The sequence below is a fragment of the Phaseolus vulgaris genome, chromosome 6, assembly GCF_000499845.2.
Source record: "Phaseolus vulgaris cultivar G19833 chromosome 6, P. vulgaris v2.0, whole genome shotgun sequence".
In the NCBI taxonomy this organism is placed as follows: domain Eukaryota; kingdom Viridiplantae; phylum Streptophyta; class Magnoliopsida; order Fabales; family Fabaceae; genus Phaseolus; species Phaseolus vulgaris.
In genome coordinates this window covers 6,614,055-6,686,143 of record NC_023754.2, presented here as the reverse complement: position 1 = coordinate 6,686,143, position 72,089 = coordinate 6,614,055, and the positions used below count along the sequence as shown (strand labels likewise).

The 72,089-nt window shown below is 39.9% G+C and overlaps 1 protein-coding gene and 1 pseudogene across 1 annotated transcript; one reads left to right on the top strand and one right to left on the bottom strand.

Moving 5' to 3' along the window:
- Positions 1-26,320: 26,320 nt before the first annotated feature.
- On the top strand, positions 26,321-26,426 carry LOC137833766 (small nucleolar RNA R71; annotated as a pseudogene).
- A 9,250-nt stretch (positions 26,427-35,676) lies between these two features.
- LOC137831012 (protein CHLORORESPIRATORY REDUCTION 42, chloroplastic) lies at positions 35,677-37,252 on the bottom strand. Its single transcript, XM_068638496.1, has 2 exons — positions 36,853-37,252; positions 35,677-35,912 (listed from the first exon to the last, which is right to left on the bottom strand). Exons 1-2 carry the CDS (start codon positions 37,122-37,124, stop codon positions 35,804-35,806), a joined length of 381 nt encoding a protein of 126 aa, XP_068494597.1. The 5' UTR covers positions 37,125-37,252; the 3' UTR covers positions 35,677-35,803.
- Positions 37,253-72,089: the final 34,837 nt, after the last annotated feature.

Genomic DNA, 72,089 nt, shown 5'->3' with positions numbered 1-72,089 from the left:
GGTAAAATTCCAACGCCTATTTTGATCTAAAACATTGAAGTTTCCGTGGTTAAAATTTTAAGCTCAATTTTGAAGTATTCTATCCAGCATAAATTTGGGAAGTTGTGAAAAATTTACACAAAATTTTTTTGTAGTGTTTTGGTTTTATTCCTCTATTCTAGCTCCATTCACTAGGATTCCACTTTGTGTGCTACCTTTTCTTGTGTGCCTTAATTTTTTGCTTGTCAATTTTATTGAATACTCTTAAGTCTTGTCAAATATCAACTCCATTTCTAGTAGTCCTTGATTTTAAAATTTGAGTTTTGTTGCTTTAAAACTTGTTTGACCTCTCTTTGGTGGAATTTACCTAAAAAGTGTTTTGGTGAGTAGTGGAGCTAAAATTTTGTTTTGGTGAAAGCTATATCACTAAAAGGGAGCAGGAGTAAAGACTCAAGGTTGAATAACCTAAGGAGACAAAGCAAGGGACATCAACAACCTCGCTTGAAAAATACACAAATATACACAAAGGAACTACAAGTGAAGGAGTGCATAGAATAAGACTTTAATTTTTGTGCATAAAAAAAAATTGTTGACTGATGACTTTTTACGGCAAGTGCACCGCATTTGTAAGAAGTAATAATTGTCCCTAAGGATGGATATGGATCCCACAAGGAACAGTGAATTATCGAGCACAATAATCGCTAAATATAAAAACAGAACAATTAAAAGAGTTTTGAATTAATTGTATTGGCACTGATCATTAAGAAAACAGAAAAAGAATTAGTTGTTTCAATTGGAAAAATAAGGATTAGTTTCATCTCTCTCACTCTCAAGTATTTTGATTAGCATGTCAATATTAAGTTCTTTGATTGAAATTGTTGCCTGTATAAAAATCATTTATATCGATTCCTCGCATATAAAATCCTTAAGAATGTCCCCTAACTATCGATCCCTTGCATAATTATAAGAACAAGTTAGAACGAAGCTCAAACGTTTAATAGCAATTAACATTTCAAGTCTATTCGTAGCACTCAAATATGTTTAGTATTGTTTTTTAGGTCAGAACCCTAAAAATACCTCCCGGTCAGATTTAAGATTCTCAATATGTCACGGAAAATTAGAAGTAAAAAAAAAATACCAATAATCAATCAAGAACTGAATATTAATATATAACATATCACCTCAATACATAAGAGTTTGAGCAAATTACTCCCAATCCCAAAGGGTAGAGTTAGCCACGCATACTTCTAGCACCTTCCATTCCCCCCATTGGGTTACAATTCACTCTATAATGTTTTCCTCTCAATCTGGCACACTAGGGTTGAGCCTCTAGCCCTCTATTTATCCTAGTTTTCTAGGGTTAGGTAACTTCCTGTGTCGCGCTAATGGGTTAAATGATAAAACATAAAAAATGCCCAATCTTTCTTTGCATCTTTTTCCAGTTTGGGACCTTCCATCTTTATCTTTTTAGCTCAAATCATTCATCTTTAATCCAAATCTCCAATCTTCCTTAGAAATCTGCGATTAACACCAAATTTGGGAATTGTACCGCCCTGGTAGTCGGAAGTGATGACGTGGCATCAAGCTACAGTATAGGCGTGTTGACAAGGCGCCAGGTTGGCAGAAGGGAAGGAAGTCGGGGGGCTCGTGAAGTCGCCAGTTATTAAGTTGGCGTGTTCCGATCTCCAGCATACCAGAATCGGCGATCACCAGGTTAAAGATGAAGTCGCCAGATGTAGACTCAGGCGACCTAGTGATTGGAGATCGCCAGAGCAAGCACATCGCCAGAGATGAAGGTGGTGCAGATTATGAAGGCGGCCGACGAGACCACAGGGAAGGCGTATGAAGGCGCCCTAACTCGCCAGTTCCAGTAGAGATCGCACTCCCAAGTTAGCTATGTACTGGGCAGCACCATGCATAAATAACTTAGCCAAAGAGAGAGTCAGGAGCAGCGCCCAAGTCAAGGAGGCTCCAGATGATGGCACGTGTACAGTTGGATGCGAGCCACGTGTCCAAGTCTGTAACTGCCAGGAGAGAGAAAGTAACCAGGTATATAAGAGTTCTCAACGAACTTTCTGAGGTACGCACGTTCAGAATACATTCTTTACGCTTGCGAGTTACAGAGCTTACTGTGAGAGAGGATTTGCACGGTTCTTGTTCTCTTAGTATTTGGTGATTCGGTCACTGACTTGGGCGTTGGAGTGCGATCGGCCGCAGCGGCGCCACTCTGTTTCTTTGCAGGTTCTTGAGGTGGATCTCGAAGAGGAACGGAGGTGTGAAGCGGTGCACACGTCGATCCTTTGACGAGGCAGTTTCCAGCGTTCTGGTCAACAGGCAGGATCAGGAATAAAATAGTCTTATTCAAATAAAGATCATAAAAAATATAAAAAGGTATAAACTCGTAAATTAAGGATTATTTTATATGTAAATTAACAATAAATCCTCATAAGTGCCTATATTTTAATACGAAATATTACTGAAATTAGACACTTATCACTCTCCCCAACTTAGAATCTTGTTTGTCCTCAAGCAAAGTAAATGAATATATTTGAATTTAAATATGAAACAACTTAATTCACTAAACAACAGATCAAATTAAAAACTTATGATGCTTTCAAATTCAAATATAGAAAAATATAGACACAATCTGTTGAAGATGGATGAAGCCTCTTCTCTACCTAGTGTTAGTGTGTGTTTGATGTAGAAAAATAGCTAGTTTGTTGTAAAGTTTGTAATAGGTTTAGATGATCTTGTATGTAGGCTTGTAATTGTGTATGGTTTCCTTTTGCTATATGACCTATCCTAGATGCCTAACCAAGTCTAGATCAAGCACATGATGTGGTTAAATGGTTTTTGAAAAGCCTTTTAAAGTGTTCATAAAAGTTTTAAATCAGTACACAAATAAATTTGTTTTATGGAGAAAAAATCGGTTTATTTCTTCTCTATTAAAAGGCTTTTCTAAAATTCTGTTAAGGCACCACAGGCAAAGCTTAGTTAGTTATTTCAGTTAAAGCTGAGCTGGCCTATTTGCTATCATTTAATCTGTTTCACTGTGAAAGAACAAGTTTGTTCTTTGGTCAGCTGAAAGGTTTTTCACAAGTTAGTTAGGGCACCAAAGGTACAACTTAGACAGTTATTTCAGTTAGCTGAGTTGGCGGTTTTCACAAAATAAATCTGTTAAGTTCAAAAATGAATCTGTTGTTTTCATAACTGCTTTTCAACTGTTTTTTGAAAAGAAGTTAGAAACTGTTTTCTATATAAAGAAAAGTCTCTCTCACATGAAAACAAGCTAAGCAATCACGTTTTTGACAGAGATCAAACATTTTCCATGTGAGAAGAAGGATCAAAAGATTTTTGAAAGGTTTTCCAAAGAGATTTTCAAGTGTGCTTGTTCTAGGAAACCTTTGATCTTGGTGAAGGTGCTGGTGCAGTTCTGCAGCAAATTGAACTACTGGTTTTGAGTTCTTGCATCTTCTTTTCAGGTGTAATCTTTCCTTTATTCTGGTTTGTAAAGGTGTAAGTGTTAGTCACTCCTTGATAGGGTTTCTTGGAGTGCAAGGTGTGCTGAAATAGGGTTTTTCAGCATTGATTGTGTTGTTCTTGTAGTGTTCAAGAACTGGTGTGTTTGTAAGGAATTGGTACTGTTTTTAGTGGATTCCATCTTGAGGTAAGGTGAGACTGGACGTAGCTCTGTATGAGTGAACCAGTATAAAAACTTGTGTGCCTTTTCTTCTCATACCTACACTCATTTCTGGTTTTGCTTAATTCTGTCAAGAACTAAATCTGTTCTTTTGAAATTGAATCTGTTAATTTTGGGTTTAAGTAAAAACTGTTCTTCCTGATTTGTTATAGCTTTCTAATCACAAACAAGGCAGTTGTATATGATGGTTTAAGTGATCTGTGAACAAACAGTCTATTCATTAAAATCTGAGAAAGAACCATTCTCCTTAGAACCTTGTGTTGAGTAAATTTGTTTTCTAAGCATAACTGTATCCTTCATTCTCATAATATTCAGCTGATCTGGCTCTGTTGTAATTCTCTGTTGATCACCATTCTGCATTGAACAAACTCAAATTGTGCTAGACTGCTCTGAAGAATCAATCTGTTTCATGTAAAAACAATTTGTTCTTTTTTGCCTCTGGTATACTGAAAATTGTGTGTTCCTGCGAAAATTTTATAAGCTCAATTCACCCCTCCCCTCTTGAACTTAGACACTAATAGACCCAACAATTGGTATCAAGAGCTAGGGCTTGTATTTTTCTCAAGTGTATGCATGATGTCTGAGTTTAAAATGCCTTTTGCTGAAGGTGCGTCTATTAATAGACCTCCTATGTTTGGTGGTGTTAACTATGCTTTCTGGAAAATCAGGATGAAGATCTTTATGGAGTCTATTGACATGGGAATCTGGGATGTAGTGGTCAGTGGACCTTTTATACCTATGCAGGTTGTCTAAGATGAAACAATAAAGAAACCTTGGTCTGAATGGAGTGAAACCGAGAAGAAGAAGGCTCATATGACTCCTTGCCAAGAATATCATCACCTCTGCACTGAACATGGATGAGTTCTTTAGAGTCTCTCAATGTAACTCAGCCTAAGAGATGTCGGATGTACTAGAGGTGACTCATGAAGGAACTGATGATGTGAAATGGGCAAGGAAGCACTCACTAATTCAGGAGTACGAGCTGTTCAGAATGCAATCTGAAGAAAGTATTGCAGATGTGCAGAAACGATTTACACACATTGTAAATCACCTCACTGGCCTTGGTAAAGTCTTTGACAAGGAAGAGCTTAACATAAAGGTACTAAAATGCCTTGATAGGAGCTGGCAGCCTAAGGTAACAACAATCTCAGAATCCAGAGATTTATCCAAGATGTCCACTGCTGCACTTTTTGGAAAGCTGATAGAGCATGAAATAGAGCTGAAAAGATTGAAAGAACAAGAAACTGTGGAGAAGAAGGCCAAAGGAATTGCTCTGAAAACTACCATGGAACATGATACAAGTGAGGAAGAAGTTGATCCTGAACATGATGAGACCGTAAGTTTGCTCACCAGAAAATTCAGCAGGTTTCTTAGAAAGAAAATCCGTGACAGAACTCAGGAAAGAAAGAGGTATTCCAAACAACCTAATGATTCAAATTCTTCCAATTACACGTGCTTTGGATGTGGTAAACCAGGTCATATAAAAGCTGATTGTCCAAACAATCAAAATAAAGAAAAATCAGCAAGCAAGAGGAGTGACAAAGGCAAAGGTAGAAGAGCATACATCTCATGGGAAGAAAATGATGTATCCTCATCTAGTAATTCCTCAACTGAAAGTGAAGAAGCAAATCTGTGCTTCATGGTGAATGATGAAGGATCCAACTCTGACTCAGTAAGTGATTTCTCCACTGATTCTGAAAACTATGATCAACTGTTAATAGCTTTTAAGGAAACACATGATGAAGCAAACAGGTTGGCTATAATGTGCAACATATTGAATAGAGTAAATAGGGTACTTGAACCTAAGGTCAAATCTCTTGAAGAAGAACTGCACAAAGCTAAAACTGAATTGGTTAGCCTTGAATTGACATGTTTGCATGCATCAATTAAAACTTGTGATAATTGTAAGAAGTTGGAAAAACAGGTTGAATATTTGTTAAAAACACTTTCAAATTTCACTAAAGGAAGAGAAAATCTTGAAACCTTATTAGGTTCACAGAATGTTGTTTTCAATAAAAATGGTCTAGGATATAATCCTGGAATGAAAGGTAATGTGAAAAAGCTGTCCAGTTTTTTTGTTCCTTCCAAAACAGGTTTTTCCTCTTTTAGTTATTAAAAAACAATGCATATTGCAACATGTTTTTATTGTATGAAGTCTGGTCATGTATCTAGATCATGTAAAGCTAGGAGGTACCTTGTTCCTAAAGGATTGGCCAAATGGCTTCCTAAGGAAAGGTATTAATCATGTTGGACCCTAGACTAAAGGGGTACCATATGTGCTAAATCTGTTTTGTTGCAGAAAAACAGCAGGAGAAACCAGTGGTACCTTGACAGTGGCTGCTCAAAGCACATGACTGGTGATGTGACTCAGTTCATAAATCTGAAACTCAAAGCTGAAGGGCATGTCACATATGGAGATAACAATAGAGGAAAAATTCTTGGAAGAGGAGATGTTGGTACTAAAGACTCAACCACTATTGAGAATGTATTGTATGTTGAAGGGCTAAAACATAGTCTTCTAAGCATTAGCCAGTTGTGTGACAAGGGATACAAGGTCAATTTCGAAGCCAACACTTGTACAATTTCAAATGAAATTTCTGGTAAGGTGCCGTTCACTGGAAAAAGGGTAAATAACATCTATCTCTTAGATATAATAAAGAGTTGTTCTGAAAACGAGTGTTTGTTGTCTAAAAATGATGAGTCATGGCTGTGGCATAGGAGGCTAGCTCATATTCACACAAATCGTTTGAATAAGCTAATGTCTAAGGAACTTGTTTCTGGTTTACCAAACATAAAGTTTCAAAATAACAGATTGTGTGATGCTTGTGTAAAGGGAAAACAGATTAGAACTACCTTTAAATCAAAAGATATGGTTTCTTCAAATAAAGCTTTGGATGTTTTGCATATGGACTTGTTTGGACCATCTAGGACTGCTAGCTTAGCTGGAAATTACTATGCTTTGGTGATTGTTGATGACTTTTCAAGATATACATGGACTTTGTTTCTTGCTTCTAAAAATGATGCATATAAAGCCTTTAAGAAACTAGCTAAGGTTCTGCATAATGAAAATGAAAATAGGATAAAACAGATTCGTAGTGATCATGGAGGAGAATTTCAAAATGCAAAGTTTGATAAATATTGTGAAAAACATGGGATCATACATAGTTATTATGCTCCTAGGACACCCCAACAAAATGGTGTTGTTGAAAGAAAGAATAGATCACTAGAAGAGTTAGCTAGGACTGTGCTAAATGAATCTGGTTTACCTAAATACTTTTGGGCTGATGCTGTATACACTGCTTCTTATGTGCTTAACAGAACATTGATTAGACCAATTCTTAAGAAAACTCCCTATGAATTGTATAAAGGTAGGAAGCCTAGCATTAGTCATCTTAGGGTGTTTGGCTGCAAATGCTTTGTTTTAAATAATGGTAAAGATAATATAGGGAAATTTGATGCTAAATCAGATGAAGGAATGCATATTGGATATGCTATAAATGGTCATGCTTATAGAGTGTATAACAAAAGATTGCTTGCAGTTGAAGAATCTATACATGTTGTATTTGATGAAACAGATTTTTCTGTGCCCAAATCTGTTCTGGACGAACCTGGTATGGATGATTTAAGAACCATTATGCAACAGAATCAATCTAGTGAGCTTGATACAAATAATTCAAATTCTATCAAAGAATCTACTGTGAATGCAGGACTGCCTAAAGAATGGAAGACTCCAAGGGATCTCACTCTTGACAATGTAATTGGTAAAATTGAGAAAGGAGTCTCAACAAGGAATTCATTCAACAATTTCTGCAGAATAGTGGCTTTTGTGTCACAGATTGAGCCTAAAAGCCTGGAAGAAGCACTGCAAGACAGCAATTGGATAACAGCAATGCAGGAAGAGCTGAACCAGTTTGAATACCATGAAGTGTGGACTTTGGTTCCAAGAAAGCATGAGATGAACATCATAGGAACCAAGTGGGTGTACAGGAACAAAATGGATGAACATGGAGCTATCACTAGAAATAAAGCAAGGCTGGTTGCTAAAGGGTATAACCAAGAAGAAGGTATTGATTTTGGTGAAACCTATGCACCAGTAGCACGTCTTGAAGCTGTCAGACTACTTCTAGCATTTTCCAGCATACAAGGTTTCAAGCTGTTTCAAATGGATGTCAAGAGTGCATTTCTAAATGGCTACATCAATGAAGAGGTGTTTGTATCTCAGCCTCCAGGGTTTGAAGATCACAAAAATCCAGAACATGTGTACATGCTTAAGAAGGCCTTATATGGATTGAAGCAAGCACCTAGGCAATGGTAAGAAAGGCTAAGTGAATTTCTGCTCTCTCAAGGTTATAGCCGTGGCAATTCTGATAAAACTCTCTTTCTAAAGAAGAAAAGAGAAGATATCATACTTGTGCAAGTCTATGTAGATGATATTATCTTTGGATCCACAAATGAAGAGATGTGTGAAGACTTTGTGAAAACCATGAAAAATGAGTTTGAGATGTCAATGTTAGGAGAAATGAATTTCTTCCTTGGACTACAAGTTAAGCAACTCAATGATGGAATTTTCATAAGCCAAGAAAAATACTGCAAGGAACTGCTTAAGAGGTTTGATATGGATCAATGCAAAGCAATCAACACTCCTATTTCAACAAGCTGCCAGCTGGATCAAGATTTTGCAGGAAAATCAGTGGATCAAACCAAGTACAGGGGTTTAATTGGTTCCTTATTATACCTAACTGCCAGCAGGCCTGACATTATGTTTGTTGTGTGTTTATGTGCTAGATATCAATCTGATCCAAAGGAATCACACTACAATGCAGCAAAGAGAATTCTGAAATATTTGCAAGGATCTAAGGATGTTGGATTATGGTATCCTAACAAGGTATCCTTAAATTTAACTGGTTTTTCAGATTCTGACTTTGCAGGTTGTAAAGTGGATAGGAAAAGCACAAGTGGAACTTGTCACATGCTTGGATCAAGTCTAATCTCTTGGCATTGCAAGAAACAAGCTTGTGTTGCTCTCTCCACAGCAGAGGCAGAATACATAGCTACTGGAAGTTGTTATGCTCAAACCTTATGGCTAAGGCAGCAGCTAAGTGATTTTGGAATTTTGTTAAACAAGATACCTATAAATTGTGATAATACTAGTGCCATAAATCTGTCTAAGAATCCTGTCATGCACTCAAGGACTAAACATATTGAAATTAGACATCACTTTCTAAGAGAACATATAGCTAATGGAACTTGTGATATACAATTCATTGGTACTGAATTTCAACTAGCTGATCTATTCACTAAACCACTTGCTAAAGACAGGTTTTATTTCCTTCTAAATGAATTAGGTATTATTAGCTTAAATTGTCCTCTGCAGTGAAAATTTCAATCTGTTGTTTTATGATTTAACATGTTTTGTTCCCTGTTTCAGAAATCACAACTATGACTAGGAAAGAGAAAGATTTACTTTTCTCTCTCTCACTTTATCTTTGACTGCTTTTTCGATTATTAACCAGCAGGCCTATGAAAATTAATGTGTGGGTATCCTAACTGATTGGATATTGTGGAGGTGCAACAAATTTGGTTTGCCAAAATCAGGTTCCAATATATTCTTACGTGAATCCACACCTGAACCTACTGCACCATTGGAATAAAATTTGTAGCATATCTAATAGATTTGATTTTTCTTCAAAACCCATAATTCCCAAAATCTGATCAAATTGTCCTTCATTAAAATCTGTGATTTTCAAAATTTGATTTAATGATTCTATATAAACCTAGCACAATTCAGCTTATCTCTCACACCTTCTCATTTGTGCTATAAGTTGTCCAGGTTCACACTTGCTTCACCACAGGTTTCATTTCTGTCCTAAGTGATAATCTGTACTGCATTTTTTTTTCTAGAATCGTATGTTAATAAACTGGTGCAGGGAAAAACAGATTGAGCATGGCATCCTCATCACACAGAAGGAAGAAATCCAAGGAGCAATCCAGCAGCAACCAAGGTATTCTGTAGAAATGGTTTGCTGGAGATTCTGAAGCAATGACAAGGTACATCCATGAGACAAGCAGAAAGCAAGTCAATGCACCCAAAGTGATGGAATTCTCTTGGTTAAGAGAAGAAAATCTGACTGAAGCAAAAACCTTGCTCAAGCATCAAAAGCTAAAGAACTTTCTAGAGATGATTGGAAATGTATATCCAGATTTGGTTAAAGTTTTCTACAATAACTTGGTTCAAGATGGCAAAAATTTGGTCTCCCATGTGAAAGGTGTGAAGCTGAAGATTACAAGGGAAATATGGAGCAATGTGGGAGGAATCAAATATTCTGGAATGAAGGTAAGCAAAGGGAACACTGCTGGAATCCAGGGATTCAACAAGATGCAGTTTTACAGAAGTTGTGTGAGAAACCCTGCTGAACCAGTGGCTAGATTCCATGTTGGAAATCTCACAATCATTCCAAGACTCCTTGCCTACATCATTGCTTGGAAGCTTACTCCAAGAGGAAGTAATCATGCAACTCTCCATGAAGAGGACTTGATTTTGCTGTACTGTATCATGAACCAACTCAAGGTAAATTGGGTGAGTACTATGGTGGAGCATATGCTCAAATCCACAAGGTTACCAGACTATCGTTTTCCATATGCAATTTTTGTGTCAAAGCTAATTGATTACTTTGAAGTTGACACTACAAATGAAAGAAATGACACAATTAAGGCATCAAGTGAAATAGACAACTCCACTCTCCTCAAGATGGGCTTTCAAAAGGAGGATGACAGCTGGGTGTTTAGGAGGAATGCTGCAAACAGGGCTGAAAATGAAGCTGCTGATCCAGAAAATGAAGAAGAAAATTGTTCCGTCCGATTGACCGGGACGTCTTCGTGCGCGACCTCAACCGTCAGCTAGGGACTCCTTCCCACTGGTTATCTGTGGATTCCTGCAAAAAAGAGGACAAAGAGGCGCCCTAGCGGCCGTGTGCACTCCGACGCTCAAGTCAGCCAGCAAGAAACACCAAAAACTGTCCACCTACGTGTCTGAGCACCGCGTATGGCACTCTGAAGGTGGTAAAAGAACTATGTATATGTGTGTGTTATCTCTTTCAGGCAAAAATATTCCCCAGTCACTTGTACGTAACCTTGAAGCACGAGCAAGCAACTAGAGAGTTCTCTGGTAAATTTGCCGAAAGTTCCAACCCTTTTTCCAACATTCTCCGCGCTATTTAAACTACCCAAGCATTTAAAGCGCCTTAAAGCGCTTTTAATCACAAACGTAACGCACTCATTAAAGCGCTTAATTAGAAAACGTAGCGCATTTAAGACGTTGAAACGCTCGGGAGCCATTATAGTACCTGAATGCTCGAAAGGGAAACTGTATTGAATGACTCTTAATTACCTGGCACCTGACTAAAGGGTGTTTCCATTCTGACATGGCTGTTGTATACGTGGAGGGCCTCACAACGCCGTGACCCCATCTGGGGGCGTTTCTGCCCATCTGGGGACGTTTCTACGTGTGAGTCCTCCTGCTGAGAGTGCTACTGCGCTAGGGGTGACTTTTTGGGTGCCAACTCATGCCCCCAAGTATCTAGTCACTTACTTTGAGAGCGTATCTGCCTTCCTTTTGTACTCTGCACCCGGTTGCCCTGGGCGTGACTTTCCTCTTGAGTCGTATCTGCCCCACGGGCGTCTCTGGGGCGGCAGGAGCACTTCACGAGTCAGACTGCCCTTCACTGGTACTATTACTATGGCCTTGAAGCCACCTTTTCCTTCTCTTTATCGCTGCCCCGTGCTATTGGGACCTGAGGCCTTCCCACGGCGTTGCTCCCTCCATGGTCTTTCCTACCCATGGGTATCGGGGAACCACACTGTGATTGCCTTACTTTAGCACTGTTTGATCTGGCGACGCCCTGGTTGGGCGACGCCTTCACCTAGGCGACGCCTTGCCTTGGCGACGCTTCCTCTTGGCGTCTCTCCACCCAGGCGACGCCTTGCGTTGACTTTGACTCTCCAGCCGTTGACTTTGACCTTGACTTAGTCAACGCCCGGATACGGGACGGTACACAAGCCCCCCAGTCTTAAGCCGAAGACTTGTCTTCAGCGTCAAGACTAAAGCCTCGCCCACGCCGTCCACGTGCCATCCTGATGACGTGTCATTCTCTGCTGACTCAACAACTCTTCGAATTATTGACGCGACATTTTCTGAGCCACAGGGGTATTCTTAATGACTGATTGGACATCCCCTGAAATGAGGATGATAACACCTTTTGGGCTACCCTTGATCGCGCGCCACGTGGCCCATCGCGCGGCCATCCTCCAAGGACCTTTGCGTTTCCCTTGGGCAATTGATCCTCTGACGCGTGGCACCCTTCAGAAGAAGAAAATCCGCGCGGGTTCCTCTTCTGGTAGAGACGTCGCCGCAGGGAGGGAACCCCTTCATGGACAACCCTCCAAGTGCAACCTCACTCCCTCCCATGACACTCCAAGAGGAAAGGGGCGAAGGCGCCAAATCTGCCCCGCCTCCACCGCCGCCAGAAACCATTGCATCCCCGGCTCCCGACGCTGCCGCCCCCGATTTCATCGCCATCCCTCCTCCAGTCATGCATCTGATGAGGGGTTTCAGTGGCGGGGCTATGCCAGAGGGTACCGATAGGAGGGAAGGCATGCCTTTCTACTTGGGGGCCTTCTTGGCGGTGGCTCTTGAATGGCGCTCCCAGGCCAGAAACGCGGTCTTGCAAGCTCAAACTCTCCAGGCCTTGGAAACAAAGGCAACTACTCTGGAGGAGGAAATGAGGACCCTGGGGCGCCAGAACGAAACTTATCAAACCTCTCTGAAGCAGATGCAAGAGTCCAAGGCAGAAACTGAGAGGCAACTGGCCGAGGCACTAGAGCTCCAGGCTGGTCTTTATACTCGTGAAGTCGCCCTCCAAGTCCAGGTAACAGGCCTTCAGGAGTCGCTTAAAGCTGAGGCAGAAATTTAGAAGGACCTGAAGGACCGTTGCCGTGAGCAGGCTGATAAGACGGAGCGGTTGGAGGGGGAAATGGCCACCCAGGCCAAAGCTATGGACCTTCTCCGAGCTGACTACGACAAACTACAGGTCGAGGTTAGCCGGCTTCGCGTGGAGAAAGAGGCTCTGGAGAAGCAGGTGACCTCTGGAGATGCCACCATTGAGGAGCTGGAGAAGGAGAAAAAATCTCTTATCCAGGAGATGGCGGGCACTTTCGAGGAGGGGTTCCAAGAGGCCCTGTCCCAGGCGTCCTGCGAGAATCCTGGCATCAACCTTTCGAACTGCGACCCCACACACCACGTCGTCGACGGGAAGGTCGTGCCCATGGACTTGGATGACTGAACCGCTGCCTCTCACCCGCCACCTTCCCCTTCAAGCTTAACTCCTTTATTCTTTACCTTCATTTTTTGATTTTAACTATTTAAACTTGTAATTCTTTGAACTATCTGTACTCTTGTTACTGATTCGGGATGTTCGTATGATTGCCTTTATGTTCTTGCCACATACGATTCTGCTTATGCGATCTCATTCTCATCTTTTCCCTTCACGCACTTCAATTATTTTATTTGTGTTCTGCCCATTTCTTTCACTTCGTTGGGCGATTTTGTGTGATCGGGAAAGGTTGCACGTCAACCCTCACGCCCATGGAGAGGCTCACTTAGTGACGCCGTATCGTCCACGGGACGTCTCTGATACCAAAAGGTCCTTTCTTTGATCCTTAACACTCGGCGCCCACGCCTAAGGAGAGGCCTGCTACAGCAGCACCGTATCGTCCCCGGGTGTCTAAAACGCTGAGTGCTATGGGGGGGCCTGTTCCCTCCATGGTCTTTCCTTCCCATAGGTATCGGGGAACGCCCTGCCAGCGATTCGCCGGCGTTTGGCGGTCTCGTCTCCCTCCACAGTCTTTCCTTCCTGTGGGTATCGGGGAGGTGATGCCTGTGACTAACTTTGCCTTTCTTTGATTTCGTCTCCCTCCACAGTCTTTCCTACCTGTGGGTATCGGGGAGGCGACGCCAGTCGGTATTTGGGTTGGCGACGCCCGCGACGTCTCGCGATGTCGTCGCCCTTTACGTCCTTCCGGGCGACGCCTCGGGCGTTACCTTTACTTCGACATTGACTTTAATTCTTGCCCTGGTCAACGCCTGATAGCAACGAAGAGCTCAAGGTTTTGTCTGTGCCATCCGCGTGGCACCTCCTGTATGGCTGATGGGACGTTCTGTCCTTCGACTTGATCCACGTGGCGCTGCTTGTATGGTTTATGGGACATTCAGTCATTCCATTAAGTTCTGACTCCTGCTGTGCCCCTGACTCGCTTTCGACGACGGATCGTACCACTGGATATTCTGTTGATTCGACGTTTTCTGATTCAAACCAGTAGTGCCAGCGTCATCCTTTCATCTTCTGCCACGTGTATCAATCGTGCGGTGCGTCCATTCGCGTCGTTTGGCGCTCTAACCGCTTTATTTAACTCTTCAAACTCTGGGACTATCCTCATCATTTCTCACTCTTCATAACCTACTTGCATCCTTTCTTCTTGCACCCTTTCATTTCTGACGAAGGGTCGTTCCAGCCTTCGTTTCCCTCATTCAACTCTTGCGTTACTGACAGTCCCGATATTGTTACAGAATGTCTTCTCACGCTGCTTCCTCCAGGGTTCATCCCAAAGATTTGTACCCTTGGGCCTCGAGTGAACTTCTTGATGAGTGTTCATGCTTGCTTTCTACCAGGGCCATAAGGGAGCACAAAGGGGATTCGTGTTCCTATGACCATCGGGCCTTCGCGAGGAGGCATGACGACGACATCGCTGTGCTCCCTTGTACTCTAGGGGAGCCAGTATGTGGTGATGAGCGGGCCAACAACGGGGTCCCTTTCTTTTACTTTTACCAGGTGGTGTTCAAGACCATCGGGGTGCGCTTACCCTTCTCCTGGTTCGAGAAGGAACTGCTGACGGAGATCAACGTTGCTCCGGCCCAGTTATACCCCAACAGCTGGGCCTTTGTCAAAGCCTTCGACGTTCTCTTCGGGTTTTTGGGTTGTGCACCCTCGGTTGACCTCTTTCTTCACTTCTTTGAGGTGAAGAGGCAGAGACACAACCTCTGGGTAACTCTCAGCAATGTACCCGGAAGAGTTCTCTTCACACCCTTTCAAAGCTCGTTCACGGGGTGGAAAGGCCGGTTCTTCAAGATCTGCTGTACTGATCTTGTTCCCGACGCTCTGGATGGGTTTCCGCTGTACTGGGTGAGAGAGGAAAAGGTCCTCAAAGCCAAACCCCTCAAGAATCTGGCTCCAAGTGATCAAATAGCTTGCCAGATTCTTGCTGAGGCGGGAGGTTTTGACTCTGCTACGGTGATCAGCCTGGAGTTCAACGCTAGGACTCTTGAGAAGTACATATGTAAGAACCGCTGCCTTAGGAAACTCGGCCTTCGTTACTTTCTAACTGTGCCTGTCTTTCTTCATGGTGTCTCTAACACATCTTTTCCCCTGGTGCAGGTTCGAAAATAAGCCAAGAAAAGAGGACACGACTTACTCGAGCGCTGCGGGCTGGAAAAGGGGCTTCGCCTTCCTCCAGTGATGACTCTGATGAGCGCTGAGAAATGGCCTGTTCGTGTTTTTGCATGATTTGTAGCGTTTGCTCCGTTTGTGCTGCTCCCATTGTATTGAACATTGCTAGTAACAACAACTTTTCAATGTTATACTTGATTTTTGTAACGCTACTTCACTTTGCATATGCTTCATGTACTGCGCGCTTTCCTTTCGTCTCGTTCTTCCAACGATGCATGTCTTCACTTGGGCGACGCCTGCTCAGGGCAACGCCCTTATCTAGGTGGCACCTTCTTTCTGGGCGACGCCATGACCTAGGCGACGCCTTCTTTCTTGGCGACGCCATGACCTAGGCGACGCCTTCTTTCTTGGCGACGCCATGACCTAGGCGACGCCTTCTTTCTTGGCGACGCCATGGCCTGGGCGGCGCATTACATAATCTTCAAACAAGGAAAGATAAAGGCTGAAAACCAAGGCACTTCTTTTTCTCAAACTAGTTTTTCCTTTTATTAGGGTGACCTCATTAAAAGACCCCCGAGAGGGAAAAAGAGCGTCCCCTTCAACTAAATCGTTACATACTGCTTATATAAGTCAACTGAAATAAAATTTTAAGTTGGCTGCATTCCAACTGCGCGGGATGGGCCCTCCATCTAAAGTCTCCAGGTTGTACGAACCGTTGCCCTTAGCCTCAGTAACTCTGAAGGGCCCGGTCCATTTGGGAGACAGCTTATTCTCCAACTCGTATGGGTGGGCTTTCCTCATCACTAGGTCGCCCACCTGAAACTGTCGCGGCTTTACCTTAGAGCTATATTGCCGCTCTACTCTTCTCTTCATCGCTTCAGCTTTTATTCTAGCTTCTTCCCTGGCCTCTTCTAGCAGATCCAGGTTTACCCGCCTCTCTTCATTGGATTCCTCCACCACAAAGTTTTGAAAGCGCGGTGAGCTTTCGTGTATTTCTACTGGAATCATCGCGTCCGACCCGTACACCAAACTGAAGGGCGTCTCCATAGTAGAGGATTGGGGCGTGGTGTGATATGCCCATACAATCCTTGGCACCTCTTCCGCCCACGCCCCTTTGGCTTTCTCTAACCTTCTTTTTAACCCCCTCAGCAGAACTCTGTTTGCTGACTCTACTTGTCCATTGGTCTGGGGGTGTTCCACCGACGCGAACACTTGTTTGATTCCTACTTCAGCGCACAGATTTCTCAACTGCTGACTGGCAAACTGGGTCCCGTTGTCAGATATCAGGCGCCTAGGTACGCCAAAGCGACACACAATGTTTCTCCACACGAAATGCTGTACCTTATGCGCCGTGATCTGGGCCACGGGCTCTGCCTCTATCCACTTAGTGAAGTATTCGATGGCGACGATCAGATACTTCATCTGCCTGATTGCCAGTGGGAAAGGGCCCAGGATGTCAATTCCCCATGTATGGAAAGGCCACGGGCTGTATATGGACCGCAGCTCTTCTGGCGGCGCCTTGTGCCAGTCGGCGTGCTTTTGGCATTGCCTACACCGCTGGGCGTGCCGTGCGCAATCCTCTTTCACTGTTGGCCAGAAGAAACCTGCGCGTATTACCTTGGAGGCTAAGGATCTTCCTCCTACATGGCTTCCGCAGATGCCTTCGTGTAGCTCCGCCATTATCCTGGTGCACTCATCGCCACTGACGCATGTTAGGATAGGGTGAGTGAAGCCGTGCCTGAACAACACCCCATCCACCAAAGTATATCTTGCGGCATTTCTTTTGACTTTTTTACCCTCTTCAGGGTCCACTGGAAGAGCCCCATCCGCCAGGTATCGTTTATAGGGCGTCATCCAGGTGTCTCCCTTGGACAAAACGCAGACCTGCATCTGATCTTCTTTAGGCACACCCGCGTATATGCTGATGCGGGGCGCCCTCTACGTATCTTGGGTCAAAGAGGAATGACTCCTCGGCCTTCCCCTTGATGTATAAATCTGGAGGACATCCACCCTGTTGTCTTCCACGAATCGACGCGGAGCTTTGAGAGTCTCCTGGATCACTGTCCTCTGTCTACCCCCCTTGCCTGAGCTGGCCAGCTTTGCGAGCAGGTCAGCTCTGGCATTCTGCTCCCTCGGGACATGTATCAGCTCAAGAGCGTTGAACGCCCCCTTCAATAACTGGACGTATCTCAGATACGCCGCCATCTGTGGGTCCTTCGCCTGAAATTCACTCGACACCTGCCCCGTAATCAACTGAGAGTCGCTCCTCACCAGGAGGTTCTGTGCGCCCATCTCCTTGGCCAAGAGCATTCCTGCTATCAGGGCTTCATATTCTGCCTGATTGTTACTTGCCTTGAAGGCAAAACGCAAGGCCTGCTCGATCAGTTCGCAAGGAAAAACGCAAGGTCCTTCCAACACTATTCCCGCACCGCTCCCTTGTTGGTTTGAAGAGTCATCAACCGAGTGCAGCCACTGCGAACTCACTTCCACCTCTTGCTCACCTCCGGGCGAAAGTTCTGCTACAAAATCCGCGTACACCTGCCCTTTGATAGATCCTCTAGGCTCGTACTGGATGTCGAATTCTGACAGTTCCACTGCCCAGCGTACCATTCTTCCTGCCACACCGGGTTTCTGCAGCACTTTCTGTATAGGGAGGTTGGTCATCACCACAACCGTAAAGCCGTGGAAGTAATGACGGAGCCTCCTAGCAGAGAACACTACCGCCAGCGCCGCCTTCTCCAGTGCTTGGTACCTCGTCTCATCCCCCTGCAAGGCCTTGCTTACGAAGTAGATGGGCTTCTGACTCTGGTCCTGCTCTTGGACCAACACTGAACTGATGGCCCGCTCCGTTACAGTAAAATACAAACGGAGGGGCACGCCCGTTACCGGCTTGCAGAGAACCGGTGGCGTCGCCAGGTACTCCTTCAGCTTAATGAAAGCCGCTTCGCTTTCATCAGTCCATGCAAAGCGACTGTTTCTCTTGAGGCACTGGAAGTACGGGTGCCCCTTTTCTCCTCCGGCGGAAACAAACCTCGAGAGCGCCGCCATCCGCCCTGTCAACTGTTGCACCTCCTTTACCGATGTCGGGCTCCGCATGGCGATAATAGCCGCACATTTGTCGGGGTTCGCCTCTATCCCCCTCTCGGTGAGCAAAAAACCCAAGAACTTACCGGCCTCTACCCCGAAAACACACTTCTCGGGGTTCAACTTGAGGCGGTATTTGGATATTGTGTTGAACAACTCCTCTAGGTCTGCCATGTGCTGCACCCTATTCTGCGACGCCACCACCATGTCGTCTACATAAGCGTACACATTCCTCCCAAGCATTGGCGCCAGGACCTTGTCCATTAGCCTCTGGTACGTGGCGCCCGCATTTTTCAGCCCGAAGGGCATCACCTTATAGCAGTAACTGCATGTCTCAGTCATGAATGCAGTCTTGCTCTCGTCTCTTGGGTGCATCTTGATTTGGTTGTACCCTGAAAAGGCGTCCAGGAAACTTAGCACCTTGCTGCCGGACGCACTGTCTACTAAGGCGTCGATACTGGGCAGCGGATACGAGTCCTTTGGGCATGCCTTGTTCAGGTCCGTGAAGTCAACACACATCCTCCACTTTCCGTTCACCTTTTTCACCAAGACGACGTTGGCGAGCCACTCAGGGTACTGAATCTCCCTAATGTGGCCAGCACTCAGCAGCTTCTGCGTTTCGTCTTTCACCACCTGTTGTCGTTCCTCATTGAACTTCCTCCTTTTCTGACGCACGGGGCGGACCGTGGCGTCCATGCTGAGGTGGTGACACAGGAAATCGGGGTCGATGCCTGGCATATCCGAGGCGGACCATGCGAAGGCATCCAGGTGGCGTGAAATCACTTCTGCCTCCCCTTCCTGTTCTTCTGGGCTTAGCGAACTTCCTAATTTGAAAGTTTTGCCGCCAATCTCCCTTTCTATGGCGTTAGCTGCAGGCTGCTCCCTGCTATCATCTTTGACGGGCGCCGCCTCTTCGACGGGCGCCGCGTCGTCAGGGCCTTCCTCCATTGGCACATCCGCTTCGGGCATCGCCCTCTCCGCTATGGCCTCTTCAGGCGTCAGCCCAGCGGGCGTCGCCTCAATCATCGTCGCGTCCGCGCTCGGCGGACGTTCATACACCGTGAATACGCCCCTCTTCGTTTTCAGGCTGTTTTCATAGCATTTCCTCGCCTCCTCCTGGTCTGACCTGATGACTATCACCCGGCCACTGAGGTCCGGCAGCTTCATCTTCATGTGACGGGTGGAGGACACCGCGCTCAGACGGTTTAACGTCGGTCTGCCCAGCAAAATATTGTAGGCAGAATTAGCGTTCACGACGAGGTACCGGATGCTCTCGGTACGGGAGGCCTCTCCGTCTGTGAACGTAGTCCTCAACTCCAAGTACCCCCGGACTTCTACCTGGTTATCCCCGAACCCATACAAACATCCCGCATAAGGACTCAGCAGATCGGGGGACAACCGTAACTTATTAAAGGTCGACAGAAACATGACGTCTGCCGAACTTCCTTGATCAACAAGCACTCTGTGGACCTTCCTTCCAGCTGTGACGACTGAGATGACAACGGGGTCGTTGTCGTGGGGTACCACATCTCGGAGGTCTATTCTTGTGAACACGATATCTGACTCCCATGGCTCCCCTGAGAGCCTCTCTTCGACTGAATTTACCCCCCTCGCGTATTTCTTCCGCTGGGAAGCGGTGGGCCCTCCGCCGGAGAAACCTCCAGCAATGGTGTGGACCTCGCCAAGCACTGGCCCCACGGTGGGCGCCAAATGTTCCGTCCGGTTGACCGGGACGTCTTCGTGCGCGACCTCAACCGTCAGCTAGGGACTCCTTCCCACTGGTTATCTGTGGATTCCTGCAAAAAAAGAGGACAAAGAGGCGCCCTAGCGGCCGTGGGCACTCCGACGCTCAAGTCAGCCAGCAAGAAACACCAAAAACTGTCCACCTACGTGTCTGAGCACCGCGTATGGCACTTTGAAGGTGGTGAAAGAACTATGTATATGTGTGTGTTATCTCTTTCAGGCAAAAATATTCCCCAGTCACTTGTACGTAACCTTGAAGCACGAGCAAGCAACTAGAGAGTTCTCTGGTAAATTTGCCGAAAGTTCCAACCCTTTTTCCAACATTCTCCGCGCTATTTAAACTACCCAAGCATTTAAAGCGCCTTAAAGCGCTTTTAATCACAAACGTAACGCACTCATTAAAGCGCTTAATTAGAAAACGTAGCGCATTTAAGACGTTGAAACGCTCGGGAGCCATTATAGTACCTGAATGCTCGAAAGGGAAACTGTATTGAATGACTCTTAATTACCTGGCACCTGACTAAAGGGTGTTTCCATTCTGACATGGCTGTTGTATACGTGGAGGGCCTCACGACGCCGTGACCCCATCTGGGGGCGTTTCTGCCCATCTGGGGACGTTTCTACGTGTGAGTCCTCCTGCTGAGAGTGCTACTGCACTAGGGGTGACTTTTTGGGTGCCAACTCATGCCCCCAAGTATCTAGTCACTTACTTTGAGAGCGTATCTGCCTTCCTTTTGTACTCTGCACCCGGTTGCCCTGGGCGTGACTTTCCTCTTGAGTCGTATCTGCCCCACGGGCGTCTCTGGGGTGGCAGGAGCACTTCACGAGTCAGGCTGCCCTTCACTGGTACTATTACTATGGCCTTGAAGCCACCTTTTCCTTCTCTTTATCGCTGCCCCGTGCTATTGGGACCTGAGGCCTTCCCACGGCGTCGCTCCCTCCATGGTCTTTCCTACCCATGGGTATCGGGGAACCACACCGTGATTGCCTTACTTTAGCACTGTTTGATCTGGCGACGCCCTGGTTGGGCGACGCCTTCACCTAGGCGACGCCTTGCCTTGGCAACGCTTCCTCTTGGCGTCTGTCCACCCAGGCAACGCCTTGCGTTGACTTTGACTCTCCAGCCGTTGACTTTGACCTTGACTTAGTCAACGCCCGGATACGGGACGGTTCAAAAATGTTGATGGAGTGCAGAACATGGATGCATCACCAGTACACTCTGTTAGACATGAAGATATTGCTGCTACAAGTCAAAATGCAATGGTTGCATATGAGGAACCTGAGTACAGAGGTGAACCTCTGTCTATGTTTGAAAGACAAGTGCTAAGCAGGCTGGACACACTCACATATGAGAAGAAGGCACACTATGAAATGACTTACGCCAGGTTTCAACACTTGGATGATCAACTTGAAGAAGTTCAAGTGCAGCTAACTGAGCTCTACTACAATGACAAGTGATCCTATATCTAAGTCTTTAGCTTTTATATGTTGAACTTTTTGGAATTAATCTGTTTGTCTTTATTCTGCACTGGTTTTTAGTTGATTTCATTGAGGTTTGTAATAGAACTTAATACTGGATTTATAGTTTGAACTGTGATGAATGGCTTGTATGTTTTATCCCATGCTTTATTCTGTTTGATGAATCCAAAGGGGGAGAAGAACAACCACAGAAAGCTACATGGTACATGAAGGTAGCACAAAACTCACAACTGCTCTATTATGGTTTTATGTCTAAAAATTATGTGCAGGTTTTGGCAGCTAGTCTAATTCAGATTGTGATCATCAAACTATGCTGTGCAAAGGGGATTTGTCTCCATCAAACAGGGGGAGATTGTTGAAGATGGATGAAGCCTCTTCTCTACCTAGTGTTAGTGTGTGTTTGATGTAGAAAAATAGCTAGTTTGTTGTAAAGTTTGTAATAGGTTTAGATGATCTTGTATGTAGGCTTGTAATTGTGTATGGTTGCCTTTTGCTATATGACCTATCCTAGATGCCTAACCAAGTCTAGATCAAGCACATGATGTGGTTAAATGGTTTTTGAAAAGCCTTTTAAAGTGTTCTTAAAAGTTTTAAATCAGTACACAAATAAATTTGTTTTATGGAGAAAGAATCGGTTTATTTCTTCTCTGTTAAAAGGCTTTTCTAAAATTCTGTTAAGGCACCATAGGCAAAGCTTAGTTAGTTATTTCAGTTAAAGCTGAGCTGGCCTATTTGCTATCATTTAATCTGTTTCACTGTGAAAGAACAGGTTTGTTCTTTGGTCAGCTGAAAGGTTTTTCACAAGTTAGTTAGGGCACCAAAGGTACAACTTAGACAGTTATTTCAGTTAGCTGAGTTGGCGGTTTTCACAAAATAAATCTGTTAAGTTCAAAAATGAATCTGTTGTTTTCATAACTGCTTTTCAACTGTTTTTTGAAAAGAAGTTAGAAACTGTTTTCTATATAAAGAAAAGTCTCTCTCACATGAAAACAAGATGAGCAATCACGTTTTTGACAGAGATCAAACATTTTCCATGTGAGAAGAAGGATCAAAAGATTTTTGAAAGGTTTTCCAAAGAGATTTTCAAGTGTGCTTGTTCTAGGAAACCTTTGATCTTAGTGAAGGTGCTGGTGCAGTTCTGCAGCAAATTGAACTACTGGTTTTGAGTTCTTGCATCTTCTTTTCAGGTGTAATCTTTCCTTTATTCTGGTTTGTAAAGGTGTAAGTGTTAGTCACTCCTTGATAGGGTTTCTTGGAGTGCAAGGTGTGCTGAAATAGGATTTTCAGCATTGATTGTGTTGTTCTTGTAGTATTCAAGAACTGGTGTGTTTGTAAGGAATTGGTACTGTTTTTAGTGCATTCCACCTTGGGGTAAGGTGAGACTGGACGTAGTTCTGTATGAGTGAACCAGTATAAAAACTTGTGTGCCTTTTCTTCTCATCCCTACACTCATTTATGGTTTTGCTTAATTCTGTCAAGAACTAAATCTGTTCTTTTGAAATTGAATCTGTTAATTCTGGGTTTAAGTAAAAATTGTTCTTCCTGATTTGTTAAAGCTTTCTAATCACAAACAAGGCAGTTGTATATGATGGTTTAAGTGATCTGTGAACAAACAGTCTATTCATTAAAATCTGAGAAAAAACCATTCTCCTTAGAACCTTGTGTTGAGTAAATTTGTTTTCTAAGCATAACTGTATCCTTCATTCTCATAATATTCAGCTGATCTGACTCTGTTGTAATTCTCTGTTAATCACAATTCTGCATTGAACAAACTCAAATTGTGCTAGACTGCTCTGAAGAATCAATCTGTTTCATGTAAAAACAATCTGTTCTTTTTTGCCTCTGGTATACTGAAAATTGTGTGTTCCTGCGAAAATTTTATAAGCTCAATTCACCCCTCCCCTCTTGAACTTAGACACTAATAGACCCAACACAATCAACTTCCAGGATCAAATCAAAACAAACAAATGACAATTCATCAAGGAATATCTTCTTATATGCTCACATGTAAGTGTTTCTCTCTATTTTCACTAAATCATAACAAATCACAGTTGCTTTTCATTTCGTCTTCAAATCACAAACATATTAGAAACATGAATCTTGAGGTCTTTTCCAGGGTTGTAATGAGGCTGGGCTTCCAAAAAATATTGGTTTTTCTTAGACAACAAAATGCACATCTTAAAGAAGAAGAACATACCTACAATTCAATTATAGAGAACATATATGTTATTTAATTACCACTTTCTTTCGATGTCACCTTTTTCCTCATTTTCTTTCTTTTCATGATTTTCATGAAATTTTTTCTATCTTTCTTTTCTATTTCTTTTTCCTCTTTTTTTTTTTAATTTCAATAATAGGAAAAGATTCTTCCTATTTTCAACTTTTTGAACTTTCAAAATCAGAATCAACCATTCCCTTTTCTATATGTATTGCATCTATGTTCTCCTTCCTTAGACATGCTAAAGGGTAGGAAATTATATCAATAAAGGTTAAGGTGCAATATTAACAAAAAAAATTTTGGCCCAAAGGGGATATAAAAAAAATGGAATTCTAATATAAAGGTTGGCTTTTTGGCCCTGACTCCTAATTAACACAAACAAATGCCTCAATCATCTACATGCTCTTTTATGATGCAACAAAATTAAAAATTAAGCAACCACAACTGTCAATTCATTAGTAAAACTCTCAAAACTGTTTAAGGTTCACACACTCACTTGGTTTAAATGGTCTCATTCCTTTTTGTCTTGTCATTATCTGTCCTAATCAATCATCCTGTTAAATTTTCATGTATCATAATTTTAACTACATTTGAATAGGGATTCAATCATATTTTCTTTTCTAACCTGTGTCTAATTCATATCACTATTTAATATTTAAACACAAATTCTTTTTTCCACAATTCAAAATTAATATTCTAGTTTTTTTTATTTGAAAAAAAATAAAAAAAAAAAACTAGAAAACAAACAAATTAAAACTGAAATTTATTCAAGAAAGATAATTCAAGACTTAAAACTAACAAACTAACAAAACAGGAAATTTATTTAAAATAAGCAATAAAAACAAACTAAACAAATAAACAGAAAACAAAATAACAGAAAAATAAAATAAATAAAATAAGACAAAATTCAAATAATTGAAAAGAAAAGAGAATTATAAAGATAAAACCATATTTTTCCTCAATCCTCTCTTCTTAAGAAGTCATCCAACTTGTAGTTAAAATCTTTATCTACAGTCTTGCTTCATTTGTTGGATCTGCCTCCCTGAATAATAGAACCTGTCCCTAGGTCAAAATACATAACCTGCAAAATGATTAAGAGGCATACAAGATTTTTTATTTATTTATATTTTTAAAAAATAAAATAAACAAAGGTAACAACATAAAACTAAAATGTGAATTGGGTTGCCTCCTAGTAAGCGCTCGTTTAACGTCATCTAGCTTGACGCCTGTTTATTTCAAGGTGGGTGGAATATCTCTTTGATCCATCCTTCTGTACACAATCTTGCCCTGCATTAAAATTTTTAAGACCATACAAAAGATTTAAAGTTACCTTCTCATCTTGAGTTCTAACTTGAAGTTCTCCTTTGTCGACATCAACTATGATTCTAGCAGTCTTCCTAAAGGGTCTTCCAAGTATAAGGGAACCTCCTCATCTTCTTTCATGTCCATCACAACAAAATCCACAGGGAATGTGAATTTATCCACCTTGACGAGAACATCTTCAACCACACCATATGGATACTTGGTTACTTGATTAGCTAACTTTAAAGTCATCTTGGTGGGTTTAATCTCCAAATCACCTATTTTCTTCAGCATTGCCAAAGGAATTATATTTACGCTTGCTCCAAAATCCAATAAAGCATTGACTACTAATAAAGCACCTATATTACACGGGAAGGTTAAAACTCCCTAGGTCCTTGGATTTTTGAGGCAAGCCTTTTTGAATAATGACATTGTATCTATCCTCCAGCTCTATATTTCTTTCTTCAATATAGCTCCTATTCTTTTGAAATATTTCAAATGTTGAATCTTGCTTCAAATTTCCTGCAAAATAATTTTTAGGGAGCAATTTATCAAAGAATTTTCTTTCCTTCTCTTTTTTTTGAAGGAGAATGAGGATATGATAAATCTTTTTCAAGAACTCCTCTCTCCTTATTTTCACTTTTCTTCTTTATTTTTTTCCTCCTCACTTCTCTCTTTCTCATATCTTTTCCCCTCTGTCTCATCTTTTTATTTTTTTTTTCAACCCCTACATTAGCACAATGCTCTTTTGAATTGATTTGGCTATTGACTAAAAGCTGACCACTTTGTTCCTCCGCAATTTGTGCAATTTGTTTGGTCAGCTGTCCCATCTGGATCTCTATACTCCTAATCATGGCCATGCTATTGTCATGCGTGCTCACAATCTTTGTCAGGGCGTCTTCAACTTTACTCATTCTTTCAAGCATGGATGGATCATCAACTTCAGGTGAATTGTTCTGATAAAAACAGTGACCATTAGGATGAACACCTCCATAAAAATCACACCTAATTGACTGACTCTGGCCTTGAGAAGAATGAACAACATATAATTGTTGGGGCAATTTAGCCATTTGTGTAGTTAGTTATTCAATTTATTGTGTCAGAATCTTATTTTTAGCCAAGAGTGCATCTTCTAACAACCCTTTATTATGAAGGTCTTGACCATCATGTTGGGCTTTATAATCAGTTGATGCCAATGCATCAATAATTATTGTCGCTTGTTCTACATCAAGAGCCATCATTGTGCCACCAGCTGCAGCATCTAGGAGTATCTTTATGAGACCATTTAGGAATATGCTCAGTTGTGCAATATCTTTAAACCCATGATTTGGGCATTTTCTCAATATCATCTTAAATCTTTCCCATGTATCACAGAAGACTTCATTTGCTCCTTGTCTGAACATAGAGATATCAGACTTTGCTTTGATGTAGCGAGAAATTGGAAAAAATCTTTGCAAAATTTTTTCCTCTACATCCTTCCAGCTAGTGAGGCTCTGATTTGGAAGTGATTTGAGCCATTCCTTAACCTTTCCTGCCAATGAAAAAGAAAACAAGCGCATATAAACATTTTCAAGATCACCTGATTGAAAACCCATTGTTCCTACCAATTCATAAAATGTATCCAAATGTGAATATGGATCCTCATGTTCCATTGCTGTAAATTGATGGGCACTGATGACAGTGAGAAAATCGGGATTTATTTCCAAGGCCTTGGCAGTAGTAGGTATTGCAATACTAGAAAAATGTTTTGGTCCTTGGTACATGACATAATCTCCAAGTGTCTTCTTAGTAGGTGGTGCTTGTTGTTCTGTCATGTTGCTTTCCTCCTACAACATATTAGTGGAGAAAAAAAAAACAGTATATTTTTTCTTTCTTTTTTTAAAAAATAAAAATAAATTTAAAGATAAAAATAAAAATAAATTAAAAAAAATCTGCAAAATAAAATAAAAATAAAGCACTAAAATGACGTTAAGAGAAAAATAAAAAAAATATTAAAAAAAAGAAAAAAAACATAGATAAAATAAAAACTAAAAACAGAATAAAAAAAACACTAAAAACAAGAAATAACGTACTTAAAAATAAAAAAATAAAAAAATAAATACTAGAAATAAAATAAAATAAAGCTAAAAAAAAATAAAACTGAAAACTATAATCGTAAACAACTAACTAATATTCTAACTCACTAGCTTACGTAGAAATAAAAACTAAAACTAGTAGTAAAATATAATTAAATCAAATAAATAACAGTTACGTAAACCTAAATAAAACTACGTAAACTAATCCTAAAAAAAAACTAAAATAAAATAAAATATAATAAAACAAAACAAAATCAAAACAAAAAATAAAAATAAAAATAAACTAAAATAAATAACGTAAAAAAAGAAAAGAAAAGAATATAAAAACAACAACTTTCTTTTTTAAAACAGCAAATCTATAATAAAATCAAATAAAATCTAATTTGTAATAAAATAAAATAAGCAAAATCAAAACAATTAAAATATTTACAATATTTAGAAAATTATACTCAACAACTCAACCTGTTTCCCGGCAATGGCGCCAAAAACTTGATGACTTTTTACGGCAATTGCACCGCATCTGTCAGAAGTAATAATTGTTCCTAAGGACGGATATCGATCCCACAAGGAACAGTGAATTATCGAGCACAATCGCTAAATATAAAAACAGAACAATTAAAAGAGTTTTGAATTAATTGTGTTGGCACTAATCAATAAGAAAACACATAAAGACTTGATGACTTTTTACGGCAAGTGCACCGCATTTGTCAGAAGTAATAATTGTCCCTAAGGACGGATATCGATCCCGCAAGGAACAATGAATTATCGAGCACAATAATCGCTAAATATAAAAACAGAACAATTAAAAGAGTTTTGAATTAATTGTGTTGGCACTGATCAATAAGAAAACAAACAAAGAATTAGTTGTTTCAATTGGAAAAATAAGGATTAGTTTCATCTCTCTCACTCTCAAGTATTTTGATTAGCATGTAAATATTAAGTTCTTTGATTGAAATTGATGCCCGTATAAAAATCATTTATATCGATTCCTCGCATATAAAATCCTTAATAATGTCTCCTAACTATCGATCCCTCGCATAATTATAAGAACAACTTAGAACGAAGCTCAGACATTTAATAGCAATTAACATTTCAAGTCTATTCCTAGCACTCAAATATGTTAAGTATTGTTGTTTAGGTCCGAACCCTATAAATACCTCCCGGTCAGATTTAAGATTCTCAATTTGTCACAGAAAATTAGAAGTAAAACAACAATACCAATAATCAATCAAGAACTGAATATTAATATATAAGATATCACCTCAATACATAAGAGTTTGAGCATATTACTCTCAATCCCAAAGGGTAGAATTAGCCACGCATACTTCTAGCACCTTCCATTCTCCCAATTGGGTTACAATTCACTCTATGGTGTTTTCCTCTCAATCTGGCACACTAGGGTTGAGCCTCTAGCCCTCTATTTATCCTAGTTTTCTAGGGTTAGGTAACTTCCTGTGTTGCGCTAATGGGCTAAATGATAAAACATAAAAAAAAGCCCAATCTTTCTTTGCATCTTTTTCCGGTCTGGGACCTTCCATCTTTATCTTTTTAGCTCAAATCATTCATCTTTAATCCAAATCTCCAATCTTCCTTAGAAATATGCGATTAACACCAAATTTGGGAATAAAATACTCTTATTCAAATAAAGATCATAAAAAAATATAAAAATGTATAAATTCATAAATTAGGGATTATTTTATATGTAAATTAGCAATAAATCCTCATAAGTGCCTATATTTTAATATGAAATATTACTGAAATTAGACACTTATCATTGACCTAATTTCATTGTATTTCTTTGAGTTGTAATTCGCAAGAACTTTGATTAATTAGTGGATTAATACGCTTTAGTCCGTGAGTGTGTCTTCAAGGTTCCAAAGTGCTAAGAAGCCTCACCTTAGGATTCTACTAGTTTTAAAGCTTTCTAGATAACAATATTCTTGTGTGTTTTGTTGCTTTACATTGTTCTCTTGCATAAAACTTTGTTTTCATCTTTGATTGTTCTCTAAGTGAATTACTTAGAGAAGGGTTTGTGAAAGTATTGTGGATTAGAATCTGGTTAGGAAAGGCTTGGTACTTAAGTGATCCAAGGGTTCCACCTCCCTTTCCTGGGAATGGGAATCTACCTATGGTACTCCACCTATCTTTCTTTTGGTAAATTGCTTCTAACACATAACTTTCAACATGTCTTCTCATTCTTCTAGTCCAAGTGAAAGTGATAGAAAGTCTATAAAATCTCTTTTAAAACAATTAGCCAAAGACTATCAATCACTATCACATAGACAATTGCAACATGAGGCCCAAATCATAGAAGATAAAAAAGAAAGGGATGCTCATCTTGCTATTTTAAAAGAGGAGTTGAAAATTGTGAAAGAAAATGATGAATACATTAGAAACTTAAAAAAGTCACATGCATCTAGTTCTAGGTCGAGTGACTCACATGCTGAGGGGAGTCTGAGAGTTAATGATTATTATCAACCTCCACCTAGAAGAACTAGAAGAGAGAGCCACAAAGAGACTACGGTAGACCTACCTCATTTTTATGGAAAGGAAAATGTTGAAACATATCTAGATTGGGAAATTAAAGTATAACAACTTTTTGCTTGCTACCATGTTAGTGAGGAGAGGAAAGTACCCCTAGCTACCTTAAGTTTCCAAGGGAATGTTATGTACCAGTGGACTGCCCTAAAGAGAGAAAGACATCTCCACAAGGATCCTCCCATTACATATTGGAACGAACTTAAGGGAGCCTTGAGATGTTGTCATATTCCCTCATACTACAATAGGAAATTGATGGACAAACTCCAAAGACTTCATAAAAAAAATCTAAGTGTAGAAGAATATTGGCAAAAGATGGTGTTATATATAATAAGGGCAGGGATTAAAGAAAAAGATAATACCACCATATCAAGGTTCTTAAGTGGTATTAATCTTGAGATAAGAAGCAAAGTTGAACTTTGATGGAAACCAAGTAGAGGATGCTCAAGGCCATGAAGCCCAAGCCCAACAAGGGGCCCAAGCCCATCAAGGGGTCCAAGCCCAACAAGGGGCCCAAGCCCAACGAATTACTAGGAGCATGGCAAGAGCTTTGGGACAAGAGTATAATAAAATGGCTCTTCTTATTTCTTTTGTAGAATAGGGGTGTGAATGTAATAAAAAGGTGTAAGTAGTAAGGGAGTCTAGGGGGAGTGTAGATAGGAACCTAGGGGGTGCCAATCTAGGAAGGAAAGTCACACTTCCTTCATTGTCTAGATTGGCGCCGAATTTCATTGCATTTGTGTGCCATTTAGCTTGCATTTTCAGCACCTCTAAGCTATAAATAAAGGTGCTTAGCTTGTACAATTCAGATTGGAATTTGATAGTAGAGAGACTATACTCAATTTTGGAGAGAATTTGTGAGTTTTGAGTCTTCCTCTTCTTTGCCTTATCTTGTGAGCTATGGTGAGCTTCAAGTGGTGGCACTCCATCACTTATCTTGGTTCAAGGTTCCAAGTGGCGTGAATGGCTTCTTCCAATCCTCAAAATCCAGCAAGCATCTTCTTCTATAAGTGTTCTTCTTCCCTTTTCTTCAATTTTCCATTCGGTAATTTTGATTCCTAGAGTTTTACTTCTTTTTCTACCGTTTAATTTTGTGTTTCCAGCATTGTGTTCTTAATTCTGTTTTGGTTCAGTAGCTATCTTTTCAATTCTGTCCAGTTTTTAATTCTTGTTCTTCATTCCTTGTGTTGATTCAATTTGACAATACATGGACTTCCATATGAGTCTTGGTTGGTGCTAAGTTTTGGTGAGTTCTTGAATTTAGAACATTGATCCAATTCTAAAGTAAAGTGCCTTTCAAATCCAGCTCAAGTTGCTCCTAAGAATGTCAAGAATCATGTGTTCTTGTAGTTACATTCACATCAAACTTTTACCTTATAAAGATTTAAATGACTTGATTCAACCTAGCATTAAAGTTGAAAAACAAATTTTGAGAAAAAAATCAAGTCAAAAACAAAGTTCATACTCTGTATCTTATGACAAGGATGAGTTCCAAAAAGGGGAAGATAATATAAAAGAAAAATCTCTAGAACCTTCCCAAGACCTATCTAAATATGAGCATATCTCACACACTCGAGCTAGAGAAATTCAGTGTTTTAAATGTCTTGGTAAGGGTCATTTAGCATCTCAATGTCCCAATGAAAGAACAATGATCTTAAGGAACAAAGATTAATATAGTAGCCAAGAAGAAGAAACTAGTGAAAGTGAAGAAAATGAGAAAAAAAATAGAAATAGAAAATCAAGAAAAAGTCCTTAGGGAAAAAGCTGAGGCGTGGGAGATGAGTGTTCTTTCCCACAAGGTCATTCAGAAAGAAGAAAAATTTGAAATAAAATTGAAAAGATACTTCTATCTGAACAACCTTCAGGCCTCCTTCTTTGTAAAGGAACACTTACATGCATTGCCACACTTGCTGAAGTTTGTGAACTACCTCCTCAAGTCAAAAAACTTTTAAAAGAATTTGGTGATGTATTCCTTAAGGGAGGAACCATTGGACTTCCATCTTTTAGGGGTATAGAACATCAAATAAATTTAGTTCCGGGAGCTAGTCTACTAAATAGACTGGTATACAAGTAATCCTGAGGAGACTACGTAGATAGAATCACAAGTTCAGGAATTGTTAGAGAAGGGTTGGGTTCAAAAGAATCTAAGTCCTTGTGTTGTACCTATTTTGTTGGTGCCTAAGAAAGATGCAAGTGGAGAATGTGTTGTGATTTTAGAGCCATCAATAAAAACACCATCAAATATAGGCATCCAATTCCACGACTTGATGATATGCTTGATGAATTGCATAGGTCCACTATATTTTTCAAGATTGATCTTAAAAGTGGATATCACCAAATAAGAATCAAAGAGGGTGATGAGTGGAAAACTACTTTTAAGACCAAATTTGGACTATATGAGTGGTTAGTGATGCCTTTTGGACTCACTAATGCACCCAACACTTTCATGAGGCTTATGAATCATGTCCTTAAAGGTAGCATAGGTAAATATGTAGTAGTTTATTTTGATGATATATTAGTTTATAGTCAAAGCCTAGATTCCCACCTAAGTCACCTTAGGGAGGTTCTTTTAGTGCTTATGCAAAATAGTTTGTTTGCTAATATAGATAAGTGTACTTTTTGTGTTGATAGTGTGTTTTTAGGATTCATAGTCAACAAAAATGGGGTACATGTTGACCCTGAGAAAATCAAAGCCATCCAAGAGTGGCCAACACCACAAAATGTAGGAGATGTTAAAAGTTTTCATGGTCTAACAAGTTTTTATAGGAGATTTTTTCCTAACTTCTCAAGTCTAGCTTCCTCACTCAATGAGTTAGTGAAGAAAGACACTCCATTTTGTTGGACGGAGAAGCATGAGCAAGCCTTTCAAAAGTTGAAAGCTCAACTCACCAATGCACCCATTCTAACTTTACCAAACTTTGCAAAAACTTTTGAGCTAGAGTGTGATGCATCGGGAGTAGGAATAGGTGTTGTGTTGTTGCAAGGTGGGCACCCAATCACATATTTTAGTGACAAACTTCATGGTGCCACCCTCAACTACCCCACCTATGACAAAGAGCTCTATGCACTTGTGAGGGCCCTACAAACTTACATATGTTATTACAAGTTGAAAAAAAGACATGCAAAGTGTATGGAATTTCTTGAGCAATATGCATATGTTATCAAATACATTCTTGTATTTGAAAACATGCAAGAGCTTTATAAAGAAAATTCGGATTTTGCACCCACTTTTGCTAAGTGCCAATATAGAGCACAAGAAAGTTTTTATGTTTCTGAGGGGTACTTATTCAAAGAAGGAAAATTGTGCATACCCCAAGGAACAAATAGAAAACTCATTGTAAAAGAATCACATGTTATGGATCTAACCCCTTTTGCAGGTAGTGAAGATGGAGAAGTAGAAGCATGTGATTTGAGGACAAATCCTTTTCAAGAGGGAGGGGATGATGGAAAAGGCCCAAGCTCAACAACTAGGTCCATGGCAAAGAGGATTCAAGAAGATTGGGACTCTGCTACTGATGGCAGATAAATGTTTCTTTATATGTTCAAAGAGGACCACAAGAAGTAAACCCCAAGCCATGAGAGCTAGTTTCTTTATTTGTAATTTCAGTAGAATAGGGTTCCTTTAGCATAATAGGGGGGGTGCTTATCATTGTAGCTTGAGTAAAGCCTTTTAGGGTAAGAAGCTAACCTAGCTTCTAGAACTTTGCTCCTAGGGTGCGACATTGACTTTAGTCAAAACCCTAGCATCCGCTCTTTTGTGTATTCCCCTTCCTACCCTTGCTCCTTGTTCTCCAAGGCACTTGAACCTATATAATGGGGTGCTTGGCTCATGTTTTAATAAGATCAATTTTATGAGTAAAATGCTGCCAAATATTGCAAGCTTCTACTCCCTTGTCTAGTCTCTCTAGGTTAGACACTTTGATCTTCACCTCCACCTTTCTCCAAGTGATATGGCCCAACCAATCACTCTTCATACCTTTCATGCACCTACAAGGAACCCATAGCTCTATATGAGCCCTCCTTGATCCATCACATCCATTGCTTTCGCCACCCTTTTCAAATCTCCAAGAAGAACAACCCATCATTTGGTATCAACCCATCACCGCCACTATCTCCTAGAGAGTGTTGACAGTCTCCATGAGTTGCTGTAAGGTAGAGTTGTCACCTCCTTCCTGTTCAGATGGACCTTGTCGAGTAATTATCATATCGCCTAATAGCTTGATCATAACTGTGGATGGGACCTGGTTTTATTCGGGCCCCACGGTGGGCGCCAAATGTTCTCGCTGGTTGACTTGGTTGCCGGTTGACTTCAAAGACAAGCGGTGGCTCCTCCTATTTCTGGTGGATTCTGTGCTTCCCTTTGGATGCGGCTCCGTTGAAACAGAGGGGTCCCTACATGTTGATTGCACTTCGACGATCAAGTCAGTGCAAGGCTTATAAAAACAATAAGCGAGTAAGTAGTTTCAGTCTTAGAAACAGTGTACCTTTACCTGGGATCTTGAGTCCCTTTTATAGACTACTTTTAGGTTACTTCTTGTAACAACCCTCTCTCACGAGAACCTTATCTCGAGTGAAAGCATGTTTAATGGGAGGAGAGTCTGTTACAATGCGCACAATCTTAGTGCAGCAACTGCACAAAATCTTATCTCCTTAGAGTGCATGAATCTTAACAGAATGTTCGTCAGGGTACCAACTCATGTACCAACATTAGGGATCCAATCTTTCCATTGTAGGCGTACAAGCCTCTACGTACCATGCATGCAACTTATTCCTTAAAACCCTAGCGCTCTTGGGCTTAGGCTTTATAGAGAATGTTTTACTTGTACTAGATCTGAATGTGCGAAACATAACTTAACCAGGCCTTATACGCGAAGGATTACATTAAGTATATGAATGAAAGTCAATACACACATACCTGGAGCCCACTTATGTGGCCCATCAACTTGACCCGATGACTGAGCTGACCTGTTTGACATAGACGCCAATGTTCGATCACCGAGCGCTGAGCTCAACGCTCTGGTCCAGTACAATTTCTATCTAGCATCTCTCACGTCAAAATCTGTCAACTTATGCGTGAAAATATATAATTATGAATGGTATAATAAATTTAATAAATTTTTATTCTGATAAATTTGGAATAACTATAAAAAGAGATTTGAAAATCGAACCCAATACAAATATAGGATTTTGAAAATCGAATCACATGAAAATAAATAGAAAAGGTGAACTTGTCTCTAATGAATATTGATAGATGACACTTAAGACTCAGTTTTAAAGGATAAATAAATAATTTGATCATTTGTAGAAAAAAAACATTATTTTAGTTTTTGAATGTGCAAACAAATCTTCCAATTATATTCTACTGTTAATTTATAAAAACATTTTATCATTAAAATATATTTTTAAGACCGATTTAATAGTTAATTAGATAGTGTTTTATTATTAAATTGTAATTTAAATTTTGTATACATTCAGGAATTTAATTAAGTTTTTCATTATTTAAACGACTAACTTAACGTCTTACATATTTCTTATTTTATTGAATAGTTAACATGTCAACTCCTTGTTCCACTTATAATTTATATTTTATATTTTTTATAAAAAATTGAAAGATTTAATTATTATTCATTATATATTAATGATGCAAAAAAAATTATAATATCCCCTAATTATAGTTTGTTATATAGTTAAAATATTGTAAATTTCATTAGAATTATTTTAAAGTTACATGCCTACAAATAAATTAACTCTTCTTAAGTGAGTTTAGACATAAACCAACTTATTAGAATGTATCAAAACTATTTAGAGTTCATTGAAAATGTTGTGTAATAATTTATTGTATTATTTAAAAACATGTTATAGAAGATGTTTTGGAAATTTCAAATCAATTAATAATATAATCAAAACATAATATATAAATGAAATATAAACCTTATTTTAAAATCAATTTTGTGAAATTGAATTAAATATATACTTTTTTTTAAGAGAATATATTTAATTAAAATGAAGAGTTATATATATATATATATATATATATATATAAATAATTAAAACGAGGAATTAATGGTTTTTTATGTTTATTTTAAAGAGAAAAAACACTAATTTCATATATTTTACTGAACTAATTTACATAATGCAGTAAAGAGATACAAAGTATGTCTCCAGTTTCTATTTTCTCAATCAGTGTTCAGTTTGACTCAGCCAGATCCAAGGGCTCGAAATATTTGCCATCTATGAGATAAGTTCCAATTCTGAGCCTCACAGCCCAAACATCTTTGGGTTTTCTTGAAACAATCCTGCACCAAATAACAACCCAATTGCTTATTACTGTAAGCATTTGATGCTCCCAAATTTATATATCATCATCAAACAAAAAATATTACATTAAAGTAACCTTGGCACCTCAATGGGTTAGATTTACATAAAGCAAAATTCAATTTCTAACACACTATTTCCTGAAACTTGTTGAGAAATATAAGCTGTGGTGATATTATCTCCTTATTTGGAAGTGAGATCAACCAAGTTGATCAAAGGTGAAATGTCCATTTTGTTCTTAATGATTTTAAATTTTTGACTTCCGGATATTCATATCTATAAGTGAAATTACAAAATTCTGAATATATAAATCTGGAACTAATATGTCACTTTTGGATTTCACTATTCGGAAGCTTATTTGGACAGCATAAATAACCTTTTGGATGTCAAGATTCGTAAGCAAACATAAATGAGTTTCGGATCTCAATCCTCAACACCATTTACAACATACCATTTCGGATATGAAAATCCGAAACTCATAACTCACTTCCAGATATGACCATCCGAAAGCTTAAATAAAATATGAAAATGACCTTCCAGATTTTGAAATCCAGAATGTATAAAAATGACTTTCGGATATTGAAATCCGTAAACAAATGTGTGAAAAAGGCAGAATGGGATTTTAAAATTTTCGTTGCGTGCGAGTCAAAATTGATTGGGTGTAGGAAACAATTTCCCCAAAATTTTCCATGTCAATGATACATTTAATATTTGAGATACTATGACAATTTTTTTTTACTAGCAACACTTTCTCAAACAATCTCTTTCCAATGTTCTTTCAGTTCATTTGAAATTACTACTTTTAGTAGATCTCACATTACACTCTAATTGGATGAAAAGTAAAGTCTATTAATTATTAGATTCATGAACCTATTTTATGTATGGAGAATTGAATATGTTGATGATGAAGTGAATGAATACCTTCCAACATCACCAGGTTTGACTTGACCAGTATTAACCCTGAGACATGGCATAGTAGCTGCAGTCTTAATCATCTTGGGAGCTTCAATGAAAATAATGGGAGAACCTATCTCCAACTTGGACCCTTTCTCTGGCAACTCTGAAGACTCTTTTGATGCACACTTTATCAAAGAAGAAACACCATTTGGCCTCAGAACTTCACAATTCAAGCTTCTTCTCCCTTGGACCCTCAAAAATGGCTTTGTGGTTGCACAAGAAAAGGAGAAAGCCATTCTCACTGCTATAGTCCTCCAAGTTAAAAACTGCAAAATGCACCAATGAACTGAAGTGGATATTGTGAGAGTTCTCTACTCTTTTGTGGTGCATGTTTGAGGAAGGAAATTTGGATAGAAAGATAATACAAAAGATAAAATATCTCTGGATAACTTTTCTTCTTTTGTTAGGTTTTTGTTGGCAACTTTGGAAAGTAGGACCATGTGGAAAAGCTCTATAATGTGTATGTAATGGTGACGCATACGTCTGTTTTTTTTCTAATAAAACATGTTTTTAACTTCTTTTAGGGGAGATATTATAACCACAAAAAGGACTAAATAGAGTTAATAATTTTCTGCGAGTTACATTAATTTTAATCCCAAATAACTTTATCTCTCTTCCACCTTGAACCAAGGGTTCTCTAGTAGCACCCACAGGGAAGCCATAATCACACCCATTCACCAGTCAGCGGTTCTTTGTCTGATAGTACAAATTTTATAATGGATAAAGAAAATTTTATTCTTAAATCGTGAAAAATATAATTTTCACCAGATAAAATCGCTAATCACGTGATATTTTTAAAAAATTAAAAATTGTAGATATGGAATATGATTTCTAATTGAAACCATATTCCACGTACGTATACGATTTTAATATTTAAAAAGAAAAAATTATGTGAAATACAATTTTAATATTTTACAAATACGTTTTAAATATTATAATGTATTATAATATATAAAATTAAGAAAAATTATATAATAAATATGTTTTCGAATGGGTTAGAATAAAGAGAACGATTTGAGTCATTTTTCAGTTGGTCGGTAAGCACTTTTTTTCTCCCTCTCCAAACTAACTCCTTGCTCTCCTTTCGTCATTCTACCTCTCGTTCTCGTGATCTTCAGGCTCGTATGATACCTGCAAAAGGCACTCTAACGTTCAAGTGAGAATTCAGTATTCGACACCTGACGCTATTAATACTGTGTAGTGATGTATCTGATTCTTGGAATTTGTGCCTATTTATATTATTATCATGAGCCCTTTGTTATTGGGTCGGATTAGGGAGTTGGGTCATGCTTAGGAGTGCGTTACCTAGTGCTAGATCACTGATTAGCCTCATTAATCCTGTTTCGTAATGGTTTTGGTGGTGTCGGTCGACTTGGACCGAGTGCCGAGTCATGGTCTTGGTCATACAAACCATACCAGTACACTTGCCCCCAGGCTTGAGGACGTTTAATCCTAAGAGTCTTTGTCTGAGGCCGTTGTGACGGTTGGGCTTCCCGAGGTTGGACATTGGTGGAGCCAAATGTGTGATGTGACGCGCATTAATGACGAGGTTTTTGTGCACCATCTGATGAGAATCGTTGGATCGAGGGAGATCCAACAATTGAGATGAGAGTGACGCTTCATCTTCCGAGCCCTTCGAAGGCTAAAAATAGTGGTCCCTTGCGGTTCCGAGTCACTACTTTACTTGCTCTGACATCCGAAACTTAATCGTCATGGCGCGTTGCTTACCATACCAGTACACTTGCCCCCAGGCTCGAGGACGTTTAATTCTAAGAGTCTTTGTCTAAGGCCGTTGTGAAGGTTGGGCTTCCCGAGGTTGGACATTGGTGGAGCCAAACGTGTGTTGTGACGTGCATTAATGACGAGGTTTTCGTGCACCATCTGATGAGAATCGTTGGATCGAGGGAGATCCAGCAATTGAGATGAGAGTGACGCTTCATCTTCCGAGCCCTTCGAAGGATATAAATAGTGGTCCCTTGCGGTTCCGAGTCACTACTTTACTTGCTCTGACATCCGAAACTTAATCGTCCTGGCGCGTTGCTTACCCTACACTCTGAAAAGTTAGTCATGTCTTCCTCCTCGTCCTCTTCTCCCTCCTCGTCTTCGTCTCCCTCTTCTTCTAGCTCTTCCATGACCAAGCCTTTGTCGGTCGGCGCAATTCAAACGTTGCCCCCCGGGGAAGATTCTATAAGGGTTGATGACATAGAAGGTGTTTTCGATCGGTCACATCCTGCCGAAGAGTCATCCAATAGTTCGGGTTTGACTAGGTAGATCCCAAGGTGACTGAGTTTTTCTCTGTCTATCGGGACTCGTCTTCCATTGACTCCTTCATGGATATCACCATTTGTTAAATTCGGATGCTTTTGATAGCATCTTGGCCATCAATTATTATCGTCTGACCGATACCATCTGTATGGATCGATCGTTCTCTGATGGTCCTTTTCTCTATGTTTATTCTTTTCTTTTTTTGGACCTTCATGTCGCCTTTCCCTTTTATGACTTCACGATGGATGTCCTTCGAACGCTCAATGTTGCCCCTACGCAACTCCACCCCAACACATGGGCCTCCTTGCAGGTTATCCCTTATTAGCTGACGGGGTAATATTCTATTTGCCCCCTTCACATCCTCGTACAAAAATTTCAAGGGAAATTTTTTTAAGATTTTTATCGAGCCCGAGGGTTTGTAGCTCTTTTTTACGAGCTCGAACAATCCAAATTTCCTTTGTATTGATTGGATCAAGACCCCTATTCACTTTAAGAAATGGCCTCGTCTGGTCACTAGTGTCAAGGAGCGGGAGGTCTATGACTTGTTTGATAGCCTCCCGAGAAGGCTTTCTACCCGAAAGATCACAGAGGTGGACTGATTTTCATGCTTGTATTTTTTATCGCTTTAATCCTCGGTTGGCATATGTTGTTGGCTAAAATATTTTCTTTCTTGTTGTAGATATCATAGCAAGAGAAGCTCCACAAGCAGTCGATATACTCATTGCCTTTCATAATAAGTCGGTTGGCATGGCTAGAGGGAGCTTGGAGACGGTTGCCGCTAGCAACCAATCCACTCCCAGATAGGCACCATTTATGAGGGTCGGCTGGTGACCTTCTCTAAGTTGGCCGAGCTTCGAGCATTAGCTTCGGGGGTTGCAAATGAAGATGAAGACGAAGACCATTAGGTTTAGTCTATTGTTTTTTTCCCTCGGGGTCGGGGTGTGGCCTCCACCTTCTTCTCTTATCAATCAATGAATCAGTCATTCTCTTCTTATTCCTGCTTTAATATAACGAGTTATAATTAAGTATAATTTTCAATTAGTTGGAGCATCCTTAAATAAAATTTACTTAAGTTGTTGAGCATCGATCGGTAGATCCAATCAAGTTAAACGTGGTTGTTTGCACCAAGTATTTGGGTGTCGGGAGAGAATACTGATTAAGGTATCGTCTTTGGCCGAACCAAATCTTTGAGTGTCGAAAGGGTATACCAGTTAAGGTTTCATCCTTGACCGACCCGTGTATTTAGGTATTAGGAGGGTATACCAATTAAGATTTCGTCCTAGATCGACCCGTGTCTTTAGGTGTAAGGAAGGTATACCGGTTAAGGTTTCATCCTTGACTGACCTGTGTCTTTAGGTGTCAGGAGGGTATACCAATTAATGTTTCATCCTTGACCGACCCATGTCTTTAGGTGTCAGGAGGGTATATTGGTTAAGATTTTGTCCTTGACAACTGTGCTGTGAAAGAAAATTAGATACACAAACTTGTAAAGAAATGCCTCATTAAAACATTTCCAACTGGAAACCCTCCTTAAGTAAACAACGGTCGAGTGAGGAAATAGTGCATGATTTTATTAATTTTTAACTATAATAGAACTTGAGGTGCATGACATTCCATGTCCTTGGTACAAATTTTCCTGATAACCACTCTAGGTGGTATGCCCTATGGCTGCTACATCTCGGATCCGAAAAGGGCCTTCTTAGTTGGATGAGAACTTGCCATCTGTCTTCATAACTTCACTTCGCATCCTCCAAATGAGGTCTCCCTTCTAAAAGCTTCTCGGTCGGACCTTCGTGTTGTACCACCTAGCCGTTCAGAGCTTGCATTCGGCTTCGCGGATTTTACTCTTGTCTCGGAGTTCGTTAAGTAGGTCGAGCCCAATCGATAGACTCTCTTGATTTATGAACAAATCAAAGAGTTGCCTTCTAAGGGAAGGCTCCCCTACTTCGACTAGAATCATGGTCTCGGTGACGTAGGTCAGGCTATAAGGTATCTCTTGTGTCTATGTTTGCGGCGTGCAGCAGTACGCCCATGAGACTTCGACTAACTCTTTAGTTCACCGCCCTTTCGTTGTACCGAGCCACTTCTTCAATTCATTCAGGATAACTTTATTTGTTGTTTCAACCTGTCCGTTGGTTTAGAGGTGCTTGACTGAGCTTGATATTCACTTTATGTCGAGATCCTCATAGAAGGACTGGACTCCCCGGTCAATGAATTGCCGACCATTACCAGTGATGATGGTGTGGGGGACTCTAAACGACAAACGATGCTTCTCCACACGAAATTTTTCTGAGATGGAGGCGAGGGGCTCAGCCTCAATCCACTTGGTGAAGTAGTCGACTCCGACCAAGAAAAACTTTGTTTTCCCCTTGCCCGAGCTTAAAGAACCGATAATGTTCATTCTCAGATGGTGAACAACCATGACGACACCATACTGTGGAGTGTTTCGAGCTTGAGATGGGACAGGGGGCCAAACTCTTAACACTTAGTGCATTTCTTCACATAGTCTATAGAGTCGCTATGGATGATCGGCCAATAGTAACCGACTCTAAAGACCTTTGTGACCATCGTCCTCTCATCCGAGTGGTTTACACATGCATCTTCATGGATTTCTTGGAGGGCATACTTTGCCTGCTCTTTAATGATACACTTTAATAGCGACCTGAAGTATCCTCTTTTGTAAAGGTCCTAGCCGATCATGGTGTACCTTGCACTCTGCTGTCTCATTGTCTTTTCTACCTCTGGCTTGCATGTGCCGAGCTCTAGGTATTGAATGATCAGATTCATCCAAGTGTCGACCTCGATAACGGCCAAGCATTCGGCCTCTCCTACACTAGGATTTTTCAGGTGAATTTGTACCACAGATTTGGGGTGGCTCTTCTTCTTAGTTGTAGCAAGCCGAGACAATGCGTCAGCCCTCGTGTTGTCCTCTCGGTGGATGTGTTCCACCGTCACTTTCTTGAACCGGGCGATGAGGTTGGAGACTATGTGGTAGTACCTCTGCAGCAAAGGCTCATTCACCTCAAACTCTCCCTTTATTTGACCGACCACCAACTAGGAGTCGCTTTAATATTTTACTTCATGAACTCCCACATCATATGCCAAGTTTAAACCGCCCCGGATGGTTTCATACTTGGCTTGGTTGTTGGTGGCCTTGAACCCGAATTTGAGTGTCTGTTGTAAAAGGAGGTCACTTCGGTCCTTCGAAGACGACCCCAGCTCCGCATGTCATCTTGTTGGACGACCCATCGACATATATCGTTCATCTGGTCGAGAGGTCCTGTTGGGGAGTTAGCTCGACCGATAAATCAACTAAGCAATGGGATTTGATTGCGCCCATTGGCTCATAGTGGATGTCAAATTCTGAAAACTCCACCGACCACCCTATCATGCACCCTGCAAGGTCTGGTTTAGATAAAATTTTAAATATTGGGTAGTCGGTTCTTACCGTGATGGTATGGTTTTGGAAGTATGGTCTCGTCCGTCTGCTATTAGGACATGGCGAACACAACCTTCTATATCATTTGGTACCTCTTCTCGGTCGCGTGGAGCGTTTGGCTGACGAAGTAAACTGAACGATCCTCCTTCTCAACCTCTTGTATCATAAATGCGTTGACCGCCTCCTCCGAGATCGATAGATAAACTATTATTGATTAGTCAGGTCTCGGCTTCTGGATGACCGCTGGTGAGGACAAGGACGTCTTCAACTACTGGAAGATTTTTTTGCATTTCTCATCCCAGCTAAACTTCGCCATTTTACGAAGCAATTGCACCATTGGTCGTGTGTGGTCGGCCAAGCGAGGGACGAACCTCAAGAGGACGATAAGACGCCCGATGAGTTGTTGCACCAACTTCACGTTCTGAGGGCTTCTCATCTCGGTTATCATCTGACATTTGTCAGGATTCGCCAATTCCTCGGTGGGTTAACATAAAACCCAAAAACTTGTCGCCCTCAACACCAAATGCACACTTCTCGGGGTTTAGCCTCATGTTCGTCCTTCTTGGAGCTTCAAAGAATTCTTCCAAGTCTTTGATGTGGTTGTCACACGAGTCCGACTTTACAACTATGTCACTCACGTACAACTCCACATTTTGGTCGATCATCCCCTTAAAGACCTTATCCATGAGCCTTTGATAGATCGCTCTAGCGTTCTTCTGTCTGAATGGCATTACTTCATAGTAATAGTTCACGTCGTCCGTCATGCGTTATGAATGCGATTTTCTCCTTTTCCCTCGGGTGCATGTTTATCTGGTTATAGCTAGAACATGCGTCCAAGAAACTTAGAATTTTGTGGTCAGCTACACCATCTACAGTCGGTCGATGCTAGGAAGTTGATACAAATCCTTTGGGCATGCCTTGTTGAAGTTTGTGTAGTCTACACACATCCTCCATTTTCCATTAGCCTTGGTGACGATGACTATGTTGGCAAATCAAGTGGTGTATCGGGCTTAGCGTATAAACCTGGTTGATAAAAGCTTCTCGGCCTCTTCCTTCGCTGCCAACCTCTTCTCCTTGCCAAGTTTGCGCTTCTTCTGGGCTACGGGACGCGCTTCCTTGTAGACTGAGAGCTTGTGGGTAATGATATTTGGCCTCAACCCCGACATATCGATTGTTGTCCAGGCAAAGAGATTGATGTTCTTCTTCAACGCCTGGTGCACAAGCTTGACCTTGGCTGTCGCTATGGTCGTGCCTATGCAGGTGTTGTGTTCCTCATCGACGAGAAGGACTTGACACAACTCTTCTTTTGCTTCGAGCCTTGGCCTTGCCGTTCGAGGATCCCGGTCGACTAAAGCGTCTGTGTACTCTCTGCGTACCGACTGAGCTTCTCTCATAGGGGACTTCCGTTCCCGAGAGGATTTCCGCCTATGGAATCGGTCACAATAGGTGTCCACTCGTGTAGGCTCTACCCTTAGGCTTTCTACATAACATTCTCGTGCTACATTTTAATCTACGTGCGTCGTTAGAATGTCTCCTTACGCCGATGGGAACTTCATGGCTATATGGGGTCTGGAAAGATCGCCCTCAGCCTATTTGATATGATTCCACTAGCAAAGTAGAGATGATTCTTTGACATTTTATGGAATCAACTTGAGTTGGAGAAAGAATAGGCACTTTTAATAGAATTGGATCAATGTTTTATGTTTCAAGAACTCACCAAAACTTGCACCAAACACCAAACTCACATGGAAGATCCATCTATTGCCAATTGAACCGATTAAAATGTGTTTAAAAGCAAAAGAACCAAATAGAATGCTTCAAATACAGAATTGAACCGAACAAAACAAGCTAGAACATAAATGAACCGAACATAAAGTGGAAAGGAAGCACAACACCGAATAGAAAGAAGCTTAAGACATGTTTATCATTTCGTAAAGCATGGAAAATGAAATGGAAGATGAAGGAGAGAAGAACTTATGGAGATGAAGAGCTTGACTAGTGATCACGCCACTTGGAGTGTAAAGGATCCAAGATAAGTGAGCAAATGCCGCCACTTGAGAGAGCCAAGGCACTCAAGATAAGACAAGGTGTAGGAGAAGACAAAGTTCTCACAATTCTCTCTCAATTTGAGTAGAGTTTCTCTAATTCCAATTTCAATTCTGCATTTTACAAGAGCCCACACCTCTATTTATAGTGTGAGGGTGCTGGAAAATAGGTGGGAAAATTCAAATAAAACTCATTTGAAATTCCCACAAAAAACAAGTCACATGGGAGGTGTGACCTTTTTCTACTATGACACCTCCTAAAAACTACACCTACACGTACTCTCCTAAGTCACATGGACAATGTGACTTTATTTTACATATTCATACTCCTTTATTTAATATACACACCTCCTACAAGAGTAAATCAAATGATGCTCTTTTATTTAATGCTTGGCCTTGCCCCTCATGGGATGGTCTTGGGCTTTTTGGGCTTTGGCCTTCTTGGTCTTGGGCTTGGGCTTTGGGCTTGGGCCTCATCTTTATTTTACGTCTTCTTTTAATTTTGAGAAGACTAGAAGGAAGAACTTCAAATGTGAAGGCGAATGTCCTCTTCCTTCATTAATAAAAGCCTCCTTTATTTGATTCTCATCACTATTGATGAACGATCGTCCTCCCAAGTACCCAAACTTTGATGGTGTTGCTCGTCTCTCCTTCGTCGAAGGTGGTATAAAGTCTGATATACCCTCGGGTGCCTACTCTTTACTTGAGAAGATGATGACGTGAACATCGTACGACTTCATCTCCTCCTCGACTATCCTCACCTGTTTGAACATCTTCTAGTAGAGGATGTCCACCGAACTCCCCTGATCCACAACGTCTTCATGATGGTGAATTTATCGATGTCGACCGATATTACCATAAGGTCGTCTTGTGAAGGATTGACACCCTTGATATCCTCATCGGTGAAGGTGATTGGGGGCATTCTCGGTCGGAAAGAAATGGTATTCACCTGATGGACCGCTCTCAAGTGTTTCTTTCTAGCGTTGTTGGAGCTTCCACCCCCAGCAAATTCCCCAGTGATGATATTGATGACCTCTCGGCCACCCCTTCCGCCTTCCCTTTTTGAAGGGTCTTCCCTTCTTGGCCGTCGTCGGCAAACGATTCCGGTCGTAGGGATGTGACCATGTGATGCATGGCCACGTCCGGACTCAGATTCTGGATGTTAATGGATATCTTGCCAAACCTATTTATGTACTTCCTTAAAGATTTCCCCATCTCCTGGTGAATGTTGACTAGGATGATGGAAGTTAGGTGGTGCGGTCGGCTGGTAGTGAACTGTGTCTCAAACTTGGACACCAACATCTCAAAATAGTCGATGGAGTTTGGAGGGAGCTTTCTAAACCAGCTCAAAGCTCATACTTTCAGCGAGGTGGGGAACACTTGGCACATGACTACACTTTTCGAGGTGAACAAGCCCATGTGCATGGTGTACACGTCCATGTGCTCATCGGAGTGGGTCGTACCAGCATAACGATCCCTGTTAAAACCCTTCCACCTGGCTGGTAAAGGTACTTCGACTATATAGTCGGTGAATGGATGTCGGCGGGTTAAGTCCAAAGTATCGGTCGTAGGGACCGACCTATTTAGATAGGACTCGTCGTTAGCCTCTTGGGTGTGGATCTTACTGTTCGACTCCTTAATAATTTTGAGGCCGGTGGGGGTGGTGAAGGACCTCCCAAAAGGTTGACCGACCCAACAGATGGACACCATTCCACAAACTTCCTCTTCATCTCTTCATTCTCATTTCGAAGAGCTAGAATCTCATCCTCATTCTTCCGCCTAGTTTCCTCATTCCTTCTCTCCACCTCAGTCATCTCTTTCTGTAGAGACATCAAAAGCGCCTTTTATTCTCGAACGGGGTTGGAACCAAGAGAACAATTCGAGCCACTCCTCAGTTGGTCGGTTTGCTTTTCCACCCTCTCTCTCCAAACAAACTCCTCGCTCTTCTTTCATCACACTACCTCTCGTTTTCATGATCTCCAGGTCTAGATGGCATCTACAAAAGGCACTCCGACGCTCAAGTGAGAGTTTGATATTTGGCACTTAGCGCTATTAATATTGTGTAATCACGTACCTAATTCTTGGAGTTTGTGCCTATTTATATGATTACCATGGACCCTTTGTTATTGGTCAGATTAAGGATTTAGTTCATGCTTAAGAGTGCATTACCTAATGCTTGGTCTCTGATGGAGAAGTGCCTTCATGACTGGAGTTTTTGTTGATGATTCGGCGGAAGCACAATGGAGGATGACGAACAAGGCCCTCCTAAGAGGTGTGGTGGCCTTGGAGGTGCATGCTAGGTAGGGAATGAGAGTGGGGAGGCCATCTCTCTTTGGTAAGGTGAGAATTGAAGATCAGTAGTCTAACCATGAGAGGTTCTAGAAAATAAGTGAAATTGGCTCAAATTTGGCAACAATTCACTAGTATATTAATCTTGTGAAATCATGAGCCAAGGCACTCCTTAAATAGAAAGGGAGGCTGGTATTCATCAAGGTGAAAGATAGAGAAATTCAAACTATCCTATTTGAAATTGGTGCCTAGAATTGAAGCACATGGAAGGCATGTTCAAGAATCTAGAATGTGCAATCGATTCTAGAATATGCGCTCCAATTAGACCGGCCTAAGTTTAATTAGAAGTTTAGGAAACTCTAATTAAACTTAGGTTGGTATTTTAGGTACCAATCTTCATTTTAACAAAATTACAGAAGAAATTTCCTATGCTAATTTTGACAAGAATTTAAATGCTATGGCGTCTTAAGCATGTATAGGTAGGTTTCTCTGCCATCAGAGGCAATATTCCAATCTTCTTCAAGCTTCTTAGCCATAGATCTAGTGATTGGCCCAATTTGACATGTTGGTGGACTTTCAATTGAGTTGATGCTTGGGTCTCTTCCATCATCCCCTCCCTCTTGAAAAGGATTTGTCCTCAAATCCAATGCTTCGTCTTCTTCATTAGTACCTACAAAAGGCGACAAATCAATGACATTAAATGTATCATGTACTCCATATTCCGCAAGTAAATCAAGTGTATATGCATTGTTATTGATTTTCTTGAGGACTTGGAAAGGTCCATCACCTCGGGGACTAAGTTTAGACTTTCTCTTAGTTGGGAATCTATCCTTCCTAAGATGAAGTCAAACTAGGTCTCCCTCCTAAAAAATGATTTCTCTCTTCCCCTTATTGTTATATTTGACATATTTTTCAGTTTGTTGTTGTATTTGTTCTTTAACCTTCTCATGCATTTTCTTAACAAATTCAGCTTTGATAGCGCCTTCCTTATGCACAAAAGTTTGTGGATTAGGAAGGGGTAACAAATCTAAAGGAGTAAGAGGATTAAATCCATATACAACTTCAAATGGGGAAATATTAGTAGTCTTGTGAACTACTCTATTGTATGCAAACTCAATATGGGGAAGATACTCATCCCAAAACTTGTGGCTACCCCTCATGACCGCCCTAAGCATAGTAGAAAGAGATCTATTGACTACTTCCGTTTGTCCATCCGTTTGAGGATGACAAGATGTGGAAAATTGAAGTTTAGTGCCAAGTTTTTCCCAAAAAGTTTTCCAAAAATGGCTTATGAACTTTGGATCTCTATCTGATACTATGCTTCTAGGTAATCCATGAAGTCTTTCCACTTCTCTAAAGAAGAGTTTGGAAACATTTTGAGCATCATCCACCTTGTGGCATGGAATAAAATGTGCCATTTTGCTAAAACGGTCCATAACCACAAAAATGGAGTCAAAACCTCTTGCAGTCCTAGGGAGTCCTAAAATAAAATCCATGCTAATGTCTTCCCATGGAGCACTTGCAATCGGTAGAGGAGTATAGAGTCTACGAGGCATTGTTTTAGATTTAGCTTTTAGACATGAAATGCATATAATATAATGTCTTTGAACATCTCGTCTCCTGTGAGGCCAAAAGAATTTTCCTTTTAAAAGATCAAGAGTCTTATCAACTCCAAAGTGGCCCATGAGACCTCCTTCATGAGATTCCTTTACAAGAAGTTTTCTATATGTGCCTTGAGGTATACAAAGTTTTCCTTCTTTAAAAAGATACCCCTCAGACACATAAAATCCTTCTCGTGCTCTATGTTCACACTTAGCAGAGAGGGATGCAAAATCTTGATCTTCTTTGTATAGTTCTCTTATGTTGTCAAATCCAAGAATTTGGGCTCCAAGTTTTGAAAAGAGCACATGTCTCCTTGAGAGAGCATCGACCACTATATTTGTATTATCCTTCTTGTATTTGATGACATAAGGAAATTGTTCAAGAAATTCCATCCATTTTACATGGCGTTTGTTCAACTTATGTTGACCTTTCAAATATTTCAAAGACTCATGATCACTATGAATGACAAATTATTTAGAAACTAGATAGTGTTCCCAAGTCTTTAAGGCCCTCACAAGTGCATAGAGCTCTTTGTCATAGGTGGGGTAGTTAAGGGTGGCTCTATGAAGTTTTTCACTAAAATAAGCAATAGGATGTCCACCTTGCAACAAAACCGCACCTATGCCAACTCCCAAGGCATCACACTCTAGCTTAAATATTTTTGCAAAATTTGGTAAAGCTAGAATGGATGCATTAGTGAGTTGAGCTTTTACCCTCTTGAAGGCTTGTTCATGCTTCTCATTCCAAAAAAATGGAGTGTCCTTCTTCATTTACTCATTGAGTGGTGAAGCTAGACTTGAGAAGTTAGGTACAAAACGTCTATAAAAGCTTGCCAAACCATGAAAGCTCCTAACATCTCCTACATTTTATGGTGTTGGCCATTCCTGGATGGCTTTGATTTTCTCGGGGTCAACATGTACCCCATTTTTGTTAACTACAAAACCTAAAAACACTACACTATCAACACAAAAAGTACATTTGTCACTATTAGCAAACAAACTATTAACTCTAAGCACTAAGAGAACTTCCCTAAGGTGTCTTAGGTGGTCTTCTAGGCTTTGACTATAAACTAAGATATCATCAAAATAAACTACTACATATTTACCTATACAATCCCTTAAGACATGATTCATGAGCCTCATGAAGGTGCTAGGTGCATTAGTGAGACCAAAAGGCATCACCAACCACTCATATAGTCCAAATTTGGTTTTAAAAGCAGTTTTCCACTCATCACCCTCTTTGATTCGAATTTGGTGATATCCACTTTTAAGATCAATTTTGGAAAATATGATGGACCCATGCAACTCATCAAGCATATCATCTAATCTTGGGATTGGATGTCTATACTCGATGGTGATGTTATTGATGGCTCTACAATCACAACACATTCTCCACTTGCCATCTTTTTTTGGCACCAACAAGACAGGTACAACACAAGGGCTTAAGCTCTTTTGAACCCAACCCTTCTCCAACAAATCTTGTACTTGCGATTCTATCTCCTTGGTTTCCTCAGGATTAGTTTTATAGGATGGTCTATTGGGTAGACTAGCCCCCGGAACTAAATCAATTTGATGTTCTATACCTCTAAAAGGGGGAAGTCCGATGGGGCCTTCCATAGAGAATATATCATCAAACTCTTTTAAAAGATCTGTTACTTGAGGAGGTAAACACAAGTCTCAAGAAGAGTGGCAGTGCATATAAGTGTTCCTTTACAAATGATAAGGCTTGAAGGTTGTTCAACAAGAAGCATATTCTCAAAGGTATTTTCAAATTTTCGTCTTATTGAATGACCTTGTGGGAAGGAACACTCTTCTCGCACGCCTTTGGCTCCCTAAGGGCTTTTTGTTTTTCTAATTTTTTTTTCTCTTCATCCCTCTTTTAATTCATTTGTACTTGATTTTTTACCACTTGTGAATGTGATAAAGGATTGAGTGTAAACTTCTTTTCGTTATGGGTGAAGGTAATCTCGTTGGTTAGACCATTGTGCATGGTTTTCTTGTCAAATTGCCAAGGTCTACCCAATAAGATGTCACAAGCTTCCATGGGAACTACATCACATAAAACGTTATTTTTGTAGTTACCCACATAAAACTCGACTTTCACTTGCTTGTCTACAGTTAGATCCTCATCTTCATTGATCCATTGAAGTTTGTAAGGTTTAGGATGAGGGACTAATTGTAGATTTAGCTTTTCGACCATCCTAGCGCTACAACAATTGCAGCAAGAGTCACTATCCACAATGAGAGAACATATATTACATCTTGTATGAAAGATGTTCTCTTTGTGTTTCTAGGTTCACGCTAGTTTGGTTGTTGAGGGTTCTTCTAATCATCATCAATTACCCCTCACATGGATATACTCTCTCATTGTTCTCCTCTTCTTTTCCACTAGGTTCGTCATCACAACTATTATACTCATCTACCCCTCTTAAAAACAAAGTTCTTTGGTTTGGGCATTGAGCTTGTACATGGCCTCTTCCATAGCATTTAAAGCACTTAACATCCCTAGCGCAGATAGGTGGAGTGAGCATATCTTTTCCTACACTTTTGGGAATTTCTCTTGGTTTTTCCTTAGGTACTGATCCTGCCGGCAACTCGAACGTGGAGGAATCGCTTCGTAGCACTCTCTGCCCTGTCTACGCGACTGCGTCTTCTGCAGAATCACCCTTAGAACCTTCTCTTGCTTCTCCAAATGTGGCCTGCAAAACACACAGACGGCGCCTCTAGCGGCCGTTTGCACTCCGACGATCAAGTTAGTCCACAGAACCACCAAAGACTAGAAAACTAGTAGTGGGACGGAGTGCTCTTTTGTCTGGACCGCACCCCTCTCAGAAGATGACACGTGGAGGCCTGCAACTCACATCTAACCACCCACGTGTCATTTACTGGAAGGGCTCTAGCGCTTCTCTTTGTGTGCCCAAGTTACGCCCTTGCGGAGTAACTTAGGATATTTCTCTTATCTGGGTAAATCGCATACTCTTAGGAGAACATCGGGTGTGGCTGGTCTAGGAACACTCACCAGACGTTGCTCTCTGCGTAGGCGACTTACCCTTCACGATGCCACGCACGTAGTGGGTTGAGGGAATCACCAATCACTGACTGGTTTACTAGTTCCCTCAGGCCACTCTCGTGCATGATTCCCTGAGGTGTGCTCATGCGAGATCCATGCGTAACGCTCTCGCTGGGAACCTCAGTCCCAGTTTAACTGCGTGTAACACGAGACCCCGATGACAATACACCCGATGACTGATCAGTGTTTATTTGTTTCTTCGCGTTCTGCCTTCAGGCGTTAGTCTGAGAACTGGTCTGTTGGTGGCCACTTGGCTACTGACCACCGATCACCGTTCTGGATGATCTGTCCCCCGACCTCTCTGCCGCCTGATCTGTCGGTGATCACTTGGTTACTGACCACCGATCACCGCTCTTGGCGATCGTCCCCCTGACCTCTCTGCCACCTGGTCCACGTGTCACCCTGCGAGTGGTCGACGTGGTTCTCTGTTGCTGACGTCATCGACTACCGATGACCGATCGGATCACAAGCCCCCCAGTCTCGAGTCGAGAACTCGTTCTCAGCGAAGAGACTAAGTGGTCGTGCCCTCAGTCCACGTGGCAAGTGGGGCCGCCTCACGTGCCACCTCACGTGCTGCTTCTTTAACGTTTGGACTCCCTCTCTTAATCTCGCGACACGTGGCCCCATCAACGGCCAGCGTTGTGCGTCGCTAGCGCTTCTCTTATTCAAATTGGCGCGCCCTTTCACTGTTCCTTCATCTTCTTCAATCGACTCTCAGACTCCCTGCGAACCTCTCCTCTGCGCACCTAACTTTCTTCAAATTTCCTGCTCTCACACCTATTGCGATCATCCAAAGGTATGGTTTTTCTTCCTCCTGGCCCTTTTTTGGTCATCTTTACCGATTGCATTTACCTTTCTCGTCATCATGCATTCATCTTCTCCTTTTCCTCTCTCTCGACCCGCGCTAGGGTTTTTTCACACTCTCACTCTGGCTTCTGCTTCTTCTTCTTCCTCTTTTCACCTGGGCATCTCCTTCTCCTTTTCCCCCTCTGTTTTCACCGAAGCATTCATCATTCCCTCTTCTTCCATTCATTCTGACTTTTTCGTTTTTCCTCCATTTGCAGTTATCTCGCGATGGCTCGCTTGAAACAAACTGCGAGCATCATTGCCTCTTCTTCTGGTGCACAGCCTTCCGCGAGTGCGCCAGCTCCACCACCGCCTGTGGCTACCTCCTTCCACGACAATGCAGGGTCTATGAATGTAATATCTCAATGCTTCTTTTCTTGCATAAGTTTCTTCCCTTGTATTTTCTTTGAGCTTCACTTATCTTTATGTGCGCGACTAACTGTTAGCTAGCTTAGGTTCAGCGCGATCTTGGGCTTTACCTTTCCTTTCGCACACGACTAAGTGTTAACCAGCTTAGGCTTAGCGCGATCTTGAGCTTTGTCTTTCACTTTGCGCACGACTAAGTGTTAACCAGCTTAGGCTTAGCGCGATCTGCTTCTCTTATTCTTTCGCTTCTACTTGATCACGACTGGCTATTCCCTCAGCTTGGTGTTTAACAGTCCTCGTGCGCTGCTTTGCACCACTAGCCAATTACTGACGACTCATCAGTGATCGTTCTTTAGTCTTTACTTAGCTTTCTCTGTCGCTCTAGCGCTAAGTGCATAGAGGACTTTGACATCGATCGCTCAAGGTGATGCCTCATCTTGGGGAAAGAAAAGTGTTTCTCGCTAACCCCTCTTACTTTCTCCAAGGTCATCACCCTTTGGCGGGTTGAGTCGCTCATTCCCTGCCTCACTCCTGGGGTGAGAAGGGTTTCGGACTAAGAGTCTTACTGGGCCAATATTGGTATATGCCAAGTGGGTAAGGACGTTTTGTCAAAACCTTTCCTTTCCCTCCCTTGGTCTTACTAGCACCCCTGGCTTTTCAAACCTTTAACTGCTTGCGCTCACACCTGGGGTGAGGAAGACTTAGATCGGTGCCAGTACTTGCGCCTAGGGCAAGTAGGGCCCAACCAATCACCTGCACTTGCACCTGGGGCAAGGAGGATTTTAACTTTAATACTTGAGCACACTTGATATGCTGGAAATTTTTCTTTAATTGGGTGGCCTCGTTAAAAACCCTCCTTAGGGAAAAGAGTGCCCCCTTGTCTGTTCAACTGTTTCCACCACATACAAAGCATGTATCTTTTAGCGCGAGAACGCCATTACTGTACAACTTTAACTGAAATAAAATTTTAAATGGGTGGCGTTCCACGTTCTGGGGATTGCTCCTCCCTCCAAAGTCTCTAGGCGATAGGCTCCGTTCTCCAATGTCTCCACCACTCTGTACGGGCCTGTCCACTTTGGGGATAACTTGTTCTGCATGTCATTCTGATGCGCCTTTCTCATCACCAGATCACCTTCCTGGAAGCGCCTGGGCCTCACTTTAGAGTTGTGCCTTCGCTCTACTCTTCTCTTCACAGCTTCAGCACTGACTCTGGCCTCTTCCCGCACTTCGCCTAGCAAATCCAGATTCACCTTACGCTCTTCATTGGACTCTTCAGCAACGAAGTTTAGGAATCTGGGGGAGCTCTCCTGTATCTCCACAGGAATCATGGCGTCTGTCCCATAGACAAGGCTGAAGGGTGTCTCATGGGTGCTGGACTGTGGGGTGGTGTGATAAGACCATACAATTCTGGGGACCTCCTCTGCCCAGCCTCCTTTGGCCTTGTTTAGTCTTCGCTTCAGCCTGATCCGACTTGATGGTTATCACGGTCCCCTCCATCGACGGCAGCTTCAACTTCATATGCCTTGTCGATGGTATTGCGCCCAGTCTATTGAGTGTTGGCCTCCCCAACAAGACATTGTACGCAGAAGGGGCGTTCACCACCAGGTACTTTATCTTTTCAGTGCGGGCTGTCGTTCCGTCAGTGAACGTTGTCCTCAGCTCGATGTATCCCCGCACCTCTACCTGATCTCCTGCAAAACCGTAGAGACAACCAGTATACGGTCTTAGCTGGTCAGGGGATAACTGTAACTTGTTGAATGTTGGCCAGAACATGACGTCTGCCGAACTTCCTTGATCTACGAGTACTCGGTGCACTCGCCTTCCCGCAGTGATGAGAGAAATGACCACAGGGTCGTTGTCGTGTGGGACAACGTCCCGTAGATCAGCTTTCCTGAAGATGATGTCCACTTCAGGGTAATGACTCTCATTTACCGCATCTACCGCCATTACCGATAGAGCGTATCTCCTTCTCTGTGAAGCTGTGCATCCCCCACCAGAGAAGCCTCCCGCGATCGTCTGCACTTCCCCATGCACAGGGACTTCATGCTGCTGTTCTCCAGTCTGGGATCCTGACGCGCGATCACCCTGCGGCTCACGCAGGTAATCAGCTAGGAAGCCAGACTTCACCAACTCTGCCAGTTGGTGTCCCAGCGCCAAACAAGAATGAAGTGTATGACCAAAAGCCTGATGAAACTCACACCACTCATTCTTCTTTCTTCCAAGTACCTTATCTGTCTTCTCTGGTACTCGTAGTCTTGCGGCTATAGCAGGAAGGGCAATGAGATCCGCCAATCCCACCATGAAGTTGTATCTCGGGGGTACGTTATTCTCCCTTGCACGCCCCCTGCTCTGGTCTTTGCCTGGTGCATAGGGGCGAGGTTTTTCCCGCACCTTCTTCCCCTCCTTGGCCTCATGCACCCTTGCTTGCGGTGGCTTTCCTTGCCCTCCACGCGGTCTTGGTGGTGCAGCACTTCCTCTCTTCTCAGAAACCTCCGTTTCTGCCACTATGTGTGCCACCGCACGTCGTCGGATCTCTGCAAAGGTGCTGGGATGGCTCCTGATGAGAGACTCGCTGAAGGGGCCAGGCAGCACTCCCTTCTTGAACGCGTGCACCAGCATATCTTCATCTTTGCTGGGCAATCTAACTACTTGTGCCCCAAAGCGGTTGAGGTAGTCCTTCAGCGACTCCCCCTGGTATTGGCGCACGTCGAACAGATCGTAGGACACCACTGCAGATGCCTTGTTGACGATGTATTGTTTAGTGAAGAGCTTCGAGAACTGAGAGAAAGACGTGATGTGTCCTTCTGGTAGGCTCACGAACCACTCCATGGCGATTCCGCTGAGCGTACTCATAAACATTTTGCAGTAGACAGCGTCTGAACCCCCAGACAACATCATCTGAGTGTGGAACGCCGTCAGATGCGCCTCCGGGTCTTCTACCCCTTTGAACGATGCCTTCACCCCCACCAGGTTGGGAGGCACCATGGTTCCCAAGATCTCAGGGGAGAATGGCATGGGGAACGCTCTTGAAGGTGAGGGCTGCCTAGACACCCTTTCGTCAACCATGTGTTCCCTCTGCGCTTGCAGCGTCCTTCTCAACTCCTCGTTGACGCGATTCAGCTCGTCGTTCCTGCTTTGCGACGCAGCTAGCTCCGTCTGCATCCTCTCTTGTTCAACCTTTGACGCTGCGGCGTTATCCTGCAGCGTGCGCACCATTTCCAGGACCTGCGCCATTGTCACAGCTCCTTCGTCAGCGGATGGCGCAGGTGATGGTTGTCTGTTTCTAGGCATCTTTCTCTATCAACGAAACTGATAAGACCCTGGTAAGTCTTTAAAACTGTGGTATATATGGGACAACGATTCACCCTTGCCCCACGGTGGGCGCCAAATGATCCTGCCGGCAACTCGAACGTGGAGGAATCGCTTCGTAGCACTCTCTGCCCTGTCTACGCGACTGCGTCTTCTGCAGAATCACCCTCAGAACCTTCTCTTGCTTCTCCAAACGTGGCCTGCAAAACACACAGACGGCGCCTCTAGCGGCCGTTTGCACTCCGACGATCAAGTTAGTCCACAGAACCACCAAAGACTAGAAAACTAGTAGTGTGTGTAAAAAACTCTTGCTCTCTGTTTTTCGTATCCCCCCACTCTCACCCTGATTCTCTCTTTTATCTCTCTTTCCCTGCTTCTGGGCATAACAGAATTCTGTTATGCTTTTCTGGCATGTGTCAGAACACTGTTATGCTTTTCAGAGAAAGCGTACCTTCAGAATCAGCAGTGGGGAGCGTGAGAGTCTGTGCATGTCTGCGCGTCTCTGCGCTTGGCTGCGCCTGTCTGTACCTTTAGTGGTACGGAGTGCTCTTTTGTCTGGACCGCACCCCTCTCAGAAGATGACACGTGGAGGCCTGCAACTCACATCTAACCACCAACGTGTCATTTACTGGAAGGGCTCTAGCGCTTCTCTTTGTGTGCCCAAGTTACGCCCTTGCGGAGTAACTTAGGATATTTCTCTTATCTGGGTAAATCGCATACTCTCAGGAGAACATCGGGTGTGGCTGGTCTAGGCACACTCACCAGAGGTTGCTCTCTGCGTAGGCGACTTACCCTTCACGATGCCACGCACGTAGTGGGTTGAGGGAATCACCAATCACTGACTGGTTTACTAGTTCCCTCAGGCCACTCTCGTGCATGATTCCCTGAGGTGTGCTCATGCGAGATCCATGCGTAACGCTCTCGCTGGGAACCTCAGTCCCAGTTTAACTGCGTGTAACACGAGACCCCGATGACAATACACCCGATGACTGATCAGTGTTTATTTGTTTCTTCGCGTTCTGCCTTCAGGCGTTAGTCTGAGAACTGGTCTGTTGGTGGCCACTTGGCTACTGACCACCGATCACCGTTCTGGATGATTTGTCCCCCGACCTCTCTGTCGCCTGATCTGTCGGTGATCACTTGGTTACTGACCACCGATCACCGCTCTTGGCGATCGTCCCCCTGACCTCTCTGCCACCTGGTGCACGTGTCACCCTGCGAGTGGTCCACGTGGTTCTCTGTTGCTGACGTCATCGACTACCGATGACCGATCGGATCAGGTACACTTTCCTCCCTTTTAAACTCTCTTCTTGGATAAGAATTAGGGTATGAACCTTCCCTACGACTTGAAGTTTTCCTCAAATTTTGTTGTTCAACCTTGATACATAATTAAACTAAATCATTCAAGTCTTGGTAGGGCAAGAGTTCAACTATATCTCTAATCTCAAGATTAAGCCCACTTAAGAATCTTGCTATGGTAGTGGATTCGGATTCCCTAATGGAGGCTCTCATCATGTATAGTTCCATTTATTGCCTATATTCCTTTACACTCATGGTCTTTTGTTGGAGTCTTTGGAGCTTGTCCATTAACTCCCTATTATTAGGAGGGAATCTGGCAGCGCCTTAAGGCTCCCCTAAGATCATTCCAATATTTTATGGGAGGGTCCTTATTAAGACGCCTATCTCTTTCAAGGGTCGTCCACCAATACATAGCATTGCCTTGAAAACTTAAAGTGGTTAGGGGTACTTTCCTTTCTTCACTCACCTTATGGCAAGCAAATAATTGTTTGACCTTCATCTCCCAATCTAAATATACTTTTACATTTTCTTTTCCATGGAAATGAGGCAAATCTACCCTAACCTCTTTTAGGCTTTCTCTTTCTTGTCTTTCTCTTCTAGTTCATCTAGGGGATAGTTGGTAATATTCATTAATCCTAAGACTTTCATCCCCAAAAGATTCATGATGTTTAGAACTAGATGCATGGGAACTTTTTTTAGATTTGCTAGAGTTTTCATCCTTTCCTTTAGCCATTTTCAGCTCTTTGAGTTGCTCCTCATGTTCTAAGTATCTATATGAGAGTGATTGAAAGTCCTTGGCTAATTGTTTTACAAGATTTTTAATGGACTTTAGTTCACTTTCACTAGATCTAGAAGAATGGGCTGACATGGTTAAAGTTTTGTGTTAAAAGTAATTTACCTCAAGAAAGAAAAATGAGAGTAATGAAGGTAGCTTTCCAGGAAAGAGAGGTGGATCACTAGGATCTCTTAAGTACCAAGTCTTTCCTTGCCAAAATCTATCCCTCAAGACTTCTCACAAATATTTTTCTAAGTAATTTACTTATATCACAATTAAGAATGAGAAACACAATTTTTATGCAAAGAAAAAAATGCAAAGCAATTAATAAAAACACAATTAAAAGCTACTAGCTAGAAAACTTTTAAACTAGACGTATCCTAAGGTGATGCTTCTAGACACTTAGAGTCATTGAAGACGCACTCACCGTCTAATACGTGATTATTCCACTAATTAATCAAAGTTGAATGTAATTACAATTCAAAAGAAATGCAATAGAAATTGAAGTACAAAAGTAAAATTCAGATTTCCTATACTATGCTCCTTTGCTTTTGGTACTCCTTCTTGTTGTGACTCACACTTTGAATGTTTTTGTAATCTCACTTGCTGCAGCCCCTTGCTTAACCTCTTAAGATTAGTCAATTTAAATCTTCAAAACAATACGTACTAAGTAGGGATGGACTCACCACAAAGGTTAATTCCAAACTTAACAAGCACCACTTCGAAAATCTTTCACCAACAATAGAGGTCAACAAATTTAAAGCAAAGAACAATTCAATTTAGAAATAGGACAACAGCAAATGGAATAATTGTATGAAATAACTTGAAAGAGTATTGAATAAACTTGACAAGCAAACAAATAAGGCACTTAATAAAAGGTGGCACACAAATTGAACCTAAGGAATGCCACTAGAATTGATTAAGAAAACCAAAACAGTACTACTGGAAGTTTGAGGCACAAAATGCGTGACTTAAAATATTTATGTTTATCTGTATATTTGAAATTTAAACCACGATCAGTTCAAGATCTTAGCAAAATTTTGGCGCTGGAATCACACCAAAAAAATGCACCAATTAATTGTGATAAATTTTTCAAATCTGTTGTCAAATTACCGTTTCTGTTCGCGCCAGAATGCACATTTTTTTCATTTGATTTATCATTTTTTATGTATTTTGAATTTTGACTTACTTTTTTTTCTTCTTTTTTTCTAACACATCAACCTGTTTAAATCCATAATTTCACAATTTTCTCCAACGTATTTTAATTGGATAAGTAAAAACAGTCAGCACAGAATTAAAAACAGAGGAATCCTAATTCTGAAATTAAAAACAGTTTGAAGAAACTTCAAAAACACAATGGAATTGATGTATAAGAATTTGTATGAATCTATCACACAAATATGAACTCAAATCTAAAACAAAAAAGTGCACCAAAGGATCAAACACAAAATTATAAATCTGGACTCAAATTTAAAATCAAGTAACCAAAATTATCAAAAACAGCACTACATGGAATTGGTGACAATTTAGGAGAAACATGACTTGAAAAAACGCAATTGGATTCAAAAATCAAAATGACTCAAATCAACACAATATGAACCGATTAAAATTGCAATAAAGACTCAAATAAACCAAAAATAGAACAACAACACGAACTATATAGAATCCTACAACAAATTTGCAAATGAGAAGCTCAAGATCAATTTGAACATGATTTCACCGTTTGGATTGGACCAACACGGCATCTAAAGCAAAATCAAGACTCAAAACAGCAAGGCAATCAAGAATTCATGAAGAACAACACGGAATTGAAATGAACACAAAAATAAAACAAAGACAAGGCACTTATCTCTTGAAGACCATGACTCTGATACCAAATGATGGAGAAGTTCCTTCATGATTGGAGTTTTTGTTGGTGATTCGGTGGAAGCACAATGGAGGATGACAAACAAGGCCCTCCTAAGAGGTGTGGTGACCTTGGAGGTGCATGTTAGGTAGGGAACAAGAGTGGTGAGGCCATCTCTCTTTGGTAAGGTGATAAATGAAGATCAATAGTCTAATCTTGAGAGGTTTTAGACAAGAAGTGAAATTTGCTCAAATTTGGCAGCAATTCACTAGTATATTAATCTTGTGAAATCATGAGCCAAGGCACTCCTTAAATAGCAAGGGAGGTTGGTTTACATCAAGGTGAAAGACAGGGAAATTCAAACTATCCTATTTGAAATTGGTGCCTAGAATTGAAGCACATGGAAGGCATGTTCAAGAATCTAGAATGTGCAATTGATTCTAGAATATGAGCTCCAATTGGATGGGCCTAAGTTTAATTAGAAGTTTAGGAAACTCTAATTAAACTTAGGTTGGTATTTTAGGTACCCATCTTCAATTTAACAAAATTACAAAAGAAATTTCCTATGCTAATTTTGACAAGAATTTAAATGCTACTCTACACTAGAATCTATGGCGTCTTAAGCATGTATAGGTAGGTTTCTCTGCCATCAGTGGCAGTATTCCAATCTTCTTGAAGTTTCTTAGCCATGGCTCTAGTGATTGACCCAATTTGACATGTTGGTGGGCTTTCAATTGAGTTGATGCTTGGGCCTCTTCCATCACTTTCGGTCGTGCGGACCCTACTAGTACAAAATACGTTTTAAATATTTTAATATATAATAATTTTAATATATATTTTTGAGTATCTAAAATAGAAATAAAAATAATAGAAACCTAGATAAATTTAATTTACTATTATAACTTTATTTTATATATAATTAAAGAAAAATAGATTTTAGTATTTAAAATAATAATAAAAATAAAAATAAATTAGATCAATTTAATTTATTATTATAATTTTTTATATAATTGAAGAAAATTAGATTTTTATAAAAAAAACTTAACTAAATAAGTTTTCAGAAAATATTTTTTTACTATACATAAAAATTATTTTGAATTTTAATAAAATAATGATATAATACTTTAATAATCTAAAATAATTATTTTAAAAAATTGATTAAATTAAATTTAATCTGTAATTAAAAATTAAGTTGGTAAAACCTTAAATTCGAAATGGTAAAATTAAAATAGAATCTCTAACCGAAAAGGTAAAATGGAGAACGTTAACTAAATACTTTAATTGTTATAGAAAGCAGAAAAATAGTACAAGAGTCTACATTCTACTATTGTCTCTATGGACAATTTGCTCTTTTGTGGCCTTCATTCCTATAGTAAACATTTGTTTTGGCTTATTTGGAAGTGGCTCATCCATTTCATTATGTATTGGATTAGTTGTTGGTCTGCTTGATTTCTTACCGCGCATGTGGGAGTTCAAGATGAAATTCAGTCCAATATAAGTAGATCAATAATCTTCATTTCGAACTGGATGAAATTCAACTTTGTATGCCCTTAAAATATATTGTAGACTATAGATAAGATCAATGAATTTTTTTGGTTGTAAATGACATGTCGAATAAACAACGATAACATGAGCACAAGGAAATTGAAGAGCTTGAAACTCCCCACAGTAACACCACCAGTCATTAAGTCTTATCGTGTATGACATAGGTAGGCGTCGTAGTTGGGAAGTGGGTAGCTCTTGAACATCAAACTCGGAATTTTGTCTATTGTAGCTTTGGACAGACACATAGCAGATTGTTGTTCATTTTCCCGTAACAAGGCAATAATATCTTCCGGATATTGATGGCCAACTCGTAACATGCACCTTATCTTCGTCCCTCGTTCAACAAACCAAGATTTGGTTCTTTCAAAAATTGTCTTCACAAGAGCACATATGGGTAACGATCGTGCTTTCTTTAATACAGAGTTCATGCACTCAGCTAAATTTGTTGTGATGTGGTCATACCTCCTGCCTCCGCCATATGTTTTCGTTCATTTTTTCAAAGGTATTTGATCTATCCAGGCAAAAGCTTGCTGAAATTATGATCTTAAATCCAACCATTTTTCCTAAAGAGTTGGTTGTTTCATTTCATAACCTGAGAAAATGTAAAAAAATTAAATGATTTAAAGTGATTGTGTTGCAACAAGAATAATCAATATAAGTGAATTAAATGAAGATAAATACCCATGTTTATCAATTGTCTCTTCGCCTCGGCATTCTTGAACTTCTTATTGAAGTTAGATGCAATGTGACGTATACAATATACTGATAGGAGACCATGTCCTTCCCAAGCAAATTCTGAAGATTTTAATGTTGATAAAATAGTCTTTCGTCTATCAGGCGGAAGAACCAGATCAATGCTTCTTTTGTTTCACCTTCAACTATTGCAAAAGCTAAAGGGAATACGTTTCGGTTGCCATCTTGACCAATTGCAGTTAGCAAAGTCCCATGGTATTTTTCGGTCAAGAATGTTCTATCAACTTGGACTATTGGCTTGCAGTAATTAAAGTCATCAATGCAATGGTTGAAAGCCCAAAATACACATTCGAAGATGTAACACGAGTTGTCTTGAACACCGTCTATAGCCTAAGGTCGAGTTACATATTCGACAATTGTTCCATAGACACTTTCTTGAAACACCTGCAACCATCTTGGAAGATGATTATAAGATTCGTCCTAGTCACCAAATTCCATGGCAAACGCCTTTTGTTTTGCCATCCACGTTTTTTTATACACTACATAATAACCATAACGACTTTTAATTTCTGGAATTAAAATTTTCACAAGGATAGATGAGTTTACTTTAATGGAATTGACGACTATAGTTGCAATTTGCTTAGAGTCAAATTTATGTGATCATCAGAAAGAGTGGTCGAAAAACATGTGTGGGGTGCTTCAAATTTTTTATCTCCCATGTATCACGGATTTTACTAAAGGATGCTCTAAGCCGCCATTGACATCCATTATTGTAGTCAATGCAGTGGACTACATATTGATCCTTTAACTCCACGACAACAAATTTGTACCCTTCAGCTATGTGATATTATTTCATGGCAACCAAAGTAGCCTCTTTATTAGGAAAAATCATTCGCTCAGAAAGGTCATATTGAACTATTTTTCTAGATCGATTATTGGAATCACTTTGCTAAAGTGATGACATTGGGAAACCACCATCATAGACATTGTTTTCTTCCCTAAACTCATTAATAATATCTCTAATTACGAAATCACATGCTTTTCACCAAGATTGAGTCATTGAGTGTGGAGGACATTGTTGTCGGGGTTGGATTTTCGCTTGCCAAGAGGTTACTATTTATTTTCTTCCTTTGAATATTGTATATTAAAAAACTTCGTATTAATTATGACGTGACAAACGTTTATCGTAGGTGGACTCGGAATTTCCATCGATCAAACATGAGTGTGATAAGCATGGTTGAAATATGGAAAATGCTAGATCAACTGCAACCGCAACAGGTTATCCTTTTCATCCTCTAACAAGTAAATTATTTCCAAGTAATCCAAAAAATTAATAATATTATTTCTTACTGTTGACAATTTTTGTAGACTCCATATCAGCAACCTCAAATTAGTGGTCTAATTACAATTGATGTGGTAGTTGTAAGTTGGACGATTGTACCTTTAATTTGTTTTGCAACTGTTAAATTTCATCAACTAAACCAAGTGATGTGACAATTCTGGTATTGACAACCCATTTCACACGACTTATGCAACCTCAATGAAGTGCACAAAGAAGACATGCATGGGAGATCATATAGGTATTGGCCACAGTATCACCAGAGATGGATAACAACGTGGAATGACCGACAAAATCGTTTAATTGAGGGAGTACCATTCAACGAAAACACCATTTGCATGATGAATCAACTTACATGCAATTGTACATCACTCATACCATTTGCTACGTCTCATCTATAGGCACATCTAAAGACGATGTACGTTCAATTTTTACCCATTTGATATTGTTATTTTTTAAAATTCGTACATTAACTATTTTTTAAAATTCGTACATTAATTATTATTTTTAAACAATAATATGACATGTCACCCAATGGTCAACCACACTATTTCAAAGGCCACCCTCATCATCTTGGGTCTTCATCAAATGTTGCACAATTTGGACAAGTCCAATTTCAATTCGCCCCCAACTCAACCACCACAAATATTCAACTTTATGGACCACCACCACAACATGTTTTTCCAATTTCCCTAACAGCAAGTTCCATCAACTTGCACAATTTTTGCACCGTTGGGAAATATTTTTTCTCTAGGTCCATCGCAAATGTTTGGTACTTCAACATTGACACCACCCTCCACATTTCATCCAACTCCTACCATGCATTGCTATTGACCCACAATGCCTTTAATGGGGTCTGAGATTCCATCTGACGACAATGAAGAAGAAAACAATGATGATGAAAGTCCACCTCCGCTTAAACATCGACCGAGACAACAAGAAGACCCCATGGGACAGAATCTCATAGATAGTTCGTTCATCTTGAGGTTGCTAAATTATGTAATCTCTAAATTGGATTGCCATATTTGTGTGTTTTCACTTAATGTCAAACTTTAATGTTGTTCTTAAACTTACTCATTTTCAGTTAATGTTATCCATTCTAGCTTTCTGATTAAAATTTTTAGATTTATTAAGAATTCAAAGTAATTTTAATATATTAAAAACCAAAAAAATATATATTTAATTTTCTAATTATATATAATAAAAATTCAGTCATTTTTTAATTACATAATAAAAAAATATTTTTTTTAAAAAAAATATTTTTTAAAAACTTCTTTAGTTAATTTTTTTTATAAAAACCTAATTTTCTTTAATTGTATATATAAAAAAATTATAATAGTAAATTAAATTTATCTAATTTTCTATCATTATTATTTTTTGTTATTTTAAATATTAAAATCTATTTTTTTTAATTATATATAAAATAAAGTTATAATAGTAAATTAAATTTATCTAATTTTCTATTATTTTTATTTTTACTAGTCAGAACATAAGCGTGAGAGTGTCTTTGTATCTCAATATTTTATTTTTTCATTTATATATATATATATATATATATATATGTTTAATATTAAAATTCGAATAAACAATGTTATTATTGACACACTAATATTAGCAATATAAATTTATAGTACATTATGAATAAAAAAAATGTCATTATCATCATCATTATGTAAAATCATTATACCTTGGTGTGAATTGACTTAATCAATGTGAGGGATTGATAATGCTTCTAAGTGTTTCATTCTTTACAAATTTTGTTTCCTACGAAAGAAATGTCAATTATGAATAAATTGCAAAATACACACACTTCATTCAAATGTAAGGGCCTCCTGTATATTATGCTACATTTAATATATAATAACAAATAGTGTAAGTAGAATATTCACATATACTTATCTTTATGTGTCAAACATAAATAAAACAAACAATACCTAATTTTGAGATAATAAAATATCTTTATAAACAACATTTTTGGTAAAATTTTCATCTTCTCCTTCAATGTGTCATTCTTTAATAAAAAAAATGTTGAAGCTTTAGAAACACCTCTTGATAATGCAACATATAATTTTCCCCTATGATTTATTTTATACACTACAAGAAATGTGTCGTAGAAAGTAAATTCCTACATTAGGTATAGTTTTCCCCTATGATTTATTTTATACACTACAAGAAAAACATGAAATAGAAACCAATTTTAGATACAAAAAATAATTAGTTGTTATAATAACTAAATTAGAGACCATTTTAGAAACTAAAAAAAAATACTTTCTAAATTAGTTTCTATTATTGTTAAATGGTTTCTAAATTGGTATCTAATTAGCTACCAAGGTTTTAACTACTAATTATTTAGTTTCTAAATTTGGTAGCAAAAACCTTAGTTGCTAATTAGATACCAATTTAGAAACCATTTAACAATAATATAAACTAATTTAGAAACCAAAATATTTTTAGTATTTAAAATGGTCTCTAATTTAGTCACTATAACAACTAATTATTTTTTGTTTCTAAAAATTGATTTGTATTTCATGATTTTCTTGTAGTGATAGTAATGGGAAAACTTAATTTCACATGAAATTGTTTTCTAACAAACACAAATGGGAGACCTGGACTTTCTGTTGTTTTATGTTTAATTCTTGAATATGTTTAATCCATTATATTTTATTATGTCATAAATATTTATAACCATAATTAATTATATAATTAATACTAACATATTTTTATTATCATAAACTTAATAGTTAAATTAATTCCATGAAAATAAAAATAAATGAAAATATTCCTTACACATAAATATATTTATTTTTTAAATTTTTACTTTTTTATTCTAAATTAAAACAATTTCACTTTACTATTTTTTTTACATGTTTCTTTTATTTTTCCTTTCTCGATCCAACTATTAATCAATGTTTATAAATTTTGAACAAAGATTTAAAAGAAAATACAAAGACTAAAAAAATTACCCATTTTAAAAGAATAATTAATAATTTTAAATTTTAAATTTTAAAAATTGAAAATCTTATTTAGAAACATAAAGTATCCCTTTATTTTATAAATTTATTTACTGAATTTTTTTCTCTTTTTATCCTATCATATTATTTATTACTTTTTTTTCCTTTCAATCTACCATGCTTCCTTTGATCTTATTGTTTGGTTGCTTGAATTTTTTATACATAAATTAAGAAATATTTAATTATGAAAATTAAGCTAATTAAGTTAATTGTCTGTTAATAATATTTTATCAACCCTTTGATGAGATGGTGTGTTTTTTCAACAATCCTCCAACAGTATTTTATAATTCTCCAACAATATTTTATAAAAATAGCTATTGATACCTCACTAAAAATAATCTTACTTACTCATGTATATCTGAAAGTATAATTGGAAAATAAATATACATTTATGTATATCTTAAAATTACTCTTATAAAAAAAATTGTTTATACTTTTTATTGAGTGATGAGAAGTGCTACCACCACTTTACTACTTTCATCAACATCAAAAACACGGTGAATTGATTTTGTTAGCAATATTTGTAGGGAGAAAAAGGAAGAGCACATCTTCCTTCTCTATTTTGGTTACAGTCTTCCTCTACAGTTCTCCATGACTCATCACATGCATTCTCACAGTGGAGAATCTCCACAGATTAAATAAATAAAACACACACAATTATAAGATCCTCAACATAATTATCATAATTACCATGTCTCATCCATAAATCCCAACACGCAAAGACAATTTCTACGTATGCAGTCTGCATTTGTGGATGCAGATTATTGCAGAGGTGTGAATTCAGCTGCTGCATTTAAACCTATGTAGTGAAGGTTTGGAAGGTTAGGCTCGTGAAGATTACTCTGATGCAGATAAGTATGGAACATTTGTAAAGTATGCATATGAACACAAAAGGGCAAAGTGAAATAAGTAGAGGGAATGAGGTCTAGGGTGATAAGTTACTACATAATTATGTAGAGTGAGCAGCAGTCTAGTCACACCATATGCAGAAGTTGTACAATCCTCTATGCAAGGGTGAATAGGTGTTGATCACAGGGGACGAAGAACACCCAGCAATTGGACAACATTTAGAAGGGTCGTAATGTACCAGCTGGAGTTTGATGTTGAGGTTGTGAAGCATCAAACTTGTCAAGCACTCGTCAATCAGTGACTTGATCCAGTGCTGGTTCATTGGAGTTGGTGTTGCCATAAGTTGCATGAAAGTCTATTTTCTTAGTAACGATCTCCACAGTAAAAATAGACCAATTATGGATAGGCCTACCAGAATCAAGGTTGTTGCTAGTGCAACTAGAGGAATAGCTTCCCTACATGAATACTACCATCCACGTTTTTTCCAGGGAATTATGCAGCTGTAATGCTTAATTCTGCAGCATTTATAGCAACTCGATTCTATTCATGATTGTAATCGTTGTTTGGGTTGCCTTTGATCTTCATGTGGATGTTGGTTTACAAGGATTGGGACACCCCTAAAGTGTCCCTTTTAATTTATTCTTTCTCAATAAAAATAAATAAAGACCATTTCTATTGTAGTACGCCTTATACTCTGGAAAAAAATATAAGTTTTCAATCATTCACAATTCGAAAAAAAATAAAAATCGAACCCTCCAGGAAATAAAATAAATCACTGCAAAAAAAAAAACACAGTTATATTCTATACAAATAAAAATACGATTTCTATTATAATCAAAGAGGGAAAAGTAAAAGAAAGAAACCCTAAGAAACGAAATTTAAGGGAAAAGAACCTTCGTGTAGGTGATATTTGTTTATTTAGTTTTGAACCATTTATATCTATCATATCCATTATATTAAGTTATTCAGTAATTCCTTTTGGTTATAACTTTGTTTTATCTGATCTGAATATTGGTGTTTTTTATGGATTGCTATTTCGAGTATTGCCCTCGTTGGACTTTTTATGTCAGGATATGGGTCAAATAATAAATACTCATTTTTGGGTGGTCTATAAGCAGTTGCTCAATCAATTAGTTATGAAATACCATTAACTCTCTATGTGTTATCGATATCTCTACGTATGCTTCGTTGAGACAAAATTTTTTGATACTATTTGTTATACGCCTCTTCTTATATTTGTAATAAAGGACAAACAGAATGTATAAAGAATAATATAATTTTGGCATTTAGGTTGAAAAATTGAATCAGATAGTTATATGAGTGCAATAAAATAACTTTTGTTATATTAATGTTGGCCTTGAGGAGTGTGTTTGGCAATGATATGATCGACAAAGATGATGAACTCTTTAATGATGTGGTGTTGGAAGTAGCCGAAGTGATCTTCATTATCGGAAGCGTTCACGAGAATCATGGGATTGTAAGCACTAAGAACGTTGTGTGATCTTCATTGTTTTCTCTCTCGCTCTAGATTTTCTCTCTCTCATTCTCTCTGTAAAAAAATTGAGTAAAAGTTCAAAGAGAATGAAAGAGAATAGATCAAAAACAAAAAAATTACACAAAATATTCAGATGTGTACTCAAATAATATTGACACGAAAACACACCTAGGGAGAATGAAGAAGAGAGGGAAAAAATGCACGAAGATACGAAAGAACAAATTTGCAAAGAAAAGAACAAATTTGCAGAGAAAATAGATGATAAATGAGAGACGGATAAATATAAGGATAAATAATATAAAATCATAAAAAGTGTAACAAAGAAGTTGGGTAAAGTGAAGAAGAGAATGTGCACACCTAAGAAGAATGAAAGAGTTCTTTTTGTTGAAAGTGTGAAACTTTCTTCTTCTTCTTCTTTCCTGCATTATTACACATAGTTACACTTTTGGGGAAAAGGGTTCACTTCTTATATCCAACGTGAATTGAGAAAGTTACAGGTTTAATGATGTAGCGGAGAGATGTTCTTGGATGGCGTAAGTGGTTTTTCTGAACCATTGAAGAAGAAAGAGAGAAGAATGGGGTTTGAAGGAAAATATTTGGTTAAATAACTGAAAAGGAGGATTGAGTATGGCTTACTTTTTTATGTTGGGAGAGATGATAAAAATATGACTCTTTCAAAACTACTCGGTGAATCAAGAATCAAATTCAACACTGCTCCCCAATTTTTTCATAATTCAAAATTTAGAATTGGTAACTGCTTACAAAATTACAAAATATCAGTTTTTAAAAAGAAAAAAGAAAAACAGTTTCCAACCAATTATAAGAATAATTGATTATTTAGTAAATACTAAAAAAATTATGAAATGGTTGAATGTCCAAGATAAAATTGTTCTCACCGGTTAACCTCGGGTGGACTGGATGGAGAGCTCTGCTTCTGATTTGTCTTCTCTGGCAAGTCTGAAACTCGGCTCCATTGGACATAGTGGGCTCTACCTGTTGATTACACTTCGTGATAAACTCAGTGAGAGCACTAGAGATATCAAATCAGTTTTAGTCTTAGTATTCAGAAACAACGTACCTTTACCGGGGGTCTCAAGCCCCTTTTATAGATATCCCGTCAACAACTTTCTCTAACAAGAATGTAATCTCAACAGAAGAGCATTTAACCATAACAGAAAAACCACATGCTAACTGACACCACTTATCTTTAGGTGCTAACAGTAGGAAAACATTTTGTTTAACATGTACACCATTATTCTTGGGTGTTCATCTTTTATTCTCAATAACTATTAATTAATATGTAACTAACATGTATTAATTAATATATAACTAACTTGCATATTATCACAAGAGATAAAATATCTTTTTATCTTCAGAATAATATGATAATAGATTTAAACAATAACAATTATATCTTTCATTTTTAGAATAATATGATAACAGATTTAAACAATAACAATTATATCACAACAGATAAAATATCTCTTTATCTTTTATCTTAATTACCTTTTCTAGGCTTACCAACATCTGGGTCGAGCTCACGACCCACCTCTTGGGCCCAAATACTGAGTTGACCCCCCCTAAATACTTGGGCTAAGATGATGAGCTCTCCTGCACGGTACCCAAGCCCCCGGGCTCAAACTAAGCTTGACTGGGCGAAGAGGCTCTCTAGCGTTTTGGCGGCTAATGCGATGTTTCCTTTAGTGGGTAGGTGATAACTCAGTAAACCTCGACTAGCCTTTTGACGAATCACACACACACCTAGCTAAGGCAAACCCATGCTCACTCTCGACTTGCATAGGTGTATCTCGCAAACTTGACCCGGGGCCATAAATCTTTATCTTACCAAGTTTTGTTTCCCAGAGTGCCTACTCGGTTGATCATATGATCATTCACTCATCGAGATAGCCCGACAGAGAAGGCACCGAAACCACTTAACCATGACATCTACTTGTAAAGCGCCTATAACTCGTTCTTACGCCGAGTTAGGTCGTCTTACCTTGCCTCAAATCAAACAGGTTAACCATAACAAATTAAACTGCAAAGCGCCCGTACTCAAGTAGTCGTACTGAGATCGAGCTAGGTTGTCTTACCATGCCAAGTACTTTATCTACAACAGCTTTACCCATAAGGCACCTATACTCGAGTTGTCGTACTGACACCGAGGTAGGTTGTCTTACCTTCCACTAGGTAATCATTTTATACGCAGGGCACCATACTCGGGTGGTCATACTAACACCGAGCTAGGTCGTCTTACCTGCCCATACTCGATTAACTCAACAAGCAAATTAATCCCATTGAGTGCCTATACTCCGGTATACGTACTTTTACCGAGGCAGGTCGACTTATTTGTGCTTAAGTAAACCAAATCAATTCCCCATGGTGCCTATACTCGGGTATTCACACTTATACCGAGGTAGGTCGACTTACACAAGCTTAAGTAAATCAACAAAAAAAATTAATCCCACAGGGCGTCTACGCTCGGGCATACATACTTTTGTCGAGCTAGGTCTACTTATCGTGTGCTAATTCAAGTAGATCAACAAAACTAAATGCAACATCTTCCAAGAACAAATTAAACATTAGGTGACCTCATTAAAAAAACCCATTCAAGGGGAAAAGAGCATGACCTTAACCATCACATTGTTAAAAAAGAAAGCATTATGCAAGGATATCTCTGCTGAAATACAACTTGAGGTTTGCCACGTTCCACGCTCAAGGAATGGCTTCCCCCTCCAGGGTCTCTAGTCTATATGCTCCATTCCCTAGCACTTCGACCACGTGATTGTGTAAGTCTTCCTTCCATTCTTCAGACTACTCTCGTAGCACTTTCTGGCCGCTTTCTGATTGTCCTTTATGGTGATTACTCCTCCCTCCTCTGAAGGCACCCTCATCCTCATGTGAGTAGTCGAGGCTACTACTCCCAATCTATTCAGGAAGGGCTGACCTATAAGAAAGTTATAAGCAGAAGGCACGTTATAAACAATATACCCGATGGTGATGGTCCTGGTCACGTTTTCATCAACAAAGGTTGTCCTCAACTCAACATACCCTTGTACCTCTACCTGATTTCCAGCAAAGCTGACGAAACACCCATCGTATGGCCTCAACTGGTCAGG

Coding starts and splice junctions, on each gene's coding strand:
- LOC137831012 (XM_068638496.1), bottom strand. CDS start 37,124: ATGGCTTTCTCCTTTTCTTGTGCAACCACAAAGCCATTTTTGAGGGTC. Junction 35,913..36,852: donor AAACCTGGTGATGTTGGAAG/GTATTCATTCAC, acceptor TATTTGGTGCAG/GATTGTTTCAAGAAAACCCA.